Raw genomic sequence first — 59,772 nt, forward strand, 5'->3', positions numbered from 1 at the left:
GAAGGTACGCTGCACACAGTTTATCTATGTGATATGACTACGGTCAAACTTTGCTTATGAAACAGAAATATTGAAATAATTACAATTGTATGTTTTGCTTGACCTTCACTTTTTTATAGTTGTGACGTCATTGTCCAAAGATTCATGAATAGCGAATATGCATTTGTTAAAGCGGGATCAGTTGGCCTATTATAGAAATAAATAAGAATAATAAATAAAAAATCCTTTAATTGATTTTTTCTCATGTATTCTAATCAAACTTGATTTGTAGCATCTTTATTAGGCCCGCAGCCAACTTTGTTCAGCTGGGACGTTTGACCCCTTTTAGGGGCTGCTAGAGCTAAAACTAGAAATGCCTTTATACAGCGTCTCATGAACAGCTTGGTGGATCTTTGTCATACTTGGTCTGGAGCATCATTATAAGGTCCTCTTCCGAATTTACTACCCATTAAGAAGACGTTTCCCGTTTACCAGTTTGCAGTCCTTTCCTTGTGAATCACTTCAAACACCTGTGTTGCGAGGAATCGTCAGTCTTTTTGGCGTCATGACATACGTGTACTTTTTTAAAGTTAAGATGCTCTTGGCTGAAAATAGTATTTTGTTAAAACAGTGCCATATATACATTGTCTACAATAACGCCATTCCCCTTGTTATTATTAGAACGACACATTTTCTGAATGTCTCTTAAAACAAGAGCTTAAGTTTATACGTATTTTGGCGGGAAAGTTGAATGTGCCTTCCATGATGTGCCTCCGGTAGACTGCGTGTACATAAGGTTATATGTTGACGTTACATTTTCGAGTAAATAAACATTTTGAACTTTCATACTAAATTTGAACAGTTATCTTAAATTAGAAACCAACACATAAATTAAACACACACAACTAAGTTTTGATTGGCCTACACGCTCGTCATTGTAAGGGTAAATGACAACTGCTGGTGACTGTGACGTATATTGCGGCGATATCAAACTATCGGTTTTTTGTTTGAAGTTGTTCAAAGTGAAACGCGGGGAAAGCGACAAACGGGAATGATGTTCTTAATGGGTAGTATTTATATAGGAACTTGGGCCCTATTAGGGACCACTATAGCTAAAAGTAGATATGCCTTTCTTCGCATTAACCACTAAAATGTAATGGATTTTTATCAAACTCGATGTGTAACAATATCGTAAGGTCTCCTGCTATTTTGTTACAAATGGGGATAGGGACCAATTTAGCTAAAAATATAAACACGTTAAATGACCTCTTCTCATGAACCGCTTCATGAATCTTCATCAAACTACTGCTGTAATTATTCGTCTAAGGATAAACGAAACAAAATTGCAACCCTACGAAACTTTTGCGAAAAATTAAAAGAGAACCATTTAAATTGTTAAAGTGCGGTGTTTAGTTTTGCAATTTGAAAAATGTTAGATGAAAGATGAATTTTAGATGAAAAATTCATAAACTTCTTTCCTTATTACAATTCGCCGACCATCATTTTTAAAGATATTTCTTGGTATGCAGTGAGCAAAACCTGTTTCTTATCTAAAAGTGTTCCCTTATTCTATTTAAGTGGTACAAGTTCTTTTCGTTTACATAAGCCATGCAATAAAATAAGTTATTAGATAAAGCACAGAATTAGCTCGTTGCTAGTAACAATAATGTCGTTTGAATGCTATGCTATCACGATAACATAAGTAGACCAAAGGTTAATATCAAAACATGCAGTTTCATTGTTACTGACCTAATTAAGTACAAATCTTTAACTTTTACTTTTTTGTTGGATTTCAAGTCTTATCGGCACTATTTTAGATCATATGGCGTTTTTCCAGCTTCTGATGTCAAAGGAATACACTTGGTGCCCTACGGACGGGAACTTGGGTACAAACATTACCTTCATTGTTACCGAAACAACAGTGGTGAAGGGAAAGAGATTCGAAGTCAGCGGTCTATGCCACTCGGCCACAGAATCCACTTCATAAAGTTTTATTGGATCTGTAGATTCGCGTAGTAGTTTTTCCTAATTTACATCAATATGTTTGTTTTGTCTCAATTTGTAGGGTGTCGTGTGTTAAATAGGAACCTCTTTTGTTTAAAAAGGTGTTTCGTCATATTTGTATCCAACATCACTGAGTGTGTGAAATGTTTTAAGCAATAAGATTTTCGAAAACGATATTTTTCAATATTACACAAAGTATTTATATTAATGTTAACTAGGATTTTCTGAAAGTTTGATAATTACCCAACTGAAAGCACACTATCAATTTAAATGATTTTGGTTTCCTAGATGACTGACAGGTACTATGGAAAATACCCACATCTAAATAGGAAAGTTGATGATAAATTCCAATTTAAATTTACTCAATTGACCGGCATTATAGAAAAGTAAACACAGTTCCTATTATCCCTCTTAATCCCACTTAAAGGTCTCTGTAACAATAGATAACTTTAATATCTAATATCTAAAAAATACATATATAAACCGATAAGGACAAAATATAACCCACGACTTTCAAAGAAACTAAAAGACTTTGTTCAAGTGAAATTGAATGAGGCAAAATAAGCTTGTATCGTATAAAAACAAAACATGATTGTAATGTGCTGTATGATCAGTTGAATGAGCATCATCAGATAGGACTTATTTCCATAAGTAAATCGGATGTGTAATGTTACCGTCAAATTTTTCAAGCACTTAACCTAAATGTTTATTTATAATGCAGTAACTCATTATGTATCTGAAAACGTGGCGCAAATGGTAGAGACGTCAGCTGAATCATGTGACGGCATATTCGTCCATGAATATAGCTTTGGTTCAAATCATGACCGGTATTTGTTTTTATTTTCATATCTGTTTTAGCTAGTATTTCTCTGAACTATTTCTCTGTCAAAGTCACATAGAATAACTTCATCATCGCATAGCTGCTTCGACATCTTGTTACTTTGCCATTTTGTTTTTGTAAACGATGCAGATAGATAATCCCTCATGTACAGTCTCAGAGTTTTGTTTTTCTAGTCTATACTTGACAATAAACTATATTAACAACAAGAGGGCCAAGATGGCCCTAGGTCGCTCACCTGAAACACACCATAACACATCATAACAGTGTAAACATGTTTGACCTAGTGATTTCATGGAAAAAAATATTCTGACCAATTATCTTTAAAATTAGAGCAAAATTCTTAAGTATAAACAGGTATTATTTATTTGACCTAGTGACCTAGTTTTTGACCCCAGATGACCCATATTCAAACTTGACCTAGATTTCATCAAGGCTATCAATTTTCTGACCAAATTTCATGATGATCAACTGAAAAATACAGCCTCTATCGCATACACAAGGTTTTTCCTTGATTTGACATAGTGACCTAGTTTTTCACCCCAGACTACCTATTCACATTTGACCTAGATTTCATCAAGGCAGCCATCCTGACCAAATTGTATGAAAATCCAGTGTAAAATGCAGCCCCTATTGCATACACAAGGTTTTTCCTTGATTTGACCTAGTAACCTAGTTTTTGAACCCAGATGACCCATATTCGAACTTGACCTAGATTTCATCAAGGCTATCATTTTCAAAAAATTTCATGAAGATCAGTTGAAAAATACAGTTTCTATCGCATACACGAGTGTTTTCTTTGATTTTACCTAGTGACCTACATTTTGAACCCAGATGCTATCTAGATTTCATTAAGGCAATCATTCTGACTTAATTTCAGGAAGATCAATTGAAAAATACAGCCTCTATCACATACACAAGGTTTTCCTTTGATTTGACCTAGTGACCTACTTTTTAACCCCAGATGACCCATATTCGCACTTGACCTAGATTTTATCAAGGCAATCATTCTGACCAAATTTCATGAAGATCAATTTCATCAATGTAATCATTCTGACTAAAACTCATGAAGATCAATTGAAAAATACAGCCTCTATCGCATACATAAGGTTTTTCTTTGATTTGACCTAGTGACCTAGTTTTTGACCCCAGATGACCCATATTCTAACTCGGCCTAGATTTCATCAAAGTTATTATTCTGACCAAAATTTCATGAAGATCAAATGAAAAATACAGTTTCTATCGCATACACAAGGTTTTCCCTTGATTTGTCCTAGTGACCTATTTTTGACCCCAGATGATCCATTTTTGAACTCGGCCTAGATTTCATCAAGGTAATTATTTTGACTAAAATTTATGAAGATCAGTTGAAAAATACAGCCTCTATCGCATATACAAGGTTTTTCTTTGATTTGACCTAGTGACCTAGTTTTTGACCCCAGATGACCATTTTCAAACTCGTCCTAGATTTCATTAAGGTTATTATTCTGACCAAAATTCATGAAGATCAGTTGAAAAATACAGCCTCTATCGCATACACAATGTTTTTCTTTGATTTGACCTAGTGACCTAGTTTTGGACCCCAGATGACCCATTTTCAAACTCGTCCTAGATATCATCAAGGTAATCACCCTGAGAAAATTTCATGAAGATCAGTTGAAAAAAAACAGCCTCTATCGCATATACAAGCTTAATGTTGACGGACGACAGACGACAGACAGACGCCGGACGCCGGACATCGAGCGATCAGAAAAACTCACCTGAGCATTGCTCAGGTGAGCTAAAAATGTGAAATCTAAACTCTAATATAATATCAGGTTGACGTCACTCGCAAGAATTTTATTACACACGTATCAAATGATTTCCGGTCAACAGTATTCGCCCAAGTCCAAAGAACGCTGTTTCATTTAATTTAGCTTTTTATACATTTTATACTAGAATTACATAAGCATGTTTCCTCTAATAGCACATGTAGAATCCCCCTGAGTACATCGGGTATTCCTAACGGACTTCCTCGGATGCTGCAGATGTTATAACACGAAACAAAATTGCGATATCCCTACCACAATGGATTAACAGACGACACTCCTCAACATTAACATGCCTTTAAACATATCGTGACAATTAAACATGTTTCCTTCATATTTCGTGGTCTTGCTAAACCTATAATACAGACGTTTGTTTAAAAAGTAAATCAAATTGTTTTGGTCAAAAGCGATGCCTAGATATTGGCTTATTTAAAACCACAAATGATTTGAGAAATGTCCCTACATATTTGCGTAAACCTATCTCAGTATAACTGTAAATACATATTTTTTGTCTACATTAGACGCCTCAGCTTTGCGTCACACGTTAAACAAACACAATTATCTGAACACCTTGACACTTTAAAAACAGTTGGGAATTTACCTAGTTAGTTCTAAATCAAATATTGCAGTTGTACTTCAAATATATCTAATGTAAATACAATATTATAAATAAAATCTGGAAAGTAAAACCAGGTAACTGCTGCCAAAGCAACTAGGCTTGAAGCACTTTAAAGGTTAAGGTTCAATAACTGATAACAGTTTATGTCAGGTATACTTTACCAATTAATATATGGTTTTTTGTTCTGAAACGAAGGTCATTCGTGAATGAAACTTAAATAAACTAATAAACTAAACTAAACTTCATGCATTTACGACAGTTGCCGTAAATGAAATGTAAAAATTGGTCTTAGAACTTTTAGCTTTGTTATCGCTCAACAGCGATGCTCACGTTAGTGACAGTTTACTTTGATTAAGGAAGTATAAATAAAATGTACCTATAAAATAGTTGTAATAAATAGAGGATATCTGAGTGCTTTTAGAACCGAGTATTTTATCAATTTTATTCAACTCATTTAATAAATCAACGTGGAAAGGCACAAATGTAATATTCTTTTTATCATATGTAAGCTTTTCCTGCTTAAACATCAAAATTTAATCATTTTCTACTTATTATAGACCAAGTCAATTTGACCAAAGTCTCGTATACTTAAAATGACGTCAACGTCAAAGCTTTATTACACACGTATAATACCAAATGTATGTAATGGTTTTGTTTATGTCCCACGACGTCAAACATGTGATATAAACAAATTATTTACTGCATCAAAACTGCAACACTTTCCGATTCACTTTAATATCCCGCCTCATTGTGACTTATTCTTGAGTAACCCTCTTTTTATTTTTTGCGATGAAATTAGTATGTAAGTTGTTGTAAGTAAAATATAGCTTGGAACTAGAAGACGTTTTTATAGAAAAGCGCATGTCTCCCCCAAAGCATAGTAATAATAGGCAAACAGGAGCGAAAGTCAGAGACACTGATGGTTGGCTGCAACAGGCATGTCCAATCATTCCATAACGTTTCAACATTCTGGGTCTTGTGGTTCTCAGGTTATGGATTGGAAACGATTTTCTATGTTTTAGTCCCTGTGACCTTGACCTTTGATCCAGTGACCCCAAAATCAATAGAGGGCATCTACTTAGCATATCCAATCATTCTATGAAGTTTCAACATTCTGGGGCAAGTGGTTCTCAAATTATTGATCGGAAAGAAGTTTCCGTGTTCAGGCCTCAGTCTCAGTGAACTTGATCTTTGTTCGAGTGACCCCAAAACAATAGGGGTCATCTACTCTGTAAGCCCTATCATCCTATGAAATGTGACGGACAGATGGCCCCTGTGACCTTGACCTTTGATGGAGTGGCAGCAAAAAGCAATAAAGGTCGTGTACTCCAAAAGCCCTACCATCCTATGGAGTATGAAGGTTCTAGGTAAAATGTTCTCTAGTTATTGATCGGAAAGAAAGTGTGACAGACGGACAGGGCAAAAACAAAATGTCTCCCCAAGTGGCGTGGCGTAAATAACTCCTGCCTATCTTTCAAAAATGTGATAAACAATTGAAACAAATAAACAATAGCAGCTTATTCAAATGTTATTAAAATGATTAACTTATGAATAGTAATAAAGCGTCTTCGTCATAAATTTGAATTAGTTCTCTCCCTAAACAAAATTCAAATATATTTGCAAATTTAATGATAACTAAAATTGCTACAACATAACAGCAACGTAACATAACGAAAGAACTAAAATCACACTGTTCAAAAGAGTTTCCTCTATACACAACACAGAAATACAAAATATATAATACAAAAAGAGCAGAAAGTTACATGACGCAATAGACATATAAACATTTTGAATTTTTGTTGAAAATGTTTATTTTATGTTTTTCGGTGGTTTATCGAAATATAACGGTGAATTATATCCTGATAAACTCACTGGCCACTCAGTGAAAATTATCAAATCTGATACCCGGATTAACGTCAAAAAGTTTACCGAGCGTATTGAAAGCCGGAAACAATATGACGATGACGTCGTTAAAATGACGTCATCTTTGCGATGCTTCCTGATAAAATTTCCCGCAAATTTCGACATTTTATTGAAATAAACACAACAAAAGTAGAGTTTTAGACATAAAATAAACAGAAAAATTGTTGGTATCGATGTAATATCACGGTAATTTCACTCGTGAACACCAAAAGTTGTTATTTTCACTCGTGGCTGCGCCACTCGTGAAAATATCACTTTTGGTGCCCACTCGGTGAAATTATAACGTGATATTACACCGAAACCAACAATTATCCTCTATATCTTTATGCTGCGAGAAAATAATCACTGAATAACGAACATTATAATGTCTCTGTTTCTAAGCATGCATTCTCGGACAGTAGTTTTTGTAAGCTATATATTTAGTTTTAAGGACCCCCTTAGTTTTAAGGCTATACAACAAACACCCATTTACTAAGAACTGTAGAAGCACATTGCGACCAAGGAGAACAATATCTGTTACAAATATTGTAACAAATAATATGAAATGTTATATAATCTATGGTCTCAATGGAATACGCTTAGATTGAACTGATAACGAAAACACAACAGCAATATATTGTAGGCTATAATCACACGTCCATGTCCATGAAAGAGGAGCGAAAAAGTGTATTTGTATATAGAAGCACTTAGATCCCCTCGGTAAGATACCATAGCACAGTGTCGTAGGTTATTATATAACCACATTCATTTTCGTTTAACCAAAAGTGTTAATATGATCTAAATTAGATATCAAGTAAAAAAAATTGAAATTTCTCCTATTATCTTACTGATATATCTGTTTAAGAGAAATGAGAAACAAAATGGTAGTACAAAATACATGCACAATCAATATGTATTTTACTGCATTTGCAAAATTTGATAAAGTATTCAAATCATATTGATTCTGCGTGCACATTATCTTCAGTTTCTAGTGCACATATTCTTACTCGTCTTTTGTGAGTGTCCTTTTTTGGTTCCCAACTTACAAACATTCAACATGTTTCCACAATATGTAAGCAGCCACTTATGATAGTATAAATGTAGTCATGTATTTCCCAAAAAAATGTTCCTATTTAAACTCTTCTTTTGTGAGTGCTCTTTTCTGGTTCCCAGCATTCATTATTTTTTCTCCGATATGGGAGTAGCCACATATTCTGAATGCATTGATGAGGTGTTGAACTTTCTCTCTAGCAGGCTTGTTACCTCGCCATTTCCACAAAATATTGTAGTTGATCATGACTGGTGGTTCTCCTAAAATTATGTTTACATTTTAACATTATTCTAAAGTAGCAAGATAGAAATGTCTAATTCTAAAACCATAGGTATGGAAATATAACACATTATCAATGTGAGTTACCGCCAACTGGAAACAGGATTATATAGAGCCTGCAATTGGCATTATATTCTATTAGTTTTACTATACCTAAACAATGATTAACAAAATAAATTCTGCAACAACTATTTACAAATACGTTTCACTTTTATCAAACCCTATGCTGATGGAGATATTTAGTTTTTCATCCCGACTGTGAACAGGTAACATTTAAAGAAAGAAACGAAACCGTAAACAATAATGCATATAAAGCTACATGTGTTTATCCAGTATTTGACAATCATATTATTTTGTTTAAAATCAAGTCAGATACAACCAAAACAGCACAAACACTATAAAGTTTCTGATATATACAGCAAAATTACAGTCCAACAGGAAAAGCAATATTCAAAGAAACGTGGCAACACATATAAAGAGGGGAAAGTGTATACACTGACTGAGCACAAGTATAAGTTGTCGGTGGGTACTAGTGATAATCCACCGATAACTTATTGTTTTCCCTCTCAGGAAACTCTGATAAAAATGGATCCATTGCTTGAAAGGTTTATAAGGTTTATCTTCAGTTCATGACTTTAGTTGTTTTACTAAATGAAGATAGGGGATAACAACTCTTTGGGTCGTCTGTGTCTTTTCCATGTTTTTCTTGAAGGAAAACAAGTATACATAAACACAGTTGAATACAATAATAAAACACAGAAGAAGCAAGCAGATACAAAACACATGAAGAAGACAATAGTAGTGCCCCCACCTTTGAATGACTAGTAGCAAAACAACCAGGTGGGAGTATTGAAAGTCCATTTAATTTTTAATAAGAAGATTATATATACAAAAGTAAAACAGAAACTGACGACATATTAAAAGTTACCAGTATTCTTATCAAAGATAGAACATTTCAAATTTGGTAGTCGTGCTGATCAGAAAAGCATATACACATAAATGCATAAACATATAAAGGTATATCGACAATGCCAATTCTGAGGCAATACAAGACAGCTGAAGAAATCGACAGAAGTATCGATATTGTAGTACCTGAACATTTCGCCTCCATGACATCGTCATACGGAACACCAAGCTCATAAGCCACGTTCTGCACGGTCTCTATCTTCAGGTAGCTGCACAATGACAGGATGCTCTGATGACTCAACACAGGAACTTCATCTGGGTAATTCAATTTCCATACTTTAATGTTACATCAGCACTATTTATAGAAGCTGATTTGCATATGTTAATGTAACATTAGCTACATTTTATAGTTTATTTTGCAAGTTGTAGATATACAAGTCATACGTAAGCAAGCCATGTATATGATGAAAAGGAAATAATGCATGTATGCTAATCTAAGCATTTTACACGGAAAAAGGCGTATATTGAATCCGCAAATACTCAAATAAGGAAGTTTTTCAGTATTAAGCAAGGAGAGCAAATATTTGTGACAAAAGCAAGGAACAGTTTTTGATTTGCAAAGTAGATATCCAATAATATCAGTGATTGTGATAAAAAATGTCAAGTTCATATTGAATTGTAGGAGATCAAGGAACATTTTAATGAAAATTGAAAACTAGATTAGCAAATTGACCGGTGTATTTAAATGATCATTCTAACGTGGCTCGATTTTATTGCCAGTTAAACAAAGCAGAAAGTCAAGATCTGTGTATTCTACGATAAACAACGGTTGACGCGCGGACCGGTAAGAGAGCATTATGATGTCAAATTGCCGCATAACATCCGGTTATTTATTATTCGAATAAATGGAGCCAAGCATTATTTTTACCAAAATATTTCAATAACCATATAAGAATGGAAACAATCAAGGCCTTCTTGTGGTTTGTCTTCTAATTTATCACGGTTCATCGTTCAGATGTTTAGATATTAAACCACTCGGGCTGACGCCCTCGTGGTTAATTTCCTGCGCATCTGAACTCTGAACTGTGATAAATGTAGACGACAAACCACAAGTAGTCCTTGATTATTTGTTAAATGTTAAAGATTTAACTGATAATAAACACAAAAGAGACGGGCAAATGTTTACTGACAATAAAAACAAAATGTCGTATTTTATTATTAATTTAAAATGATTGTAACTAAAACAGTTAAACTGCGATCAATAAATAACTCCAATATAAAATTAGAAACTAGAGACAAAATGTAGATTACCGAAGACTGCTCTGTATTTGACAGATTCTCTAGCTGATCTTGTTGCGGGTCTAGAGGTCCACGAGCCACCCAATGACCTTGGTGTCATCACCCCTTGACCTTTATAAATTAAGCACCTTTCAGGTAATCATTTTCATATGTAAATACTGTTCTATTAATTTGAAAAAAAATGTGTTTTACTTATAAACACATTTTCTTGCATTTAATTGATATTACGTTTAGTGCTTTTTTCTTGCAAATATTTCATGAAACTTTACTAGTAAGTATTTTGTCCACCAGAAAACATTATGTTCTAGAGCTGAAAATTCAGTTTTCTGTCAGTTTTGAAACATGATAAAATTTGCAAAGCTAAAGAAGCAGGACTATAATACTGTAAGGTGCTGTTTGAACATTTCACATATTATTTATAAAATATGCCCCAATTTTCTAGTCCATGTAGAAACCAACGATGAACATTTGGTTTAAACACATGCGTCTAGCTGTACATGTTTTGCTGCTATCTAAGTTAAGAGAGTTAAAAAGTGATAAAATGTTTTCAGTATCGAATATCGTTTTCTTATAGAAACAAAATATCAAAATCGTAATAACACTGTTCATACTGATAAGAAGTAATGTATTACTTCTAGCACTGTCTAGAGAACTTTGCAGTGTCTAGGTGTCCAATTATATATTTAAGCAGGTGTATTTACAATGTAATCCAGTACCTCTTATGTAGTTATGACTTTGTCCTGCTTTGTTGTCCGATCGAAGAATTAATATTTGTTAGAATCAATGTATTATCTCTAGCATATTTGTTAACAACTACGTGTACATAGTAACATATTACCTCTTGCAGTGTTTGGAGTGCTCTTTGCTCTGTCTAGATGTCCAATCATATATTTGTTAGCATCTATATGAGCGCTGTGCAAGAATGGTTGGTCTTCCTCGCTGTCTTGGTAATAATTTAGTAAACCTGTAAGAAGGATAGAAATAAACTCAGTTTGATAATATTGTCTTATGAAACTACTGATATACTTTTCAAAACATGAACCAAACAATGCTAACTATTATTTGCACCTAGTTTTGTCGATGCCATTCTAAAGCAATTGTCCTTTCCGAGATATCTTCTACAAAGGATAATTCTAATTACATTTTACAATGAAAATAATAACCGTCTCGGTTTGACTCAGTATGTTCCTGATATTAAATGAAATATTGTAACTCAGACACGCTACCTACACAACCGCTTAAGCAAATCTCTACTGTTAAAGTTGTTGTATTTGTATTGAGTTTAACGTACCGTGGACACAGTTATAAGCAATACGATGACTTTCCAGCCTCACATGAAAAATCTACACCAAAAGCGAGGTTTCGGACAGAAAGCAACCACTCGGCCGCTGAGTCCACATTGTTGTGAAAGAATGATGGTCAAGAACTAAAGCTTGAATTAAAAAAACAGTTTTGTTGTTAAATGTACAGTTTTTTCTTTATGTTGAAAGGAAACATGTATTCTAATACAGTAAATCGTTTCTATACTTACCAATACACCATTTTGGAGTTTTTGTAACTTATTTCAGTTATACATTTTAGCCTTATAATGACGAGTAAGTCTCGGGCTGATATGGTATATACATGTACATGTACATATGTTTATTCATATCGTATTTAAGGTAGTTCTGCACGTTTGGATCGAAATTTTTTCTCCAATGTAGAATTTGATTTAACTCTGATTTTTCAAAATTTCATAATATACCTAAAATATTCAGCAAATAAAAAAGATAGGGTCGTGTGCTTGATTTTTTGCTAGACTGATTTGAAAAATTTGGACCTCACGCAATATTTCATAATGGGAGTCAATGGGAAAATAATTACTTTCATAACATTTTCGCGAATAGAAATATTTCTACAATGTAGATTTTGATGAAACTTCTCACAGTTGTAAATAAACACATGGCCTATAGTTTGGTGAAATAAAATGTATAGGTCCGTGTGCTTATTTTTGAGATATTTGACCATGATTAAAGGGAAAAGGACATTTCACGCTAATTATAAGACATTATTTTGATTATTTTAACGTGTCATATGTTTTAATATCATATTTTAATGTTAGAAATATAGCAACAGTGCTATTTTAATAAATTTACTCACAGATTTCAATTAATTCAGAAAATGATTTTCATTTCCGTACGCCGAATCCAGGCTTTATTCTACGTTTTCCGGATAAATGACATTACGCCATCACTTCCGGTTTATCAAACGTGCAGAACTACCTTAAGTTTATAATTACCGTAAGCTCTGTTTTCAGGATCTTTCCTTGGTTCTACAGAAAACGTTCTGTAGTTGTCTCTAGCACTACTCAGGAAAACTATGAAATAATTTTGAAGTGGGATTTCTTTCATCCTCTGTATATTGCCTTCCATCTCTATACAAATTATATCCTCATTTTTCAGGCGAATACTCGGTGAACGACTACCAGGGACCTCAAAAAGCCCCTCCTTTGACCGTCGTCTCAACGCCTTCTTCGCGAATCTTCTCTCCACTACCTCAACAAAAACCTTGACCAAACCCACATGCAGCAAGCTCTTGTCAAGAAATGTAAGGATATTACAAATGAAGGCATCTTCTACATACAGTTCGTACTCTTCAATCACCGCTGCACGGTTTTTCCTTAAATTCTTCTTTTTCACTTTCCCTATTGCGATCCTGAAATGCATTAGATTTCAGTATACTAAAATTTTAAATTAGTATTTTGCAAAACAATGATTTCTTTTGGAAATATAAACTCGTGGACTTCAACTTCTGAAGACAGAATGAATAAGTTCATTAAGATTTCATGTTGTGGTTCCCCAGGAAATTTGTCCCCCCCCCCCCCCCGTCCTCCATAAGTAATAATGATTTTATAGTATAAGATACACATTCTAAAACTTAGCTCATATTAATCTTGCAAAAATAATCAAACCCGCTGAAAGTAGACAAGACAAAGGTAGACTATATTTGTAAATAGCCTATATAAGTGCGAAAAGGATTTTATACGCATGTAACCATTGCAAAAGTCTTTTCATCCCTTCCATATGATCCTATGGAATAAGATAGGATGTACATGTATATGAATGACTGATACAATATGCAAACGTGGTTATCGTTCAAAACTAATAAATTATCGAGCAAACATTAATTTCATTGTTGATGCTTGTTATAGAAATAGTTGTGAACTATTCATGGAATGAGAAGTTGATAATATTAATATATCTGCACGACAAAGTCTCACTTTAATATTTAACTTGCATTTTCATATAGCGATAAATAGAAAGACATACTACGCTTTGTTCTTACCCGCTAAAACTCTGCACTTGAAAAGTGTAGCAGTTCTGTGTAGATGGACAAAGCATTGCCGTTCGTTTTGGTATAAGCTCGAGCTCCCCATCGTCACGTGACTGGAATATGACGATTTCTGACTCTGGATCATCGATGTCATTGGGAATAGGTAAATGAACCATGATGGGCTTCATAAATACTACACTTTCATCATGGTAAACTTTGATAATATCCGATATTGCTAAAATATTCCGACAAAGGTTTGGACACTGCTCTTTGTAATCAAACATTCTGTCTCTGTTTATTTGGATTAACTGAAATGAAAACAACACACAAACGGAATAATTAAAACATATATATGTTCATCCCTAAATTACTATATGTGACAGTCTACACATGTATATGCAATATTACTGTCAAAATGATTAACTGTTGATTTTTCATAACATAGCACCATTAAACAGTGAACCAGATATGTTTTAGTAGATTTATTGAAGGATGCGGCAGTAATTTGTTCGTGTGTAAGTGAGAGATTTCGAATTTTATACACGTGGTTTTTAAGTTAGTTTTCTGTGAATTTGTGGCTCGATTATTGAAGTAAAGATTTAGCAGTAAAAAAACAATGTGAATGTATCAGTATAACCAGTGTGCATTTTTATACGTTATTTACGGCAAAATGAATGATAACAGCTGAGTGGTCCCCTTGTTTTTGTGGCCTATATCATAATCAAAGTTCTTCGTCATATTCCATGGGCCAATTCTATATAAAAAAGAAAAAGCATTTTCTGAAATCTACAAGGTATGTTTTCATGCTTTATTATTTATTTATAATTGAACTTAAAACAAATATGCCATGATGTGTCTTTTTAGAAACTGCACTAAATATTGTTTAACATTCATAACATCGGACCTGTTTTAGCAATCGAATGTCTAAAATGAAAAATATAGGAAAATGTACTTGTGGCAGTGAAGTCCCTAATAGTTTACAGACCACTAGCGCTACAACTGTTTTATATTCACATCAGGAATAAGTTGATCGATTCCAGCACTTTTAAGGGAAGAAACTGCATCTTAAACGGTGAGATCAACATTACTAATCAAAGACTTGAGACGTCTGGTGGGGCGGGTTTTGACAGATTTATTTTCTGTTTGATGGCAACTATTGTGTACCTCAATGCATTCATTAACAGTTAGGATAAAGCAACGAATAACTAAATTTACATTGTCTATTGAAATGCCATGTCGCCTGTAAAAAATAAAACTTTTTAAACAAAAACAACAAACAGTTTGCATGCAAATCAAAAACAAAACTTCATTGTGAAATATTTAAACATCCACCACTATCCCACTTAAAAATTGTGCTATTAACACTCTATTTGTAAAAAGGCAAATGTCAAACTATTAAATACGCCTTAAATCTAAGATGAACTTTATGTGACCTCACATGAAGTTATTAAAATTGTCCGCTGGAAATCAGTGATGTAACCATGGACTGGAATACATTATCATTGATAGATCTTATATAATCTAAATGGTCATTGTGAATGAGACTGCTTGGTCATTTGTATTTCATCCATGGAACTATTTTGCGTAGCGCATGAACATCTTTTTGATGTGATTAGGAATAAAATAAGGATTCTGTGATTGTCATAAGTGCACTTATAACTTGTATAGCTGATAACCCCACCCCAAACAAAATCACTGCTATCTAGCACCCACCCCCAACCCCCTTCAACGTAATCTTTCTTAAATGTATCTTCATTTGAAATCAAGTTTCTAAAATTCATCAGATGTCAATTGATTCTTGCAGATTTCTTTTTCAACTTCTTAGTTGCTTTCCAAAACTTTTGTGGATTTTTACTAGGTAAAGATGATACAATACAATACAATTTTTATACACTACAATACAAATTTTATTTAAAGAACAGAAAACATTAGCTAAGTATAGCTATTTACCGACATAGACAGCAAAGCAAATAACATGCAAATCAACATATAAGTTATTACACATATACTATCACAACATGGGCATATGCATAGAATGTAAATACATGTTAAGACCTGTGAGAATTGTGCTTATCTTGACCAAAGGCCTAAATACTTCTCTAAAACAATGACAACAAAGAACCCGACAACTTTGTTTATTTAAGAAATGTATTAAAAAATCCACTATTACTTCAAAACAGATTTGAGGTAAACTGATAAGCACAACTCTACCAAGGGATCAATAAGAGTTCTACCAGTAATTAAAATCATCACAAAGACGTAAGGTGATATATTAATATACTGTAGATAATATAAGAAAAATAATGGCAAACAAACATGCATATGCCCCTCAATCATATTACATGTACATATCACAACTTTTGACACACATATAGAGCACAATCAAGCACAAATATGTAGAAGGTACAAACGATGTGAAGTGATGATACTTTCTTTTTTCTGATTAAGATGAAATTAAGTACGCAATTCTGCAAAGACGCTTATTACTAATTTTGACTGATCTGTTCTAATAATATTTTTACTTGCACATCTAAGTCTACTCAAGCGTCCGTTTTCTGTTGTTTCGCTGTAACGAGTTACGTACTAAAGGAAATAACTCGTATTGGAATAGTGCATAATATTTTCGCGTTTACCTGTGTTAAATATAAATCTAATGGTCTCCCATTCGGTACTAAGACACAAATCAAATAGTTTACTTTCTGAAGAATTGATGATTATGGTCTCTTTGTTTTATAGACAAATAATGTCAATTTCATAAAAAAAGCCTTCTTTTTATTGCAGTCTGCCAAAAATTAATACGGCTTACTAAATTATTAATTAAAGAAAGTGGATTAAATAAACGAAACACTTACTAATTTTTCAATTTAAGGGCTCGGACATTATTGCATATTTAAATAAATGTTCACACTCTACAGGTATATAACCCATACCTTAGTGATACTTATAAGGTATAAGTCAATAAAACGTCAATCCTTTAGTAGCACGATAAGCATATTTTATTTGCTGTTAAATTTTCATTTAACGCACAACTCTGTCTGTCACTTGGTAATCTTCTCAACCTTTACTACGATATTTTTTATACATTTTAGGATTTCATTTCCATTGCAATCATTTGTTAAGCCCATTTAACAGTACAAAAGTATTATAGTAATGTAACAGCGGGCAGCTACCTAAACAGTGTTCTTGGATTCTGCACCAGTTATAACCTGTTCTCCGCAAATAACTGTCAACTTCCCTACATCAATCAGAGGCGAAGGACGACAGAATTCAGACAATGTCCCCTATCTAAATATAGAGCCGCGGTCTTCATACTGAGCTAATTGGACGGGCTTGGCATATAGAACAATGCAAAAGTACGTACCTTAAATGCTAAAGATGTTAATTTGGAAACACAATCATCTGGGAAGTTTAGACGAACTCTGTCATCTTCCGGACAAATATAGCAGTATCCAGCTGGTGTTAGCTCCTTCATTAAAGCCATGTACTCTATAGTCGCAACAAAAGCTTGCATATATTTTGTCTTGAACTCGATCATTTCTTCCTATTTGAAAAAGGATAAAATAAGAAATCCATTATAAAAATCATACTTTTCATTAGTTCGAAGCAAGGAATCAAACTCAGCGTCTTCATGACGTCAAAGCTTTTCCCTGAAAAAAAATTAAATGACTCTTAACTGATGCACAACCGCCATTGCATCGCCATATAGGTTGCAGAAATACACCAGATACAGTCGTAACTGCATTAGTGCACAAGGCATTTTTGTCATTAGGTAAGTAATCATTTTCTCCATACAAATAGTAACTATTGTTTTTACTGATTGGCATTGTAAGAAATATCACACAAATCTTTATTTTTTTCATGTTCGGAATAATGAAAATAATATTACATCTAGAGGACTTTGGAATAAACATGTTTGACGTGAATCTGTCTTCAAAGTCCACATGCATAAAGCAATTCTTTGTATTACAACGCTAAAAGACGATGCAACATTTTAACTATGAACGATATAAGCACGCATTCTGCACGAGGTTCACATATAGATGTCATTCAATAGTTTCAATGTAAGACTGAAACATGTTACTTCAAGTGAACACAAGATGTAGAATTTCATGAAGGAATGATCTAATATTCACAAAATTACTTAAAAGTATAAATGTCACAATAGCAACAGGACTTGACACTATAGGACCCAGATTGTTAAAAATAGCAAGTTCATATATCATACCGGAAATTGCTTTTATCATAAACTGCAGTTTTCAGTCTAAGATATTCCCTTCTATTTGGAAAGAAGCAAAAGTTAAACCTTTGTTTAAATCGGGTGAGTGCACAGATGTCGATAATTACAGACCTATCTCGATATTATCAACACTATCTAAGGTAGTAGAGAAACATGTTTATGATTCTTTTGCTCAGTATCTGGAAGTGTTTCAGTTACTCCACTCGAAGCAGAGCGGATTCCGCAAAGGCCACTCTACAGAAACAGCTCTACTGCATATGTTAGACAACTGGGTGAAAGCTCTAGACACAGGGAAGTTAGTAGGTGCAGTCATGATTGACTTTAGAAAAGCTCTTGATTTAGTTGATCATAACCTGTTGCTGAAGAAATTACAAATATATAAATGTTCAGATGAAACTATTGACTGGTTTCAGTCATATTTAACAGACAGGAATCAAGTAGTCTGTATTGATAATGTTGTATCTTGCCAACAAAAAGTAACATGTAGGGTACCCCAGGGCTCAATACTTGGTCCCTTACTATTCCTTCTATTTATTAATGATCTTCCGCTGTTAATTTCTGATAATATTAACTTAGTTGATATATATGCTGATGACACTACATTATACGATGTTCATACCTGTAAAGCTACATTACAGTCAAACTTGATGCAAGCATTGCAAAAATTAGAGCACTGGTGCAAATATAATGGAATGCAATTGAATACTTCCAAACCCAAAGTTTTACTTATTACAACCCCTCAGAGAAGACGACATGTTTCAGAAAATATTTTATCTCTTCAGTAACATAATGTAAATCTTGAAATTAGCAATGGAGAGAAATTACTTGGCATTCATATTGAGAATACAATGAAATGGGACACCAATATTAGATATGTAACAAGGAAAATATCCTCGAAACCTTTGGCTGCTCTCAAAAATTCAACCATTTCTTGATTTAAAACACAAAATAATGTTTTATAACGCATATATTCAGTCACATATTGATAACTGTAGTATTATATGGTCAAATACAACACATTCTAATGTCAGTAAAATTATTCACCTTCAAAAACGTGCGTGTAAACTGATTTTTGGACAAAACTATAAAACCTTTGAAGATGCCATGAAAGAAATAAATCAGCTTCCCTTCCTAGATAAAGTTAAATTCAATAAAGCTGTAGTTATGTTTAAAATTGTAGATAGAAATTTTCCAATGTGTATATGTATAGACTTTGAACTTAAAGATGCAGATGATGTTAATCAATCCATTATTTTAAGATCAGACTGTGGTCCCACATTCAAAGTACCAAAATCAAACACAGAACTTTTCAAAGGAAGCTTATTGTATTCAGGCCCTGTTGTGTGGAATGATTTACCAGGTGATATAAGAAATTGTTCATCTCTGGAAGCCTTCAAACATAAGACCAAAGCCTTCCTTATGCAATAAATCAAAGTACCTCTATTGCATAGCTGATAGTTTGTTTAATTAAATTGAAAGGTATGTTTTCTAATTTGGATTGAATTTCTTTTAATACCTTTGTATGGCTTTAATACACCATTTGAATAATATGTCCATTTAAAGCAATCTGTTAATCTTTCTCTTAATATAAAGTTATATACATACATATGTATGTATTGTTGGGAGCATTTTAGTTTCTATTATGTGAATATGTGTATGAATTTTGTTGTGTCTTATGTACATAAAATGTGTTGTTTCTTTGTTTTATATCTACCATGTAAAATTGCTTAGAGGGCCCCAAGGTAGATTAGTATAATACTATGCTTATTGGGTAACCCTCTGTAAATAAAGACTTTACTTACTTACTTACTTACTTACTTCACAACCGAAAGTGATTTTGATTATACATAATAGTTAACAAATGTTCTATGTCATGCTTTTTCAATGGTTTTAATCAAATTTTGTGCAAGGGATTTGTGCATTTGAAATGTATGTCAGATAAATAGATATACACCACTATCTGCCGAAAACAAGCTTGTACATTTTATAATTCATATTTATATATAGAAGAAAATAAAATATTTAACATAATGAAATGTTTTTGCCATTTTTGCAGTTTACCACAATGAATTTTAAAAAGTTATCTTAGAAACAAGACAATAAATAGTTTTATTCAATCAGTATAATATGAAAACAAATGAAACGTTAAATACTGTGACAGGTGTGGGAATTTTCTCCTTTTCCTTCTTTTGACCTTTTATGTTGACCTTGAATACACCTTCTGGTAATAATTCAGATGAATCTAGACCTTGGTCGCGCTGAAATCAAATACAAGTTCACTATAAGCTAGAATGAACGGCAAACTATTCTCCCGACTACTGTTTTGAATATACTCTTTGCTTACTACTTAATATAACAGTCACATCAAGATTCTAGCAGGTCTTATATTTTGCACATTTTTTCCTGAAATCGCAGAGCAAATTTACTTCGAGATGACCGAAATTCGATTTAAAATAACAGATCTATAAAACATATAAAAAACATACCACGATTATACCAGGTGTGTCATACCATTCATCTCCAATCTTTAGTTTCACCTTAATTACCGCCCCTGGCGGAAATGCTGCTCCCGAAAAAGGCATGCGCATTGTTACCTAAGGAATAATAGAAATTTTCACTATCACATTTTGTGCATACCTTTAACGCGTGCTTCATTTCATTTGTAAAGCATTATGAAGCTTAGAAAAAAGTAGTGGACTGTCCAATTGGAAATAACATTTTATCATGAGATTCCCATTAATAAACGATTATCCAAGGGAAATTTCCTTTTGGGAAAAAAACTGGAAAGAAACGCAGCTTTATAGTAAATTAATGGAGACACAAGTTTAGCATCATAAAATAAATGTGCTAGAGTTGGTATTGTTGTAAAAAGAAATAACTGTTTTAATATGTTTAAAACATCTTACTTGTGCAACAAAATGCATTTTAATTTTTGTGGGAAATAGTATACTACTATGTAAAAGCACTAAGGTGTGAGTAATAATTTCTTTAAATATTTGTAAAAGTATTTTGCTGAAGCTTTTGTGTAATGTGTTCGGAGTAACACATTTTTTTCGTATAAAGGACGGTGTCTACTTAGCAGTGAGCGCAATGCCCAACTGTGCAGTACTGCATTACGGGAATTTCACGCCGTAGACACGTGAAATGATACCCCACCTAGTTACGTTATACTGACACTGGGCTGACTACCTGTAAATGCTGAGCGCCTAATAAGGAAACTATTGGTACAATTTTCACGTCTTTGGTGTCGCGCGGCCAGGGAGTGAACCCAAGAACTCGAAGCGGGCGCTTTATCACTAGGCTCCCGTGGCAGTTTGAAGGCATTTTACAAAGATATAAGTTGTGTATTAATAAATAACGGCCAATCATCTAAATACATCCCCGTACATGGACTGCGCCAAGAACGTCCCAATTATAACATGTACTTAATTTCTTTTAGATATATTGAAAAAAAGATGATTGTAAAAAGAATAAAGATCAAAGAAAAACAAATTAAAAAAGATATCTTCAGATTAAGCCACCGTTCTTAACAATGAGGGACAGGGACCTTTTGAGAAAACGTGTAAGTGTAAATACTAAAAACAAAATTTGTTGCATATTGTCATGAAGTATACTTAAAACATTTTATTGTTATATTTGCATCTGAAAAACATACAGACAGTTTGGTCGTAGCTAAATTTTGAGAATTTATTTACTTTAACAAAAGTGTAGTTTGTCTAACTAGGACATTCCATTGAAACAACTTTAGTATCTACCTTTTGGGTTGGATTAAATGTGCTACCAGTTTGTACAAACACGTCTGTAATAAACGAAGACCCGTCATCCAACTCTAGATTCTTCAGTACAACAGGTCTTTGTTCTATAGGGCATCTCATGACGTCAGAATGACAGATCTCTCCTAATACCTCGGCTGGTTCCAGGGCTATCACGCCTTCGCCTAATTCAAGCTGCTCGGCTATCCTACAGTATTTTAAGTTCATACAAAGTGAGCTTTGTGTAAAAGCTTGTCAGCGGTCCGGTTATTATGCTAATATTTCAACATAACTGGGACTGCGAAATACATATATGGGTATACCATAGACCAATTACGTAAAACGGAAACAAACAATGCTTTCATTTAGAAAGAGTCTCTTTGGATTGATATATTGCAACCGATGGTTCTCAGCTAGCCAGTGCATTTGAAATTGATCGCACAGAAAGCAAGGTAAAAGTCTCCATGGGATTCGAAGGCTTTGGTCTTTTTCGTCATATCTTTATTTCTGGCATTTGGATAACTCTCCGCAAATGAACTATCATTTTGCAATTTCATATTCTTATATTATTATTCACCGTAATATTTATACCAATTTTTTTAAACATAACTGTCGACCACTACCAAAAATGACTATAAATTCTGTGAAGATAACGTCATTATGTAATAAATGTGAACATGACGTATGTACATACCCAGAAGTTTTTCCGACGACAAAGAAAATATCCGTACACAGGCTCCCTATACGTTCTATTGTGTCTACATACTCGGCAGCTGAACACCTGCATATATATGACATATAGATAAATATATATACAAGGGCTTACAAGCCATATATGTGTCTCATATATGTATATCATTGCTCCACAACTGTATATATATTTTAGGAGTGGCTGTTTGATATAAAATACAATTGTTTCGTATTTTGATATCCGATACTGCTGCTCCAGAGAGATTTTCTACATATCTACAGATTACACATGTTTTCCTGAAAACATACGCATTAAAACTCGTTATTATTTTATTTACATTTTATTACTACGGAAGCGTGGAAGTACTCTCTTAATTTTGGAAAAAAATGGCTGAAGTCTGGAGGCTTGTCCCTATATTAATAGAAATTGCCTTACATGCGACCATCTTTGATCATAGAATGCATCACTTCAATAATGGCTGATATATTAGACTGTACCAGACGTCGTCTCTGAGCTATAACGTCTGTATCAAATCTAAACGAAACATATAAAATATACAAAAAAGACTTAGTAGAAATATAAGTGCAGCGTAAATTTTGCGTAATACAATACATATTCTTTCATTTCCTCTTTCAATCACGTCTTTTTGAGTCATTATCAACTACTGAAGGTCCGTGCTTCAAGCACGGACTCTTAGCGTGGTTTTAGCAGGGTAAAACGTTTTGGTTTTATTTCTGTATAAAAACTCGCATTTTTTATTTTCAGGACTTAGGACAATATATTATTATTTCATTCAGAATTTGAGATTTGTTTTTTTTTGTTCTCTCCAATATCGAAAGGCCCACCCGCTTAGCTCAGTAGGTAAGAGCGTTGGTCTACGGATCTCGGGGTCGCGAGTTCGATCCTCGGGCGGGGCGTATGTTCTCCGTGACTATTTGATAAACGACATTGTGTCTGAAATCATTAGTCCTCCACCTCTGATTCATGTGGGGAAGTTGTCAGTTACTTGCGGAGAACAGGTTTGTACTGGTACAGAATCCAGGAATACTGGTTAGGTTAACTGCCCGCCGTTACATGACTGAAATACTGTTGAAAATGGCGTTAAACCCAAAACAAACAAAACAATATCGAAAGAAAAAAGAATATATACTCGTAAATTCCAGTTGTTTCATTGGTAAGTAAATGGACACGGCCACATGGAGGTTGTTGGATTTAATGTCGCACCGACACAATTATAGGTCATATGGCGACTTTCCAGCTTTGATGGTGAAAGAAGACCCCAGGTGCCCCTCCGTGCATTATTTCATCACGAGCGTGCACCTGGGTAGAACCACCGACCTTCCGTAAGCCAGCTGGATGGCTTCCTCACATGAAGAATTCAACGCCCCGAGTGAGGATCGACCCCACATCAATGATGGGCAAGTGATTTGAAGTCAGCGGCCTAAACCACTCGGCCACGGAGGCCCCCGCATGGAGGTTCAAAGAAGTGATATTCAGCGTAAAAAGTGTTATTCTTGTAAACAAACTTGACCGGAACAAATGCACGTACTTTACCAGTACTATATATAGATACGGGAAAAACTGATCTTCTGAGAAAATTTCTACACGAGGTGGGTTGAGTGTGACTGTCAGACATAAAATATACAATAAATTAAAATATATTTAATAAAAAATCGCATAATCAATCTCGTATTTGCTACTTATATCAGATATGAACCACACTGCTTTTATTTCACTGCAGTCAAAAAGTAAAATACTTCCGGTAAATATCCGAGTCAATGGACCTGGTCACGGTGACATTCACCTCGGCGATTTGGCCACAGTCAATATCACATAGGCCAGGTCAATGATAAGCTTAGACATTCATCTCATTATCATACAGCTGCTTAACATTCAGAAATGCATTCATCATGAAATTGTAAAATATCAACATTATCATTATTATGATTATATCATAATATCAGTCACGGTACATCCTTAAAATCTTTAACAGCGATGAATGAAATCCTACCTCAGTCGTTTGAGAAGGACTTTGGTGCTCTTCATGAAGTTGAGCATGGCCGCCAGGAAGCTGCTGTATAGAGATTTCATCTCATTGACGTCGTCCTCGGCCAGGTCAGGACAGTGGTAGCGACAGTGGATGCTGATACTGTAGAACAACCCGTGCACAGGGCGGAGTAATGGTACAATATCCAGTCCAAATCTACACAGGAAAATAAAACGTCCATATTTAATCGTTTATGGGTCAGTCACACTGCACCGTACAGCGTTAACGGACGCCCAACTTATAGAACAATTGCGGTATAAAGTTATCCGGTGACGAAAGGCATCCCCCGCACTTGCTCGGTGCTCTCGCGATCGGTGTATGGGGCGCATAAAACAGACAAAACGCGCAAGATCAACACACATATACAGGACTAACAACGTTTGATTAACGGACATAACTGTACTAGTAACGGACTTGTACCGTGTAAAACGTAAGCGCAACGCATGAATATGTTTCTATCGGTCACGTTACGGACAAAATGGGTATAAAGAGCCCGGTATTTTTTGTTCCGACACTCAATTATATGTTGATCAATGAACTCAAAATCTCAAAGTTTCGGGAGGTCCTTACCCATGAAATGCAAGAGGACATATGAAAGTTATGATGTAATTGGGTATACATACGACCACAGGCCAGGTGACCTGTAGTCAAAATATCAAATGAAAGCAGAGAACCCCAACAACCATAGTGTATGAGAGTTATAGCCAGGGACACCACGTTTAAAATCATTATTCATCAGTTTTGTCCAGTGGACCATCGTTTCACGTCTGTTATTTATCAGTTCTATACGTTCCTTGTCAGTTATTGTCCGTTGAACATAAGTTACATGTCCAGTGAATCAGGTCCACCGGACAAGAACGGATGCGAACCGGACAAGTACAGAATAAGGAACACACGAAAAACGAACAAAACGCATACCAGCGTATTGCTACCGTACATCTAACGGACAACTTTGTCCGGTGATGTACGTTCCAAATTTTGAACATTCTCAAAACTTCCACATCGCCGGACAAGGAGCGCAGGCTCCGCATGAGAAACGGAAAAGAAACGTATGCGAAAGTGGTATGTATAGCGGCAGCAACAGAATATCTCCGAAAGGAAAGTCACATTAAAAAAGTGGTATCCGCTACAAAACCAAACAGAAATGTAGAGTATGCATGTGCGTATACATAGCGGACATTTATACTACGTAGAATTAATGACAGACAAAACTATGCCGCCCTGGAACGGAATGTGAATAAAGAACCTGTTCATTGTTTTGAGATTATTCAATGCCAACTTTAAATTAATGACGTCCTTTTACTTTTACAATAAACATATTTATGTAACCAGTACAGGAATGGGATGACATCTTTTGAAAAATAAAAAAGATTTTTTTTGTTTCATGAATGGGATTGAACATAATTTACTGTTTCATTTTGTTTTTGGAAATAACAAAAGGAAAATATCTGAAATTTAAAGAACGCAGTCTAACGTCATGGCAGTTTATGCACAAGAAAACTGATATTTGCCAGCATTTTTGTAATGTAAGTGGTTTGAAAATAAGAAAAAGTTGGAACCTTTGAAGAAAGATTGACATGACTTCTCCATAGACAGAAGTTACATCTGTAGCCAGTTCCATCATCTCGGCCATAACCTTTTGTGAGTACCTGTATGTAGTTAACAAAGTGTCAGTGAAAGATACACTATGATCACCTTTCACTGTGATATTACATCATTAGACATTGATTTGTGTCTTGAAAAACTTCATTTCGTATATTACAAGTTCTGAACTAACAGTGTATGTAAAGCTGCAATTAAATGTCATATCTATAAAGCTGCTTAATGTTTGTTTAAAAAACTTCAAGTTGTTGTGGTCTTACATATTAATACTGCATTTTCTTATAATTTTTATTATACAATTTATGTGTAGTTTTAAAATACAAAGCTCGTTTTATACGCACAGACTTGTTTGTACTGGTGACATATGAGCCGCTCCATTAGAAAACAAACACAATGCGTTTGCGACCAGCATGAATCCAGACCAGCCTGCGCATCCGCGCAGTCTGGTCAGGATCCATGCTGATCGCTAACGGTTTCCCTAATTGCAATAGGCTTTGACAGCGAACAGCATGGATCCTGACCAGACTACGCGGATGCGCAGGCTGGTCTGGATCCATGCTGGTCGCAAACGAACTGTTGGTTTTCTCATGGTGCGGCTCATAAATACTTTGAAGTAATTGGTCATATGTCAGATATGAAATTTAGGCATAATAAATCTATAAATTTCATCAACATAAGTAAAGTTGAGGCCTCGTCCAATCGACTTCAAGTCAGGTCTCGGCCGATTGGCTTCAAGTCAAAAGCCCCTCTTCTCTTCAGGTTCGAAACTTCGTCCAGAATTCGGATTTTTTCAAACTGGCATTTTCCAGTTGGCAAAGGCTCATGCTATAACATGATTAAGCTATAGAAATATACATCATTTGTCACTGTGCAATACATCTTGGTCATTGTAACTATTTCAAAATAAACAGAATTTAGGCATTTGACCATAGCCTGTATTCTAGGACCTGTTCTTACTCATTCTAAACATTCAGTTACATTCCATAGTTATATTGCTAGCAACACATATATTTGTACATTTCTATCTGTTCATGTTATTTGTTGTCAAAACAATTTCTAGTGTTAGTATACAATGATTTCTAATAAGCTGCTGACTTTTCATGTATATTTTCTCTGGTTACTACACGATTAGATACCAGATGACTCCCAGGCTGGTTCCTGTAGCATAGTCAGGCCTACAGCTCAAATTTAACGTGCATATATCAAACAGAAAAATACGGTATATAGTACAGTACTTTTCTTTTAGGTAGTCGTCGACTTTTGTCCATATCTCTACAACATTGTGTAGGAAAAGCTGCAGATTGTTTATGTCCTTGGCATGGCTAACAACATCTTCATCTGTGTAACTAAAATACATAGAATGCTCATTTCATTCTACCTACATCAGTCCTATTAAATATTTTTACAGCATCCGTTTGATATTCATGAAATATATACAGGATAACTATTCTAAATGGAAAGTGGCATTTACAAATCTTGATTCATAAGCAACATATATTCGTAGACGTAAGAAATAAAATATATTTTCCTTTATAGGGACAAATAACAATTTCTACGATAATTAAAATGACTTTATATTTTATTCTCTATATCACTCGAATCTGCCATACATTTTTCCTGTGTTATTGCAGTGTAAATCGTGTCTTTGTCAAAAAATAATCTAGAGATTTTCTGTAAACACATTGTTCTTGGAGCTACATTATATACATATTTGAGTAAACGTAACACCAAATCATATTAGGAACGACCTGTCTATTGTCAAGAGCTGTTATTTATGTGTTTTGCTTGTAAATATCTGTTGTTTGAGCTTACGTGTCTTTCTCTCGGATTAGAACTCTGATACGGCTACTCATATCCACAGCTTCCTTGATAATCCTCCTCAACTTTTCTATGTCATCTTCCTTCAAGTCTCTGTGAAGCAGAAATAAAATATCAGAAATTACTTAGTGCATCCTGGTCTTTAATCCTGTTAGGTTGTATCTTGATAATAAAGTACTGCATTCTTCCACTCTGACAACTGATATGACTCATCGTTAATTTTGGTTTACTGTATAACCTAAGTATTAATATTTGATTTGTATACCATGCTTTATATAGTTTCTTATGCTCATACAATGTATATATTTCACGTGATTACATAAGTGTTTACTATATGAAAATATTGAATGTTAAAGGATGATGTACAATGTACATGTAAAATTTCTGTTCTGTCCTGTTCTGTATTCATAAGAGTATCTATATCTGTTACAAGAGCTACAAAAACTTACAAATGGACGTTTAAACTTAACTCTGACATCTGATTAATTCCTTTAGAGTTGCATTATCATGCAAACCGATACTTTAGTTGGAGTAATATATATTCTACTTACCCCTCTTTTTTCATGAGCAGCTGACTTGACTCCCACAGCTTATCGACTTCCATCCTCATCTTCATAATGTTCGGCTTCCGTGATACACCAGACGCTATACTAGAATAATTTTAATATTGAAAATAAATTACTTTTCTATCTTGAGTTTTGTTCGAGGGAACATGTATCTATAGTTCTACTCGGTCCTTGATATCTATCTATAGGTTATTAGATTTGCATCGAGAAATATGCACTAGTTCTGTGCGGTTTTAGGGGAAGATTATTATTGCGTGATGCAAATCTAATAATCTTTTTATTACATATGCATTAAAAGTTATGCTTTTTATATAAATGTGTTCGTAAGAAAAATATCGCCGCTGAAGAAATTTTTAACAACACACATGTATTTGACGTGACAAATGAATTCATTCACCCGATATGAAATGTGAACGTCAGTATGAAAAATTATGTTTCAGGTACGGAGTTTATAACCGAGTAAGTAATAAAGTTCTGCTTTTTTAAGCCTTACACTGCTAAATTTCTATAATGAACTTGTCCTACTTTCAATTTGGACAGTACCATTAACTGTTAAAAGGGGTGCTTACAAAAAAGATACTGACTGAATAGCGAACCGTGTAGGTCATGATCAGATTGCACAGATGTGCAGGCTGATCATGATCTGCACTGGTCGCAAAGGCAAAATCAGTCGTGGCCAGTATGATAAGGGTTAATACGTATCAAACAAAAGTAGATGCAGCGTTACGTCAACCAGCCTTAAGTTTCCCGTCTTGCTTGATTTAAAAACGTAATCATATTCAACATATTTTAAACTGTGCGGAGGTGACTATGGGATAAAAAATCGTAGACTGACATTTGATTTAAAAACTGTTTAGGTCTTAGATCGATATTCTGCAGTTGTAGATTGGCGTTCATTGTAGGCCGGGTATGCAATCCGAGATGAACAATAAAAATGTCTGAGTCATTGACAGACTTACACGTTCGGCAAGAAGTCCTAAAACTAAGGGAGCACATGTTTAATGTAATGTAAAGATGTTTTATTTTTTAAGTTTTTAATTTAGAAGTATCATTTCTAAATTTGAGTATTACTATTGTATACTATTTGATAGGTTTATTTCCTGCTTTGGTTAGCGGAGCATTGCGCGTTAAGCTAGTCTTAAATTTCATTCCAGTCAATTTTGGTTTAGTCTTGGCATTTTTATGTACTTTTATGAGATTAGGTGATTAACTTGCAATTTCATTTGTAGATGCATTTTTATTACCAATTTATTGTTATATTAACCTTGAAGATTCTTGATATAAATCCTCTAGTTGTCATTTTTTGCAATGATTGCTTGATATTACCCAGTTTTTCAATATTTTTGTGATAAGCTTGAGTCTTTCTTATTTGCCTGTGATATGTCTTCCTATGTCATACCCTATTATATGCCAAGGACCACAATGGAAATAAGGGATTCTTCTTTCTCTTGTTTGTGTCATCCTTGCCTATATAATGTTGATGACATGGTTGTATTTAACATATTTTGTTCATTGTTGTTTGTATGTTTTATATGGTGCCATGAAATTGTACATTGTATGCGGAAATAAATCTATCTATGTAAATCCACCTTATCCAGTTCCTTCTACATGTACACACTCTAAACCTTGGAAAACATCTAACACGTAACGTAGTAAAAATATGTTATGGCACTAATATTCCCACTTTTTCTCAAAAAGATTTTATTAAATTTCATCTATTTTATTTTCCATGACAGTTCCTTAACATTCTTGTTCGATATAAAAGTACTGCCTAGTTATTTTAAAAGCCTCTTTTACTAAAGTCAGTTTATCTCTTGTTTAATAGCCCCGTCCTAAATAGTTTAACAGATGTTTTTATGACTTGCAATTCTGTTTCTATATAAAACTTCTTAAAAGGCAAAATGAAACTATTTAGAACCTTTCGTTTTTCATTATCAGCCGTTCCTTTTTTATATTACTTAGACATTATCCGATTGACCACTTTAAAGTGTTTTAACTGGTAGTAATGATCATTTTCTCATTTTTACGAAGTTTATCGTTATTCTTATTTGAAAATGATTATTAAATACGGAAGCAACCTTCTTTTTGATATCCAAATGATTTTTGAATTGAAGTCTGTTTCCCGATTAAAATACCTTAACACGCAATTTGCTGGGTTTACATAAGCATAATAATTATGTAGTTCTGAGGACTTCTTTATAATGGAAATATATAGACACATGTATACACACGGAACAGAATTATGGTGTTAGCTTTATAAAAATAAAGATATCTCAGTCATTTTCCAGCTTTTAACTTGCTAGCGGACATATAAAGATAAGAACATTTATGCTGCGGTAAATTATGAGGTAATGTATTTTATATATTCCTGTAACCTGTATATATTAATGCAGATCTTTGTCTACTTACGATCTGGAAGTTTCGAAAGCAGGCAATTTTATATATAGTATATATTGCTTTTCAATTTAAACTTTCTCAAATACTGATTTCCGAACAATTTCAAATGTCATATACGACATGGAATTCTGTCTGCCTACCCAGGTCTATACTGAATGTTCATCTCCGAGATGAACAATTTCGAATGTCAATCTACCATCTAGATTTTTTTTAAGATTGATCATCGATTGCAGACCCGGGTTGGAAGTTGTTTTACGACCTGAATAATTTTGAAAATTGAATGTCGATCTACGACCCGGACAATTTTGAATGTTGATCTTCGATCGTATACACCCAAATGTATATTGAAGTTCGGTCTATGACTCCATACAAGGGCCACCCACAATTGCAGATCCGGGTCTACATTAAATGTCGATGAACGATTGCAGGCCTGAATGCCAATCTGCGACCATAACAATTTGATTTTTGAATGTCGATTAACGACCTTGATATTTTTAATATTAATCTTCGAAAGCAAACCCTGAACTACACTGAACGTCATCTACAGCTTGGACTTCTTCAAAAAATGACCTGAATGTCGATCTACAATTGAAGACTTTGGTCTACATCGAATGGCGGTCTACAACCTCATCAGTTTTGATTGAAACTATGTTGATCTACGATAGTCGATGTAATAGCCTACAAAACTTATATTTTGCTTTAAGTACAAATTTCTTGTATGTTTACTGTAGTGTAATAATTTCCTTTGCAAGCTTATTGATGTAACAATGTTTGGTCGTTTTCATGAAATGAAACAAGTATCTTATCAGACGGAGACTTGAAACACGATCCTGCATTTGTTTTACACGAACTCTTTTATTCAGTTTTGGTTTGGCTCATTTACTTGGCCATCAAACTTAACGAAAGCTCTTTTTATTCATTGATTTAAAAGCCTTGAGAACTTGGCATTAACTTTGATCAGATTGTTAGAGCACACAGTATTTTGTTGAACATGGAAACAAAGTGAATAAAAATCAGTGACATATACACAGTGGTCAAATGTGTTAAGTGAAAAATGCAGTTACTATTAAGAAATAAAAGTCCAATTCCGTGTTACATATCAGTTGAAATTAGTTTCTGTTTTTTTCTAAATCCATTGAATATCTAAAGTCGAACATTGTCTATAATCTTGATAAAATGGAATATTTGGTCAAAAGCTCATGGTGATTTATCATTACTAAAATTCGACAACTGATTTTGATTAATAAGTGAAAAAGAAAGAGCACACGTTAGATTTAATCGTTTTACACACGACACAAAACATAACACAATTCTATCAATATATAATACCTTCTTTTTGCAGATCTTCGTTCTAAATTTTCCAGATTGTCTGAATCTGTTTGATCCATTGCTGGTCTGAACGGTTAGAATAAAGAATATAAAATTGCCTTAATTGTCATTTACGGTACATTATGATATTCAGATAGACACACCTACATCAAAAATGCGTCCGTACCTCTGCCATTACACAGGTATTCAACCTCTCAATCAGCTTCAGAATATCTATTTCTGACAGTTTTATTCTTTTTCTCACTGTCGAACTCTACATACAATTCTTGTAAAAGCTCATTACAGCATAAAATAAACGCTAAGCATATATCAAAGATTTGGTTTCTGTTAGTCAGAGGAACGGCTGCATTGTTGATGCAAGATTGTAAGATCTTTTTGACTGTTTTGTTACAGTCTGTGTAAATACCTTACATCCTTGACCTTCCGCCATAACTTTAGGCTATCCTTCTTCAAACTTGAGAATACAATTGGTGGAAGTTTCTTGGCAGTGGTCTTCTTTTCTCTCAACAGATGGTTTGCCATCATTGCTTTCAGGTCTTACTCTTCATCGTGTTGCCATGATTTAATGCAATTTCTCCACGGTAATAATTGCCAATTAAGACTGTCTTTTATATTCACAAGAAAGCAAAAATGTTAACATCTATATTGCCCATTGTTATAATAGTGAAATGTGATAAACAAAAATAACTGTCAATATTTCTTTTCTTTGGGCTCTTGAAGTCAATTAAATATCTTTTTTTCTAAAATGGAATTTCGCTTTATCAATGCTTGGGGCGTGACCAATCCATTTGATTACATCTCACGGACTGACCCAGTCAAGAAATCTGCTACTGCTAAAATTTTCTTGTAACGTCATTGACGTAGGAGCGATCTCGGAGTTGGGGGCCAATAGCTCGGGGGAGGGGGTGGGGGAGCGTTCACCAGGCTAAATGTTCACATATTTTCCTTCAAAATTTTTGGACAACCAAATTAAAAGGTACATAAAAAGTTCTTACCCTTATTTTCAATAGACATCTTACCAAATCATAAAATCCTTATTGGTATATCTAAATGCTCTACTGTTATTTCCGAGAAAAATCAGTTCTTTGGGTCAAAAGTTGGGGTGGATGGGGAAGTATATGCTGACCTCACCTCTATAATTAGGGAGGGGCGGGCTGGGCGGGGGACTGTCCCTGCTCCTAGACATAGACGTTTCTGTAAATAGGTCTACTAATTACTTATGATAATTAAATAAAAAAAGACATCGACACCATGGAAATGTATATGATTAAAGGTTATACACTAGAAAATAGGTCAATATATTAATGAAAGAACGTTTTATATCAGGATAATATCATATTAAAACTGTTCAGGCTTTCGGTTTGATCCAATTACTAAACGTATAACTATGAAAAAGCTTACTTTCTCCTAAACAATGGAGTACACATCTTGCTTGTGGTCGTACTAAATTCCGCTCGAACAGATAATTATCCCCAATACAACCTCACTGATGTTCCTTTTATCTATCTAGTCACATTCTAAAACAATTAAAATAGTCAAAACATTTACATAAAACTTCCCATAGATCCTTTCTGATTTCACACTCACTCGATATTTTGTGTTAAATACTAAAGGTATTAGGTAAATATTAAATTCTTCTCTTAATTCAACAGAATAATAAACTTAGACTTATATTCGCTACAAATTTTCTTAATGGATTAAGCTAATCTGCAAGTGTAGTGTATACATGCGACTTCTTTGTGTACATGTCCATGTACTTTTGATTAATTTTGTTTTATGGTATATAATGACCCGGTCAAATTATTCGGGGTTTTGGACATATAATATGTTTAGGTGTTCTCGAATTATTATCATATTCTAAGTGGATTCTAGATCATTGTCAGTTTCTTTAAAAGTTACAAAATTCTTTTATTAAGTAGGTGTAAATGAAATAGTAAACCATGGTTATTATATAAGCTGTGAGCAATTTTTATTTATCAAAAATTCTCTCGCAGTCTGTAAAATATGCTAAATAATATAGAAGGAATTTACCTTAATACCATATCCATAAATCATCAATTTAGATATTATTTGCTTGAAATGTGTTTTTTGTTTGTTTTTGTGCTTTTTTTATAATTTATTAGCGTTTTTGTAGGGATGTAGGGATAACGCATGTTTTTTCGTGCTCTAACGTCTGCAGAATCCCGAGGGATTGGTTGGTGCCCGAGGCCATAGGGCTAGGTGACCAACGTATCCCGAGTAATTCTGAAGATGTTATAACACGAAATGAACATGCGCTAACGCTATTCTAGCATTAAATGCGAAAAAACTAATTAATGAATACATTCCACCTCAACGTCATTAAATTTTCATGAAATTCGCGAATATCAGAGTTGATTTTTTACGTTGACGTAATTTCCATCTGAATTGTTTGTTTTGGGTTTAACGCCGTTTTTCAACAGTATTGAATTATCCTTTTTGGGGCCGTAATACGTTTACATTTTGCCAAGGAACGCGCATATATAAAAAGGTGTTATAACAGCATGTGAGCACGAGAATCTCTGTTAACATACGTTTTCTCACTTGTTGAAACACTCCCGAAAAGTGAAAAGAGCAGAAGTTTTATGCTAGAATATAGCTAAAAATGGCCATAACTGTCCTGTAGTGCGATCAAATACATGTCTATGCTAAAAGACAAAACTATATTTGTATTTTATTGTTTTCCGCAATTATTCCATAAAAAAGTAAACGAATTTAACATCAAATTGTACTGTTAAGTAATGGTGAATTAAAATATATTGACTTTATACATTTGCTTTACTTAAGTGGCATTTTCAAGTTTTATGTATGATATATTAGCGAGTATTCGAATGAGCTTAAATAAAAGATAACAAATGTTATGGTATTGTTTGTATATACGTTTATTTACAATCGCCACCAGTAACCCATATTGGCGGCTCCTCAAAAAGACTGTTAGTAATCTAAGTGGGAGGATAGTGCAAGATACAGAAGACGCTCCAATTCCAGAAGCTTCCCTGGTTCCTTAGCGTGCCAGGTGTAATGAACCTATACACGGGACTCTTATTCTAATGTTAGTAATTTTGGTAAGAGAAGCTGGGACTCGAACTCACGACACCTGGTTTCGTAGCCAATCAGTGTTACCACTGGACCACGATTTCATAAACTGTATGTGAACACGTACGTATAGTAAAACCCTCATTCTAACATGACTCGATTTAATTTCCAGTTAAACAAAGAAGGAAATCAAGCTCTGTATATTCTGCGATAAACAACGGTTGACGCGCGGACCGGTAAGACAGCATTATGACGTGTTCGAGAAGTTTCAAATCTTGGGTGACACTCAGATCTTGTGAGTCTATATCTGAAAGTATGTGGCACACTAGTTACATTCCCTTGCCCATGTGACACTGTTTTGCAAACAACTGCCGATGCGGACCATGTTTTACATTTATGCGCGTATTGACAATTAAACTTTGAACAAAAACCTTTCCCATTGAAATCAAAGCAATGAGACTGTCTTTTTTAGTTTGAACTAGTAGTCATTGTTACCAACAATACTTCGGCATCAATGCTTGGCGGTTTTGTACCCGGAATCTTGGCCACTTTATGCCTGAAGTATTTGCCATATTTTAACCAACCAACTGGATTTTGCTTATGAGCCGAGTGGATTGTGTTCATATAATGTAACAAATCTTTAGCTAACATAGGTTGTTTGGTTATCAAAACATTCATGAAAATAATAAAAGCGTCTGTCCATTTTTCGATTGACTGAATATCACGTTTAGCCGACCCCGTTTCACTGGTAACAACTAATTCTCCATTTTTTATGTAATCTTTTGAGAAAAACTTAAATCTTTTTCTTGTAAACAGGCTAAATCAATGTATTCACCTTTCCAGATCTTTTCTTTTATACTAGAGATTACATGCAGTGAAAAATCCGTACAAACAGATGTTAAACTAAATGCATTACCTGATGGCCCTGGATTGCTGCCTGCTTTATCATGAGCGCCAGGAAGCATCTGGGTCTGTAACTGATCCGGGTGAGATATCGGAAACTCTGAAAGGTCCGACATCGCTCCAGAAGTACCCGGTTGCTCTGGTGTAATCACAGATGACATCTGTGATTGGTAAGACGCCTGGTGGGAGACAGGTATCTCCAGACAGTTAACAATTCCATATGAATCATATGGCGCAGATACCGGTACAAATGTCTGCTGTGGTACAGTATAAGGCACTGAGAAGCGCAGCAGCTGCGGTAATGTATTAGTTCCTGGAAGTTTTGGTTGCAGCTGCTGTAACATAGACCCAGATTGTGATAAAGTATTACTAGACGATGTAAACAGATCTAGTTCTGTGGTAGTTCACAAGACACCGGGAACTGTGAATGGTGTGTCAATGTATGAGTCCCTAGATACTGTGACTGTTGTTTTAATGTATCAGACGATGTTGTTTTAATGTATCAGACGATGTATGTGGTAATGTGTTACTGGCATAGGACCCGTCACTTGTAATTTTTTCAAAATCTTAGTGTTTTCAGATTTGGTGGTATGTCCGGTGTTTTGACAATGTTCATATATGGCTGAATTTGTTCTAGTCACATGCTCTTTAAGTCTAGATAAACTGATAAACTGAAAAAATGTGGAATTATATACCATGTGAAATGTGAAAACTGCAAAGACGATTACATCGGAGAAACAGTCGGAACACTAGAGACTAGACTTAAAGAGCATGTAACCAGAACAAATACAGCCATACATGAATATTGTCAAAACACCGGACATACCATCAAATCTGAAAACACTAAGATTCTGACAAGTGAAAGTGGACTTATCAAACGCAAAGTCAAAGAGGCTACAGAGATAAAACAGCGGAGACCATTGCTCAACCGAGACGAGGGCCTGGAGCTTCCCCAGTCTACTGACCTCTCCTCCGATCACGTGACCTTCCTACGTCACGTGACCTACCATAACCGGTCTGTCAGTGCTGAAGAAGGCAGTGAGACACTGCCGAAAATTACACTAGGTAAATGTTTGCTCTGAGTATGGAATTTCTTCATCAAAATGTTAAATCCAGAGCATGGGAACAACATCATCAGTTGCATTTAAATGTCGACCTTCTTGTCTAAATCCCAGAGAGAAATTAATGGTTGCACGCGCTTCAGTGTATTATGACATCGTCTCATACATCATTTTTAACACGAGGCCAAAGCAGCAAGTCCGGAGCAGTATTCTCCCTTGTATTACTGAATTCCGTATAACTTTTCCTTTTCTTAAGGATTAAATTTTTCTCTCTGGCGTCGCACTGGAATTATTTTGTTTATTGTATGCAGTTATGTGTTTTTGAGTCGTTTCGGAAAGAAAATTGTTAATTTAATTTACAATATTATGGAATGATTAAATTATTTCACCGTGACCTAACGAAAATCTGTTTTGAACGGGAGTTACTCTCCATTATCTTTCACCTTTTTACTAAAGTTTGATTGTTTGTTTTTCCTTTGCAAGTGAAAGGTTTACAATGACTAGACGTCGTTCAAATTTGAGGGAGCCAAGACCGGACGGCTTACTTCTAGACGTATGAAGGTTCAGTCCAACTTTCGCCCACCTATGTCCGGAGAATGCCGCCCCGCAAGTTTCAGTATCGTCTGTGTATCAAGAAATATTAACACCACAACCTACGACGGGCGTGCTACCGCAGCATCCACGCGGACCGGCGATGACTATGTCACCGGCAACTCAACAGTTACAGAGTGCAGTGACTCATGTGGTACCAGCGGTACCAGTTCAGTCGCTAGAGTATCTGAGGACTAACACGTTACTGCAGCAACAAAAATTACAAGTGACGGGTCCTTTGTCAGTAACACATTACCACATACATCGTCTGATACATTAAAACAACAGTCACAGTATCTAGGGACTCGTACATTGCAACACCATTCACAGTTCCCGGTGTCTTGTGTACTACCATAGAACTAGATCAGTTTACATCGTCTAGTAATACTTTATCACAATCTGGGTCTATTTTACAGCAGCTGCAACCAAAACTTCCAGGAACTAATACATTACCGCAGCTGCTGCACTTCTCAGTGCCTTATGAGACAACTTTTTCTCGACGATTACATAAAATAATCGGAAAAAGTTGTCTCCCTTTGAAAATGAATGCCATTTGTACTTAAAATACTCGGAAAAAGCTGTCCCCCTTTTGAAAATGAATACCATTTGTTAAGAAATAAAGACAAACAATTGCTTAAAACTGTGTTCCACCTTGTTATGCGAAATTTCACCACCCGCACGCTATTGCAAATGCATCAAACCGAACATGTGTAACAGTTCTTTGAAAATGGTGAGTTTGTAAAGGCGTTTAACTGTCCGGAAGTGGGGCCCCTTTAGGCAGTCTTTTTTCCGGAATTCAATGTTTATATCAGTAAACTCATACTTGTTTCGTAAAGTAATATATACATGCTTTACATGCTGTTCAATTTTCATGTCAAACAACTCTTTCTTTCTATGATTTGGTGTTGTTTGATTTTCGTTTCTCAAGGCCTAATTCTTAACCTTGATGTTACTTAGCGCAAAATTTCCCCCATATGTAATAGATTAGACTTGCGCAACACCCAGACCATAAAAGGACAATGTCACACTTTGAGGCAAAATGTCAACATGTTTTCTTTCTGTCGCTACATATCTCATCCATCCATCAAAGTATTTTAATATGACTAGCCGAAAATGCCAGCCATAAAAAGACAATGTGTCCTGCACAACACCCAGAGTCACTAGCTAAAAAGTCAAGGTCACACTTTGAGGTCTGAAGTTTACAGCGTATGTTTTGTGTCTGCTTCATATAAATGCCATCGCTTAAGGGATTTTAATGTGTTCCAGATAATGAGATAGGGTAGCATACGCAACTCACAGAACTCTTAGGTCAAAGGTAAAAGTCTCTCCAGGGAAATTCAGGTTTATTGGGTCTGTTTCGTGTCTGCTCAGTAACTCCATTAAGGGATTTCAATATTACTTGATGAATATATATTTCATAATGAAGTAATGCGCCATGCATAACACCTGGACCCCTAACCTAAAGGTCAATGTCACTTTGAGGTCAAATACTTTGTTATCTGTAACGTTTTCGTCCATGCAAGGATATTTAAACAATTTTGTATAAATATTCAGGATAACAAGCTGACGTGAATGAAGTCTTTCGTGACACTGTTTCACCTTATTTTCCCACTAGTTTAAAATGAAATGTTAATGACAAATACTTTCTAATATTAACAGATGTTAAAAGTAATTAAAAACTGTAGATTTTAAATATACAAAACATTTTGCGCTGTAACACATTGTATATATATAATACTATCGTACATACACAATTGGTAAGTATCATATCATTAGATTTAAGTGCTGCAGTTGAGATAATTTGTCACCCTTCAAGTAGAGGACTTCTTAATACATGACAGTGCTTCATTCACTTGTTATAAAGGTGTTTCTTCAAGTTTTCGTTTGTCAGCCTATTCGTCCGTCTGTTTGTCGGGCCGACCTTAAGTCACAAATGGTTGATTCTGCTGTAACTTCAAAAGTACACGAAATGTAATCAGAGAACCTTTGCAATTAGAATCAGACGCAGGTCCGCTTCTATTTTGAAAAAAAGGCAATATGGAGAGTATGCAGAATATGGTAGCCATCTTGTTGCCACAGTAACAAAACCTTACAGCAGTAGGGGTCAATTGGACACTAACATGTCGGCAATAGTTTTGTTCAATATACATGTATTCAGTGCTTATGTGCATTTGTAACGGAATGGTGCGCTTTGGCTCAGTATACTACAATTAACTCGTTGAAAGTCGAAAATGATTCGCTGGCTCTTGGCACATTTATACACTGATTTCATTGCTTTAAAAGAATATTAAAGATGTTTAAAAAGATTATAAAAAATGATTTTGTCTTTATAGGAAAAACAGGCCTAAATAAAGTTACGACAGTACTGCTCAAGAAGAGTTAAAGCGGATAAGGTACAGATCACCACTCAGATGATTTCCACGACAACAGTAATATTGGTCAAACAAATAAAACGTAGAGGAATTACATAGGTGTTGTTTAACACGTCAATTAACAACTTTAATGCATAACTACACAATGAATATTCGGACGTAATGGACAGTGCATTGTTGTAATGTTAAGAACTGCTTGACGTGTATTGAATTCATTGGATTAACATCGTTGCACTTCATTACTGACCATATTCTATTCTGAACGCATAAAATCTCCTTATCAGGATTGTGTCAAACACTGTTACAGGAATTACATGTGTTAACACGAAGAAAAAAGTGCAAAATAAACTGCCGATTTGCATCTTTTAATATATATTTGTTCACAGCAAAAAATGCACCAATAAATCGACAGTAGATGTATATTCATTGTTTACTGCGATGCAGCTGATGTCTGAATATAAAGCATAGTTTATTTAGTACTGATGTACGTCTCTTTTGCGACAAATTGATGTTGCAATGAGTATTATACCGGAAACTGTCATTGTAATTCCTGAAGCCAGAAATGACGCTGTGTAGTTCTGTGTAATGTCATAAAGAAAACCTGAAAAAAAGAATAAACAACAACAAAAAACACTTGTAAAAGTTTATCATAAGAACAAACATAACACAGCTGCCATATCGTTTACTAAGCAACCACCTTACGCATGTTGTGTACTACCTGATAGATTAAGCAGAAACATGGATAATCATAAAGAATTAATTTGTTCATAATACGTTATTTTGATTGTGTGCCTATGTTACGTACTTAGGATGATTTTTTACATTATTATGTTATAGGACCACATGAGAGACTGGCTATAGCCAAATATGTTATCATCTTTAAATAAAGTTATTATTATTATTATTATTATTATTATTATCATTGTTTAAATAACTGATAAAAGCAAGCGAAATTTACCTGCCAGTGGTGGCCCTAAAAGCGACCCAATTGCACTGAACAGGTTGTTTAAATCCATAGCGTCAGCTAGTAGATCAATGCCAGCAATATCAACCAAAACTACAGGCGTCAGTGATAACGTTATACCTGTAAAATACACATGATAAGACAGATTGGGAGTTTAAATGTCTGAAATGATTAAACTATGATTGTTTTGTTAAGGTTTAAGGCACATTGACACACGTTAGGTCATGTAGCGGCTTTTAAGGTTTCATGGTGGGAAATAACGCAGGTGCTTGTGTGGACATTATTTCAGGCCCTGTACAGAACTGCCGAAAGCCAGTTGAATAAAACCCCTTACATGAACGAATTTCAGATTCAAGGCGGTTAACAGCCCACCTTTTTCCCCGGGGAAAAAACAACTGGTCAATTCCCCCGTCCTTGTTGTTCCCGATCCCACCCCCCTTCATTTGTGTATAAAAAAATGGTAGAAAAATCCAATCAGTTGTTTTTTTTTCTCCCCCTGATTATTAATTTGTTTCGCCATAGTTTTTCCCTCTTACAGTTTTGTGCACAAAAATATGAGCAAAAACTAGCCAATTGTTTTTTCTCCCCCTGGTTATTTCCCCCACCCCCAAGTTTGTTTTCCCCTTTACTTTCTTGAACACAGAAAAGGGAGAAAAATGGTAACCAGTTAGTTTGTTCTCCCAACACTCCCGCCCCTCCCCCCCCCCCACACACATAGTTAAAATGCTGACCTAAGGGCAACATGTTAGAACTAAAAATACTACAACTTATCATTATAGATATATACATAGTAGGGGGAAAGAACCAACCATGCTGTTTCTTCCCCTTTCATCAGTTTCTTAACTCTTATTTTTGTACAAATACAAAGGTGGAAACAACTACCCAGGAGGGAGATTAAACCAACTGGTGTTTTAGGATGATTATTTTCCATTACTCAGAACAATATTATCATAGATGCACGAAAATAATCATCCTAGATGCACGATTCAGAACAAGAGAACAACCTTCATAATTGTAACTGTTTTTTTTTTACTTTGTGTAAAAAAAAACTACAGCAGAAAAATCTAACCAGGGTGGAGAAAAAACTGTTTTTGTTTTTTTCTCACTTTTTTGTGAAAAGAAAAAAAAATAGGAAAGGGGGATGGGGGATAGGAAGAAAAACTAGGGGGGGGGGGGGCGGAGAACCAACTAAGGGGGCAAACCCAATCAGTTGATTTTTTTCCCGGGGAAAGAATCAACCGGTTAAAAAATGACAGGGGAAAAAACTGACAATTACAGCGGGTCCCGAACAAACAAGTTATCCGAAGTCAGCGATCATAACAAATTGGCCATGAAGACCTTTGTATTATTAGAAGACAGGCTGGCCTTCTGAAACAAATATATATATATATATATATATATATATATATATAAAAGAAAAACATCCAATGGGTTTCCTCTATCTGTATTTCATATATTTCTAATACAGATAGAGGAAACCCATTGGATGTTTTTCTTTTTTATTTATTACATACTTGTCCAGGAGTAACTTTTAATATTTTCTATTATATATATATATATATATATCCACTTTTTCTATATATATATATATATCCACTTTTGTATTTTCAGCATAGACTGATTCGAACAATATACTAATAATCTGCACACAGACATACTAAAGCATGTAGAACATACCAGTAGAAACACCATAAACAACAGCATATATCAACAACAGCCACAGTGTGTTAAAGAGAGGCAAGAGAGACGAACTTATTCCTGTCATCAGGAGGGCAGTCTTGAACATTATCATTCTGAAAATAAAACTACAATTTAAGAAATAGCGTGATCACATTATTGTGTAAACGAGACACAATTGTTAAAATCAAATACTTGATTACTATATTGTAAATGAGACACAGATGTCAAATAACAAAATACATGTTTTAAAGAATAATACAGTCGCATGTTTTGTTTTAACGGTACAGAAAAGTTATCACTTACAGCTAAGAGTATGAACGAAGAAACCAGCCAGAGGGGAGGATACGTTCTCTTCTTTTTCTTCTTAATAGGAGGGTATCCGGGTACTCATTTAGTACCTGGTATCCGACCAATACAAAAAAGAAATATATTAAAGTCATGAAACTTTGTTTCTGTGTAACTGATAACTTCTTAAAGATATTTGCTACTGGTTGTATCCGATAATATTGGATAACCGGAAGTAAACTTGGAATTACGGCCTTTCATTCGGTACGTAAATGGTGGAAAAACCTAACATTTTACTTATTAGCATTTGCGGGTAAATCTTGGATGCACTTTCTAATTTATTATTTAGTTACATACTCTGAACAAGTTTCCGCTGGGATTTGATGACCGGGTACCGGGGAGCCTCCACTGCCTTCTTAAAAAAAGGGTTGAAAAGTTTGCAGCACAGAAATATTTCTCATGTAATTATACAAAATAGGCTATGTATCCAAACTTACCTATTAATAAAAGGTCTATCAGCGAGATAACCCAACACAATTCGCCCAGCAATACTCGAGATTCCTATAGTAGAGGCAACCCAGGCTGCGTCGTCTTCACGAATACCTTTAAGTAAAATTGGGTGCAAAATTAGTAATTTAGAATGCAGTACAAGATGAAAATAGACATGACACTCTTGTATATTTACAGTCTAAATACGTGATGTTAGACGAAGCTATATCACAAGCCGTATTTGTCAAACATGTGTGAATTACTCGTACGTGTATGTCACATTTTTGAAAAGTGATATATATATATATATATATATATATATATATATATATATATATATATATATATATATATATATATATATATGTTTTGATCATTTTGAAGGGTTGGAATATGAAGCGCATGTGTCACATCAGTTGATGACAGTCTTGAATGTTTTAAAGGATGAACGGACAGGTGGAAAGAAAAGACACTATATTTTTCGTTTTATCCTTAGAAAGACAGGTGTACCAGCACCGAAATTTCAGTCTCGTCCAATTAGTCTTTTTTAAAATTTGTATTACCGAATATACGACCATTTTACCGGTCGAATCCAGTTCTTGGTAAGTCGAATAAATCAGGGATAAATTCGGATTCAACAAATTTGACCAATTTGAAAACGGATACAAGGTTTTTTTCAATACTGAATCATATCCATGTGGTAATTAAAACAACACTACCAATTCCAATTACCTCATATTACTTTCAACATGAAGAACCTGACCCTTGCAGTAAGTTCAAATATATGATAGAGATAGAGAACATTTTTCTACACTGTCCTTACCTTTGGCTATTTCTGCCATTGCCTAGCTGATTAGCAATAACACGTTTGGAGAGTCTTGAGGTCACAATTAGCTAAATGGTCTTCCCTATATATTCTATATAAAACTGACCTTTTATAAAGAGCTACCAAACATAGCCAGACCCATTTCAGAGAACAAATCCTTACCTCATTTTAAAGAGCTATGATAAAACTGATATAAAATGAAGAGATAAGTAGGGGTCATATATCTTCTAACAGAGATTTCGCTGGTCACATTTGCTTACTGTAAACTGACATCAAAATCACACTGCTATGACCTGGAAGTACTACTCATACTAAAATTGAGCTTCACTTCACCAAATACAACCTGCTCTCCCATTTTTCCTACCAAAATGTCAAAAATACATCCACAATGAAATTTAAACAGAAACTAACTTCAATGTAGACCTCTGTTGCCATGTCAAGTGAAAAATTAGTGTTTAAATACCTGGCAGCCATTACGCGACTAGACCAGATGGCTCCCACGCTGGTTCCTTTAGTTTAGTTAGGCCTTGACAGCATATAGATACCCGCGTACCTGTTCATTAATCACACGAACGATGATTTATAGTAGGAAGCTTACACAGGACACAAAATACAGTGAATACCAGGACACAAAATACAGTGAATGCGGTTGCTTGTGAAAAATGCGTTTAAACATCAATTTGATTCAAATTGTAAAAATTTTCGCTTGTGACATATACGTTTTTATACGTATAGAAAAAAACTTCATCGGACTTGTTATTATTTTTTTTGTGACATATATCGCCGAATCCGCCAAAAATGTAGCACGCGAAACATATGTAAGGCCAAGCTAAGCTAAATAGTTTACCAAAGAGGAATGCCATTTTTCTTGAATCTTGTGACCCTTTAAAGGCAGAGCTTCTCAGAAGTCACAACGCTTAAGTGAATATTATTTTTAAGGAAAACGTCAGATCATCATATGAAAAACATGTGATTTGCTGAAAGTTACCACTGGAGAGAGTGTGTTGTGATGCAACATAAGAACGTTTGCTATTTCAACAGCGGCCGTTATTTGACAATGTTGTCATCCCAGAGAACCATTACTTTAAAAGACTGCAATATTGAACCTAATAATTCAATGTGAAAGAAAGAAAAAAATAAAACTGTAAATGTATGGAATAAATGCGTAAAAACCTGATGTAACAGTCCAGTGTATATCTACATTTATCCAGATGACAACTGATTAGCCGCAATTTATTCCTAAAGCATCCTAAATGTTAAAATCGCAGTACACTCGACATTCTGCCCGTGGGCATGCAGAATGTATTTCTAGTTTGTTTTGTCCTTAAATGTCTTCTTATATCATAAATTGACAGAAGTAGTGGTATCTCTTCACTGTTGTAGTGTATCGTCTTTGTTTTGTTGTAGTGTCGTCCGTTCATTTTTGTGTAAAAATTGGGCGGGCACTTATTTATAAAAAAGTTAACAATAAGACCTGGTAAAAGTAACATGAAAATCAGCCTAGTTTGAAATGTTTTATTATTATTTCTTAGGTAAAAGTAACTTTCATGTACATTGGTATCATTCTCAACAGATTAATGTCTAACAGTAAGAAACCTTTCTATTTAATATCTCCTTTTTTGGTTGCTTGAAATAGGGTGTACTTTTGGTTTACTTCTTAACAAAATAAGAGGTAGTATGTAAAATTTTGTTATTTTATGAAGTTTTAAGTAGTTTCATATCAAACATTGTTAATGAAGTCTTTGCAAAAGCCATAGAGCTTGAATGTTACTATATTTATATGCTTTGTGAAATAAAATATATGCCCCCTCCCACCCCCACCCCCCCCAAAAAACCCCATCTGTTATCTGGTGGTGGGCAAAACTAGAAAAATAATCGCAGTAAACTACAAGATTAGTTCAATGAATATTGTATAAAAGATGAGACAAATACAGGTAAACACGAGAAGTTCTTTCTTCTACATATACATGTGAAAAACCTATTAAAATTGTTAACAACTTATTAATATAAAAGTACTCACCATCTCCTTTTGCTTTATCCGGAATATAAATAAAAGGTAGATAAAAACCAGCAAAGAATAGAAACTGTGACACATAAAACACAGACACCTCTGTGCATTTAAATAGTGTAATATATCGCGTAAAGGCTGATTCGGGAACTTTTGCTGACTTATCATAGTCGACTGAATTGTTAACAATTTCAACAACATTTCCCTTTATGGCATCTTCGTGAACTATCTCGATAATAACTGGGTCAGGAGTTGAGTGTTTGTCCCTCCCAGTACCATGGTCAGTTAGATGCTTATTTGTATCAGTTGTTTTGTCAAGTTTGTCGTGCACAATTTTACATTTTACATGGTTGAAATGCACATCTTTATAGTTCCTTTTTTTATCAGATTGAACCAGCGAACACTTTTCGTCATGAGACTGATCAGTTCTTTCCTCTGCTAAGGATTCCAGTCTGGAAACTTTCTTCATTGTTGGAAGAGACCGAAAAATCAGTGCACAGGTATACAATTAAGAATGATTGCTGATAGCAGCAGTAGCGTCCCCTTCCATCCATAGACGTCAACCAGGTAATCGATAAGCGGGCTTTAGAAGAGAAGAAAAAATAATAAAATGGTTTTGGAAATGAGAAGATCTATTTTGTAACATCTACTTTACTTCCTTACTGCTTTATATATATTTATATTACTTTATTCATAAGCAAACGAATACAGTCTCTGAATAAGTGACGGAAAGAATGTTCTGTGTTCTCTAGTTTTATACAAAAGTGAACTATGTTACTAATAAAACGATTGACAAAGTCAAACTGAAAAAAACGACGATTAATGACGCATTTTTAAAAGAAAAGAGGCATTCAGTTTTAATTAAGTTATAAGCATTTTAGGTAACTAAAGAACAGAACAAATAGGTAGCCCAATATTTTTTCAGTAATATTGTTCATGGTGACTCAGTGGTTTGATATCGATAAAGGAACGAGCTCAGTGGCAAATTGAGAAAGGTCACAGACATAGCTCAGTCACAGAACAAACTACAATAGATCTAACTATACAGTAAGATACCGTGTCGTCATAAAGAATTATCGTTCTCGCAGATGTGTTTGGTTCAAACCACGTCAGAAATCACGTCAACAAGCAATAAATGATCAAGCTGGCTACAGAAGATTGGTTGTTCATACGTCTCATAAACCACCTCAACGGGAAACATACAAATCATTTCGAACACACCATTGATGAACAAAGAACAGGTTTCAATTTACCCTTTATATGTTACCTGAGAACGAAGGCACCGCCGCCTGCTCCAGATAATGCAGCTCCACATGCCAAAGATCTGTATTGGTTGAAATGCTTTGTAACTATCAATATTGCGGGTAGAAATACCATACCAAACCCACAACCTATTAAATTCGAATCGCTTATAGCATGTAATGAACGACGAGAGTTAACTCTCAGCAACAAGACGACAGCTATAGGTATGTTGTAAAAGTATCCTTCCTTCCACTATGCATTATAGGCTTACATGGACACTAGAGCTTCATCCATTCAATACAGTTGACGGACTATTTTTTCAAGTACTTAAACAGTAGGCATTTTAAACATTGGCAATTGTTTGAACCCTTTGACGATCGTTCAAACATTTTACCATTTAATTACAACAGCCAGGTTAAAAAAAAAATCAAAAATATCAATTTTCTATTCTATTCTACTTCAATACAGAGATAGCTTTAAAGTTGTGGTGAATCGGCCTTGACTTTGTGTATTTGCAGCGGTTTTAAGTTTCTGGTGAGACATTTAACTTTTTAACCTGTTAAAGCAGTTATTTATTAAAACTTTTTGCATCTAAGTCAATAATTTTAATACATGAGTGCCCGGTTAGTACCATTGATTTATATAACGGAGAATGCAAACTATGAGGTAAGAAATAATGTTTCAATTGTAAAGGAGCGTGTGTAACTGAATCAAGCAAGGGAGTATGAATATGCAAATTGGTAAAAATGTGAATGGATTATTTTTTGTTTTGTTTCGAAAAACATTTTGTTTAAACAAAATCATGTCACAGACAGATTTTATCAGCTGCAGGGTAAATAGAATGTTAGTTAATTGTCTTTCTGGAATTAAGTTAATCCGACTTGTCTCCGAAAAGTTTGTTCCCCCTCTGCAAATTCTCGAGATGGATATACTTATGGATTATATATGCGCCATATTGTTAGGCTGCACTTTTTGAGCTCTGATTTGATTTAATTTTGTTGTCGTTAATAGTGGGAGTAGAGACGTGATTTTTGGAGTGTAGTTTTGTGAATGTGTGCTTGATGTGTTTGTGTCATTATATTTTGGATTGCTGCATGTGTTAATCCAGAATCAGCATCAGAAACAATCACATATATAAACTTAAAATATGTATTATTGATAAACACTTTGTGAACTTTCGTTCACCATTGTAGTTTTCAATCATGGATTTTATTATGTATGACAGCAATTTTCTACACAAAATTGGACAATCAACAAGGTGTAGACTTAATCCTATTGTGTTATCAAGGTTAAAAGATTTGAGAATATTGAAACAGTACAGAGGAAAAAGAGCTGGTCGCCTAAAGGCACAATCCTTGAACAATAGCAAAAGTGGTTACGGTAAACCAGTGGTTTTCAGAGGAGTAAACTTAAGCAACCTTATATACCCTAAGAAAAATGGAAATAAATTGAATGGACAAAATGAACAGCTAACATGTTTGACGCTAAATTGTCGCTCGGCAGTAAACAAGGATGTTCTTATTGGTCAATTATTACGCGAGGAAAAGATAGATTTTGCTCTTCTTACAGAGACTTGGTTTTCGGACGACAAACAATACCAATATGAAACGTCTGATCACAATCAAAATGGCTACAAACTGAGTGTTACGAACAGGCAAAATAGAGTGGGTGGTGGTGTTGCACTGACGTGTAGATCTGCTGTAAACATGCGCAAACTTTCGGCTGGAAATTCTCACAGTTTTGAATATGGTATTTGGCAGTTGATTTTCAAGAACATTACTATGCATATAGTTGGGATTTACAGACCTCCGTCTTTATCCACTTGTTCCCAGTTCGTCACAGACTTCTTTCAATATATGGAGGGAGTACTATCGCAGTACTCAAATGTAATGGTCATGGGTGACTTTAATCTTCACATCCACGATGACACAAATGCAGTAACAGAATTCAATAATTCTTTGTACGCCATGGGTTTACAACAACATGTACAATTTAGTACACACACTGGTGGTAACATTCTTGATTTGGTCCTTACGGAAGTCGTAAATGGTGTTGAAGTAGTTTCTTGTGAACAGGGTCCATATATTTCTGATCACTGTGCAGTCAAAATTGTGACAAATGTTAGAAAGGAAAATATAACCAGTGAGGTTGTGCTCTTTAGAAATTTCAAAGACATGGATACGAACACTTTTTCAAGCGATCTGAGAAAAATGACAATCGAAAGTGATAATGTCGACCTTTCTGTTGAAGAGTTTCAGACAGCAGTAGAAAATATTTTGAACTCACACGCACCATTTATAAAAAAAAACAATCATCCATCGCGCTCCAAAACCCTGGTTCACAGAAAAACTTCTTCACCTTAAAAGAGTGGCTCGCAAATCTGAACGTTTGTGGAAGAAACATAGACAATCACATCTGCATGAAGCCTTCAAAACTGCGCGTGAAAACTACGAAAAAGAACTCAAACATGAGAAAAAGTCATCTCTGAGTGAAAAAGCTCTGAATGCAAAAGGTGACTCGAAAAAGCTTTATAGATTTGTATCTGAGACAACAGGCACTAGGTCGGAGAACCCTTTGCCAACTGGACATGACAGTACACTGGCTGAGAAATTTGCAGATCATTTCATGAATAAAATCGAAAAAATTCGAGAATCGTTGAAACATTTCGATAAGTTTCAACCATGCGAAAAAGATATTCCTTGTTTTGACACTTTTAAAGATCTGAGCGAGGAAGAAGTTAGAAAAATTATAAACCAATTACAGACAAAATCATGTGAACTTATACTCTACCAACAAAAGTTCTAAAATCATACTTGGATGAGGTGTTGCCTGTTATTACTAAATTAGTTAATTTGTCGTTGCGCGACGGCATCTTTCCAACAAACTGGAAACAGGTAATTGTAAGACCTTTGTTGAAGAAAATGGGACTGGAACTTGAATTCGCAAACTACAGGCCTGTTAATAATCTATCGTTTCTGTCAAAATTAATTGAAAAAGCAGCTCTGTTCAGGCTCAATGATCATGTAAACAAACACAATCTTCTACCAAAAAACCAGTCTGCTTACAGGAAAAACCATTCTTGCGAATCAGCACTGTTACGTCTTGTAAATGATTTACTGGATGCTATGGAGAAGAAAGAAGTTACGGCGCTAATTGCCATCGACCTCAGTGCCGCTTTTGATACTGTAGATCATGACATTCTTGTTGATGTGTTAAACAAGCAGTATGGCGTTCGTGGAACAGCATTGAGCTGGGTTGATTCCTATCTGCGCCCCAGAAGTTGTCGTGTAAGTGTCAATTCAACCATGTCATCTCCACGCCAATTAAATTGTAGCGTTCCACAAGGGAGCTGCTTAGGACCGTGGCTATATTTGACATATGCGAGGACACTGTTTGATGATGTTCCGCCGTCGATTTCAGTTTACGGCAGTAGAATCCCAGGCAATACGAGAACTTGAACAATGTGCTAAAACAATCAACAACTGGATGAATGAAAATAAGCTGAAAATGAACACTTCCAAAACCGGGTTCATCATGTTTGGTTGTAGGCAACAGCTCTCTAAGTGTTCAACTGACAAAGTATGTATTGTAGGTGATGAAGTGAAATCAGTGAGCTTTATTCGATATCTAGGTGCATTCCTGGATGAAAACTTGAATCTAAAAGAGCATGTAAAACGAAAGTGTAGAACAGCAATGCTCAACTACTTCAGAATTAAATGTATCCGGAAATATCTTACCAAAGAGGCTACCGAAACGCTTGTACTGTCATTGGTGATATCCCATTTAGATTACTGTTATTTCATTCTATATGGTATTGCTCAAAGCCAAGTAAACAAAATGCAACGAATTCAGAACATGTGTGCAAAACTTGTCCTAAATCGAAGAAAATATGACAGTTCCAAGCAAGCACTGTATGACCTTCACTGGCTACCAATCAAAGCCAGAATCACATTCAAAATGCTCACCTACATGTATAATTGTTCAGTTGGAAACTCTCCAGAATATCTTTCTGAACTTCTCGTAAAACAAACACAGACAAGGAACTTGCGTTCTTCAAATTCCGTTACTGGGTGTTTCGTTGTTCCTTTCAACAAGCGCAAAACGTTCAGCGACTGAAGTTTTGGTACTGTTGGACCTAAACTCTGGAATGAATTGCCTCTCGAAATAAGGAACTCAGACACAATAGATGTTTTCAAAAGAAGTTGAAAACTCATTATTTTGGAAATTACTATGCACTCTTTTAGAAACTGTGACTGTATTTTTTTAAGAGATTGAACTAACGTGAACTGGATGATTTTATTGTGTAAATACGTTCGAATTCTTACTTGATAACAAACAGCTGTCTTACCGTATCTTAATGTTCTAATATCTTATTAATCTTATCTGATGTCTGATCTTTTTTTTTTTTTTTTTTTTTTTTAATGCTTACTAAATAGTTTATTCACAATGATATTTATGCTCATTTATGTTATATGTCATTAAATATTAATTTTTTGTCGTATTTTTATGTATTTGTAAAACGCCATTGAATATGTTTTCCGTAAAAATAGGCGTTTAATCAAATAAAACAGTTTCAGTTTTTTTTTCAGTTTTACTTAAGTTCAAGAGGACAGTAACCTGTAACGCTATAATCTCTATAGACATGTATTAAATAGAAAACAATGAGAACTTTTTACTAAACTTCTCGACTTCCAAACGTTTTGTGTAAAGCGGGTATGATATACATATATATCTATTTAAAGAGAGCACGAGTATGGTATTGTAAATAAACTGATTAGGCAACATGATTGCTTTGTCGCATTTTTTCGAGTGCATAATGCATATCACAGTTTTTTGTTTGTTTCTGTTGGGTTTAACGTCGCACCGACACAATTATAGGTCATATGGCGACTTTCCTTTTGATGCATTCCGTGCATTATATCATCATGGGCGGGCATCTGAGTAGAACCACAGACCCTCTGTAAGCCGCCTGTTTGGCTTCCTCACATGAAATTTCAACGGCCATCGGTGAAAGGCAAGTGGTTTGAAGGCATGTTTATTACCAGACGATGTATGAATGTAGAATCATAATAATGTTGATGAACAGAATAAACAAGATGCGTTTGAAATTCCAATTTGTAATTGTAATGAAATCAATATAAAAGTGGGTTTAATAGGGGCGGGGTTGTCGCGGGAAGTTGGGGACTGGGAGGGGAGGGAAACACGTAAAGTGAAGTAGCAAGGAGCTGTAGGAATTGTTAAGAGTGGGGCTGTAGAAGGGAAACATGCGGAGTGCAGTAGATGTGAAGCTGTAGAAGGGAAATACGTAGAGTGCAGTAACAGTGGGGTTGGCGGGGGATGTGAGAGTGAAAGTCGTAGATTGTAGTTAGAAGTGGGTTTGTGTTTTGGAGACACGCAGAGAGTTGTTAGAAGTTGGGATGTGGGAGGTGAATTCTTTGTGTTGTTAGGATTGTGGTTGTGTGGGGAATACGTAGATGGTTGCTGTTGAAACTGGGTGTGTGGCAAAGAATGTAGTAGAAAAAGGAGTTGTGGGAAAGATGAAAGTAAACTATCGTCGAAGCGGAGCCATGTGCGGAAAATACATAGTGTGTTGTTAGGAGTAGGGTTGCTGATGAGAAACACATAGAAGAAGGAACAGGGTTGTGGTAGGGAAACACATAGAATGTAATAAAAGAGGGGTCGTTGGAGGGAAACATGTTGACTTTAGTAGAGAGCTGTGAGAAGAAAACACATGTTGTTGTTATTAGTGTGGATGTGGGAGGGTTACAGAGTGATCGTTCTGATTCGAGCAGAAACAATTTAGTATATACTAAATTTAAACTCAGATTGCTTCACCACAAAATGTAATTAAAACTAGGGAACACACACCTGCAACAATTCCAAGCGTTATGTACAACAATAATAGATGCCGAACGAATATACTGACTAGGTATCCAAGACAACCAAGGATAGAGCCAGCAATCGTAACCGTCCGACAACCATACCGATTGACCATTATACTTGCTGCTGGACCTAAAATGGAAATGTAAATCGGTATTATAAATTACACGAAAGAGTGTTGCACTGCATAAAAATGCATGAAAAACTTATAAAGAAAGGGTGCCTTTGTGTTGCATTATACACACTTTATTACAATATTTTTTTTATTTCTGTACCACTGGAATATCGAACGTATAAAATTTGATTCATGATAATAGCGAATGAAATTCTTTAGTCATACTGTTGAAAAAAGTAAAACTAATGTCACATAAATTATAGATAAAAAATTCAAATATGGAAAAGGACAGAAGCATACCAATTAAGTACAAGGTGCCCGTCGTGAGGGACGGAATCCAGGAAATTTCTGCTTTAGTTCCATTGAAATTGTCTTGCAATGTCAGAAACAGAATTCCAAATGAATACACAATACCATGGGTAATCAAGTGAGCAGCAAATGCAGCAAGGGCGACAACCCAACTCCAGCTAGAGTCCTGACGGAACTCTTTTCCTTCATTTTGTCTCATTCCAGACTCGGACAAATAGTGTCGTATGCCTGTCAATGAATCAAAGAGAGAGTATTTTATCAAAACGCGACCTGTTTGTTATACTCAACTTTATGAGGCATATAAGAATGCGGCAGTTCTACTTTTGGCTTAGATTTAGTCAACTTCCATTGTGAATTTGCAGGTTTTAGTTTTATTCATTTAGGAAAGGTCTACATACGTGTAATTGCTTAAGAGTAATTTCGTAGGAGCATTTTCAGAGGGTGCTGGTTTTCAGAACAGGGTATATTTGTTATATGTAAAAAACATCTCGGTATTTCTTTGAGTTTTGGTATGAAAATATTTTTTACAGGTTTTGCATCATTGAAATGCTCTTAAGGGCTGAAAAATAAGTTCTACAGACCTAATTGTTTATATGAAATAAAGAGGGAACTGAATTAGTATAATGTAACTGAAATACAGAAAATATTTCATTCAAATTACATTCTGTATTTATTGGAGAGGTCTATTAAGTCTTGGCTTTCAAACTAGGAGGATTTAGACTAATCTACTAATTTTACTGCGTTAGATTTCACTTTCTAGCGCAAATTACGGTGAGCCAGACTAAAATGGCCCAATGCGCTTGCGCACAAGTAAGTTTTGAAATCCTCTAAGACGAGAATAATTGTTCGTTCAAAATAAAGAAATAGAGTGTAATACTATTGTTACAAATGTTGGAAACGGTTTAGCTATTAATAGCAAAATATATAGATTCTTTGTTCGCAGTATTCAAAGAAATGCATATGCATTGAATCACGTAATGTATTTCGTTCAATTAAATAAATTTATTGTTTAACTGGCGGTTCGTTTTCCCCGTTCGTTTTCTCCGTTCAAGGAAGTTCTACCGGAATAAGAAGAGTTCTTCCGAGATGTTCGATTGTGCGTCTTCTGTTTTTAGAAGATCTTGGAACTGTGTCTTCCACCCGATATTCGGAAGAGGTAGCAGAGATGTTAATCAGAGGTTCAAAACAAGGCAGCTATTCGACATATAAAACTTACAAACTGAGTAATAAACTAGAACAAATAAAATGTTTAGAATTTCTTTTCAAATAGCATATTAACAATAAAAATCTCTGAAAAAAAATACATTTAAAAAAAGAATGATATATTTTTCACTTGCGGTAGACGTCCGTTCGATTGGGATTTTCTTCCAAGTTTTTCTAAAGCTTCTCGGAAGCTATTCTCTTGAGCCCAAACGAACGGGGCAGTTAACAAACAAGCTTGTCAGGTGAGGTTCTCGCAAAATTGGTAAGATGCCAATTTGGCAGCTTTAACCAGGGCCAAGTTCGGACTTTGAGCCAAAGACTTCAGTGTACAATTATTGCAGTGGTAGCTTTTGAACATTTTTAAATGAAATTCAGTAACTAGGAAATGCTTGGGTCTACAGTCCTCGGATTGACGGTGGTTGATCATATCCTGAAGATGACTTATTGATTTTGACATCATTAGGCCGTGCTTACAGTGACCTGGACCAGGAAAACAGTTTCCAGACTATAAGCCAAGAAACCTTGGGCCTAGGATTTCTAAACTTGATACGAAGGTTGAACAACACCAACAGAATGATGACTCCTAGTAGGTCACAGTGATCTGCATCTCTACGGATTTCGTTGTCGTGAGTTCGAGCCCTAGGTGAGGCGTATGTTCTTCGTGGCGATTTAATAAAAGACATTGTGTCTGAAATTATTCGTCCTCTACCACTGATTCATGTTGGGAAGTTGCTTATTCTATCTAGCACTTTTAGTAGAGACTAACCATTACGTCAAATAGAAACCTTGATATGGAATAATGACTTATCGCACCTCCTCTTGTCGGTGACAAATAACTCATATTATGGACATTTTGAGCAAATCTCCTTTTAAATTATCATATTGTGATCAGTTTTAGATCTCAATTTAAGGTTTGTGGGATTACAGTGTCAGTAAAAACGCTCTTAATACTTAAATTTGGTTATGTATCTTCGGACTAACTGCCCAAAACATCTTTAAACGCTTTTTTGTTACTACCTTTTGAAAACTGGTATTTAATACCAATCTAGTGTTAATCAGTTAGACTCTTGGGAACTTCTGTCGAACAATTGCGATTAACTGTAGTCTCTTTTTAACAGAAATAACTTGCTGTAAAACTTATTTCTTGGTTTAAAAGTAAAGTAAAGTAAAGTGTTTGTTCATTATAGTGTCACCCCTACTGAAAGGACCAGCCATTGTGGCTTATGAGACACCTGCATGCATTGAACAGCATTACTTCCCGATTCATATTTTTAATGCCAGGCACCAGGCAGGTAGGCAATCGGTAACCACTATTTAACTAGCTGGCAGCTCACCAACCGGTCTCTCTTCAGTAACAAGACCCGCCTCTGACAGGGCTGGAACCTTCGACATCCCGATTGCGGGGCAGGTGCCGTATCCATTAGGCCACCGCAGCTACGTAAAATATAACTAAAGATGTATATATAACGGCCTCCATGGCCGCAAAGTTAAGGCTATTGGCTTCGAATCACCTGTGACATATGAATAGATGAAATTCATGGCAAGTTTAAGGCGTCTGCACTGGTTGCATAAAACTACCCAATTTACATCTGTTTGTTAGCAAAATTAATTTTCAAACTAGATATGAATCATAAAGTCACGATAGACAAATGCAATTAATGAAAATGTTTTGCGACCTATGCTGGAACGATACTAATATTCCAATGCAGTCTACCAGATGTATGTTTTCTTTTTAGATTTTACTAACTACTTTCAATATTTTCAATATGAAAATTTATTTTATTATATTAAATATGTTTATAAGTTTTATTTCACGTAATAAAATCTATTTCAATAATATTCTATTTTGATAAAAGTACATGCGTAGGCGTGATACCTATAAACTAGTTTACTTTTTGTAATGCACATTCTGCATAATAGATTTTGACATTATATGTTATACCATTGAAAAACTCGAATGAAAAGAAATATGTATATTTTTGTCATGAAACTTTCTTTTAATCGTTTAGTGGGCTGGGGCGTGGTAACTCACCCCAATACACTTTGTTTTAAGTGCTTATAGTTTGCAATGAAATGTTGTTGTTAGCAAGTTACTTAAATAAATTAAGTTACTTACAGATATGTTGTTTCGCGATTGTTTCTAAGTGGGTTGAGGTATTGAAATGTGAATGCATATTGTAATTTACTTGTAATTTGAACATTTTATTAACAAAACACTTTCCTATATGAGTTTGAAGTTAAGATTAAAAAAAAATGTGCACAAGGATTCTAGTAATTTGAAATTTGTGTGTTGCGCTAGAAGATTTGTTCATATGTGCATATTGTCATACAGTTTACAGCTATAGGCCTTATCGCGGTACAAAAATGTCTCTTTGAAAGTCCCTATAAGTATTCTTTAATGGATTTTTTTTTCCTTTACAGTTATATCTACCCTTTCTTGAATTATATGAACTATCACAAAAATTTAATTCTGAATATTTTTTATCAATCTTTCCCTTACTTTGTTGTGAAATAGTCTTGGAATTTACCACGCACCCTCACTTTTCATATTTTTGTACCGACTAAAATATTTCTGCAAACATAAACAGAAAAATATTTAATTTGAATGAAAATCTACATATGTGTTGAAGCTTTGGTTCATATTCAAAACAAAGAAATATGTATGTATATTTTAATTTACACCCAAGTTAATAATGTTTCCCTGCATGATTTCAACTGACTGTATGCGAGTGTGATTATGATAAGGTTAGGTAATGTTCTTCGACGTCAGGTGGTAATACTTATCCCGCCGCAGCAGGTATGTTACGATATCGGCCTCAGGGAATTAAGATGATAAGGCTCAAACGAGAACTTTAATTTTTTTGTGATATATTTGACCATGATTAACAAATCTACATTGTAGAAAAATTTCTATTCGCGAAAATGTTCTGAAAGTTTTTCCCATAGGCACAAATTATGATAGCGTAACATACCTGCTGCGGCGGGATAAGTATTACCACCTGACGTCGAAGAACATTACCTAACCTTATCATAATCACACTCGCATACAGTCAGTTGAAATCATGCAGGGAAACATTATTAACTTGGGTGTAAATTAAAATATACTTACAAAATACCTGAAGTTTGAACAAATATTTTTTATATCCAATTTCGTCCGTAGCTTATATCCAAATAGAACCAAATTTTCACTTCGAAATATTCACAATTTTAACACACCTACTGCGTTTAATAGATATTTGAACATTAAATTCCAATAAATAGAAATGCATCACTGAATATTTACATCAGCATTACATAAATTTACACCCGTTTTTGTGTGAATATCAGTGGTTTATTGTGTTGTGTCACGCGCTGAGTTAAGTTGTAATATTTACATCCGCCTTTGAATAATTATTAAATTTACAAACATGCGTTTATTTACATATACCTTTTTGTATTTTATGAAACATGCTTTGTTGTATTATTTTTTATCCATTTGTATCGTATGTGATGTAAGTGTACCAATATTTTAGCCTTCTAAAACTTAACATTTTCCGACCATTCATTTGTCTGATAATGGAATCGCATCGTCTAAATCATCTGATATTTCAGAATCAGCATGATAATAAATAAATATTTTCTTCATTTTAAGAAAGATCTCTGGCCGACGAAATTATTTTACTCTTTTGAAATACAGTATGAAGGAAACACAGCAGAGATCGTCTTTTTATTCATTTACATTACCGCATAGTTACAGACATTTATTTTAACAAGGGAACTAATTATTAGCACAACTAGTAATTATGACATCAAAGAAATAATAGCCAGTATGCAAAGTAATTTTGCTTTTGTCAAGATTATCAAAAATTAACAGGTAAATATCGCAATCATCATGATCTCGGTGCCACGACTATACTCGTCAATCGCCGTCCTGGGGAGTCCTGATAACGCGCGTATAATCGCATATCGACGCTACAGGGGTAGAAAATATAACGCCTATAGTCGCATTTCGGCCCCAGGGAGTTAATGAGATTATCAATTTCGTTTTTGAAATATTAGACTGATTTGTGTTTTTTTAATAATCGTGAATATAGAAAAACATGAAAGGTAAGTGTAGATTTCCTTGAAGCATAGAGCACAGCAAACACAGCCAGAGATACAGATCGCCAAATAGGCCTGCCAAAATAGAAACACGCACGCACGCATGCACAAGTACACAAACTGACAGCGAGGACAAAACGCACGCAAACTGACAGCGAGGACAAAACTAACGGATAAAGAAACACATTGGGTACTGCACAGGAAGGGCCAATGACAACACATTCGAACGATACATCTATTTATATCTTTCTTCTTTCTTAATCATATACTGCTT

The 59,772-nt window shown here is 34.8% G+C and overlaps 2 protein-coding genes and 1 long non-coding RNA gene across 3 annotated transcripts; all 3 read right to left on the reverse strand.

Annotated features, from left to right (window-relative positions):
* Positions 1 to 7,543: 7,543 nt before the first annotated feature.
* Positions 7,544 to 32,958, reverse strand: LOC123532272 (uncharacterized). Its single transcript, XM_045313679.2, has 18 exons — positions 32,843 to 32,958; positions 32,437 to 32,502; positions 28,696 to 28,794; positions 28,139 to 28,237; positions 27,562 to 27,672; positions 26,284 to 26,373; positions 24,689 to 24,880; positions 23,113 to 23,211; positions 22,681 to 22,767; positions 21,990 to 22,194; positions 20,721 to 20,828; positions 17,359 to 17,538; positions 14,010 to 14,305; positions 12,964 to 13,379; positions 11,524 to 11,649; positions 10,698 to 10,796; positions 9,573 to 9,701; positions 7,544 to 8,461 (listed from the first exon to the last, which is right to left on the reverse strand). Exons 1-18 carry the CDS (start codon positions 32,956 to 32,958, stop codon positions 8,280 to 8,282), a joined length of 2,700 nt encoding a protein of 899 aa, XP_045169614.1. The 3' UTR covers positions 7,544 to 8,279.
* A 7,609-nt stretch (positions 32,959 to 40,567) lies between these two features.
* Positions 40,568 to 47,366, reverse strand: LOC123533011 (monocarboxylate transporter 9-like). The gene is made up of 5 exons (XM_045314665.2): positions 46,682 to 47,366; positions 43,844 to 43,949; positions 43,059 to 43,174; positions 41,376 to 41,501; positions 40,568 to 41,018 (listed from the first exon to the last, which is right to left on the reverse strand). Exons 1-5 carry the CDS (start codon positions 47,136 to 47,138, stop codon positions 40,891 to 40,893), a joined length of 933 nt encoding a protein of 310 aa, XP_045170600.2. The 5' UTR covers positions 47,139 to 47,366; the 3' UTR covers positions 40,568 to 40,890.
* A 5,817-nt stretch (positions 47,367 to 53,183) lies between these two features.
* LOC128546848 (uncharacterized) lies at positions 53,184 to 58,751 on the reverse strand. Its single transcript, XR_008366176.1, has 3 exons — positions 58,528 to 58,751; positions 54,207 to 54,443; positions 53,184 to 53,923 (listed from the first exon to the last, which is right to left on the reverse strand). It is a non-coding gene; the product is annotated as an uncharacterized LOC128546848 (long non-coding RNA).
* Between the last annotated feature and the right edge of the window lie 1,021 nt (positions 58,752 to 59,772).

The sequence above is a fragment of the Mercenaria mercenaria genome, chromosome 11, assembly GCF_021730395.1.
Source record: "Mercenaria mercenaria strain notata chromosome 11, MADL_Memer_1, whole genome shotgun sequence".
NCBI classification, from domain to species: domain Eukaryota; kingdom Metazoa; phylum Mollusca; class Bivalvia; order Venerida; family Veneridae; genus Mercenaria; species Mercenaria mercenaria.

What these genes read in the sequence shown, in the direction of transcription:
- LOC123532272 (XM_045313679.2), bottom strand. Translation starts at nt 32,958, where the DNA reads ATGGCAAACCATCTGTTGAGAGAAAAGAAGACCACTGCCAAGAAACTT. An exon ending in TAACATCTTTAGCATTTAAG is followed by an intron (nt 14,306 to 17,358) that starts GTACGTACTTTT and finishes TTTTCATTTCAG; the next exon opens with TTAATCCAAATAAACAGAGA. An exon ending in TCCTGAAAACAGAGCTTACG is followed by an intron (nt 11,650 to 12,963) that starts GTAATTATAAAC and finishes TCCTTCTTACAG; the next exon opens with GTTTACTAAATTATTACCAA.
- LOC123533011 (XM_045314665.2), bottom strand. Translation starts at nt 47,138, where the DNA reads ATGAAGAAAGTTTCCAGACTGGAATCCTTAGCAGAGGAAAGAACTGAT. An exon ending in GGATAAAGCAAAAGGAGATG is followed by an intron (nt 43,950 to 46,681) that starts GTGAGTACTTTT and finishes TTTTACTTAAAG; the next exon opens with GTATTCGTGAAGACGACGCA. An exon ending in GATAGACCTTTTATTAATAG is followed by an intron (nt 43,175 to 43,843) that starts GTAAGTTTGGAT and finishes TTTTATTTTCAG; the next exon opens with AATGATAATGTTCAAGACTG.